This window comes from Chlorocebus sabaeus, chromosome 11 (assembly GCF_047675955.1).
Source record: "Chlorocebus sabaeus isolate Y175 chromosome 11, mChlSab1.0.hap1, whole genome shotgun sequence".
Classification (NCBI taxonomy): Eukaryota; Metazoa; Chordata; class Mammalia; order Primates; family Cercopithecidae; genus Chlorocebus; species Chlorocebus sabaeus.
Genome location: NC_132914.1, coordinates 123519269 through 123591357, shown reverse-complemented (window position 1 = coordinate 123591357; position 72089 = coordinate 123519269).

The window sequence follows — 72089 nt, the reverse complement described above, 5'->3', positions numbered from 1 at the left end:
GTTTTCTATCAGGATTTGCTGACTGACTGTGTTCGTCCTAAAAAAAAATTAGGGAATTTTCACGGGAAACTGAATGGATAGCTGTGATTCTTTGCCTATCCATTTCCTCGGTTTTTCCCAAGGATGGACTCTCAAGAGAGTTGAACTCTCAGTTCCACATATGGCTATGCGGCACAGGTCTAGCCAGTGGACATACTTCATGTTATAGCCAGTGGACATACTTCATGTTATGTCCACAGTTTCACTGATTCAGAAATGGGCACTACACCCCAGTCTGTTTAATCAGGTAATTCTTGGTGCATTGACAGAGAACAAACACTGGCTTCTCACTGGACTAGAAGCTAGAAAAATATGAACCCCGAACCCTTGGGAACCCTCCACACAGAAGGAGCCTGATTGGGAATAAAGACTACACAGAAGGCGTCAGTATTGAGAAACAGAGAAAACAGATCCTAGAGAAGGCTGCGGTCCAACTTTGCAATAAACCTTAAAAGCTCTCTTCAGGTACATGATCCAGCTAATTTCATTTTTGGCTTAAAATTTGATTTGTGCTTTCATTACTTGTAACCAAAAATGTTTAACTAATACAGGTTGTGTTCTAGGCCTGCCAGGCCATTGCTCCCTACCCAACTGTCTACATCTTCTCTACTGAAATCTTCATTGATGCCTTTAACTCATTTAAGGTGCTCAAAATATCCTCTTTAGAGCACCCCATTCAGAAAACACCACCTGCCATCTTACCCTTTCTGTAAATCCAACCCTTTGGGAAATCTTGGGCAGTGAGCTTTTTTCTAGTTGCTGTGTTCCAACCCAGGCTACGCAGATGTTATTTCAAAGCCAATGTTTTTTGCCCTATTTAGGAGCCGTTTGCTACACATTTCTAAGCAAGCAGCAGGACAACTTTAAATTTCCATATGACAGCTCATCCATCACGTGTTGCCTTAAGCACTCATAAGCCAGGTCCACAAAGTGCTTTCCCCGGGCCAGGAAGACTTAAGTATATTAATGTTTTTATTAAGTCTTTAGCATTTCATTATTGCCTAGTCCAGCTGAAGTCAGAGGCCTGGGCATTTAATTATCACATGTATAAGTTGGTGGGCACTCTCTCTGTGCCGTTATAGATCCATTTATGTTTCTTTTTCAAGAATGAAAGGAATTCAGTACTTGCTAATGATGCATGACAGTCTTCTGCAGCCCTGAAAGCCACAATTTGTTGACAAATGATATAATTACTGACCCATAAATGCATAAGACCATCGTTTATCAGAAAAAGAGACATGAAAAGATGACTACTCTTGAAATCCATGCTTTTATCCTTCCTGTGATGACCTTCAAAGAAACTTGACAATGAGAAGACAACATGCCTTTCAGGTGATGTGGTTGAAAACAATAGTGTGTTATAAATATTAGAAAAGCTCATTATCAACCAACTGACCCCTCCAGTGGGGAAGCAATAGGAATGGCATTTTGTTACTGTTCATGAGACGTTCCTCCCACCATGTTGGACACAAAATCCAAGGAAGATGAAGCCATCATGCACAGGGATATGAATGCAGGCTCAGAGCCAGCAGGTTGAGTGGAAACCCGAGCTCCACCACCCACCAGCTGTATAACCTTTAGGAAGTTACTTACCCTCTAATACCTCTGATTTTTCATGTATAAAATTTAGGTAAAAACCTTACCTACCTTAAAGTCTTACATGAGGCAGACATATGTCAATGCTACTAACGTGCTTGGCCAATAATAAAAGTCAGCTCCCTTAGCTACAACTGCTAAGTAAATGACTAAGGGCAGAAGCCATATGCATTCCATTTTTGTAACATCCTAAGCCCCATAAGCACTACACTGAACACAATATGTGGTCAGTGAATGTTTTTGGGGAAAAAATGCTTTCCATGAGGACAAAAAACAAAAACAAAAACAAAGAAAACCCCTAGATCTAAGTATACAATTCCAAGTCTCCACCCAATAAAAACTCATTTGACTGTAGAGAGTTCCTTCTTTCTTTGATTTCTTCCATTGAAAAGGAATTCACAGGAGATGCTCCAGAAAGTTATGGAACAATTTAGGCAACCACATATTCCATTATTGGACCAACTTCTTTCCTTCCTTCCCTCCATCCTTCCCTTCCCTCTTTCCCTCCTTTCCTCTTTCCCTCCTTCCTTCCTTCCTTCTTTCCCTCCTTACTTTTCTCTTCCTTATTTCTTCCAACTATGTCCACTGTGTACTTACAGCATCCCAGGCACTCTGCTAAGCAATGGGAAATCCACTGTTTCATAAAAACACAGTCCTAGAACCCATGAAGCTTCCAATCAATTAGAAACTAAAACTTATACATATGAATACCTACATAGATATATGACAGATTAAACATTGTGCTGTCTTTTTACAAATACTGTATGACTTGATTCTTGCCTGATGAGAATGAATTACACACATATTTAACACATAAAAATTCAATTATATGTGCTGAGAATAAAAGATCATATGAAAAAATTAAAACCTATCTATGATGCCTTTGATACCCCTTTTAAACTAGACTTCGAGTTTAGGACCCAGAGAGGTTAGCAACAGCCAAATGCAAGAGAAAAAAGAAAATTAATTCTTGAATGTTGAGTTTCGAAGAGCCCGAGTCCTTGTGATTTAAGTTTAATTTACGGAATTTCAAAGGGTCATTTTCATTAGTGAAAAAGTCTGCCTCAGGAACGCTGATTTAGAACTAATCTCTGCATACAGTACAATTCCATTAGACCATTACTATCTCCATATTACACACAAGGAAATTAAAGCACCAAGAGCTAACAACTTGCCAAAGATCAAATAGCTACAAAGTAGTGATGCCATATTTTAACCAAAGATGAAAAAGTTGGCCATTGTAAGATACTGATTCTGAAATACTTATTTCTTTATAATGAGCAAGAATTGCTTCCCTTACACTTTCCACTTTAGAGATCCAGAAAAAAGAACAAATCTCTGTAGTCCATGCAGTAGACCTTTCAATGCTTAAGAAAAAGCCATCGTGCCTCCCACTTTGTGTTAGCCCTGGGACGTTTCTCTTTCTCCTCATGAGGTTAAGCACTTGCACTTCCTTCAATTTTTCATACTGTAATGTAATTTCTAGGTCCTTCAGCACCCCGAAATCTTACCCTCTGGCAGAGCATGTGTCAATTTCCCAGTGTTACTCTTATGACCTAGAGTGCCACGGAATTCTAGGACAGAGTGACAAAGTGAGGTCTGTCATTTGTTGCCCACTTTGTGTAGAGACCAGTATACACTCATTTTTCACTTTTTCCTGTGAACTCTAAGAGGCTATGTGTGATGGGAAGTGGCTTGTGCCCTTCAACCTTAATACCAGAGACACAGGAGAGAGTCGTGGAGACTGAGGTCAGTTGGAGACCACAAGCACCATGTAACAGTTAGTCGCCACTCAGTCCCAGCTGATGTTAACCAGGCAGGAAAGTGAGCCTAGCTTAAGCTTTTCAAGAACAACAGAAATCCAGTTTCCTACTCAATATTGCCTATTTTTTATATCTTATATGCAGCATGTAATTTAAGTTTTAAATTCTATGTCCAATACCAAATATAATCAAACAAACAGAATTATATGCTAACATGGTTTTCAGTCGAGTTGCTAGTTGTATTTTGACCTCTTTTCTAGAAAATAGGCACCATTTGTTGCCGTTAAATACCACATTAGTACTTTGGGAAGCCTCATTTAACAACTGACATATATGGAGTCTACTATTGATAAAACTATCCAAGGCTTTTCTTCATAGACATTGCTTTTAGGCTCTATTTCCCAAATCATACACTTGTAAAGGTGGTTTTTCTTGTTTGCTTATTTATTTATTTATTTATATGGATGTACGTTATTTTTGAAAATGCATTTAGATATAAATATAGAACTTTACATTTATTTCTTCTAATCTTGTTACATCAGGTCCAAAGTTCCAGCCTATCAAAATCGTTTTTCCTCCCTCCAGATTCTGTGTCCTAATAACTTCCCCATTTCATCCCTCAAAAGTGTAGGTAACTTGGGGACATAAAGAAGCTAGCAAATATTTTGTTTGGATTGCCATAATTTAAATTTTCCTCTAGGTTACACTTTCTCTTTTGGGTAAGTCAGGGTCTCAACACAGTTTCCCCAATGTGTAACTATTATGCAGATATTCCATAAGAGTCTTGACTGTTCCTTGAAAATACATCTCTATGGATCACATAGTTTTTGGGACCTTGGTGGAAATAAAGTGTTCGTAGGCTGGCGTCTGTCTGCAGGGTGCTCATGAGTCCTGTGCACCTTTGGAGGTGTCTTTGGGATGAATGCACAGGTTGCTATGAAGATGAGAACAACTGTGCAGAGGACTGTTCATCTCAGAGTCATACAGTTTATCATTAATGTGGAGAGTGTATTTCAGCTAATTAACTATATCCTTGCATTTTACACAAGCCCCCTACAGAACTTGGCTTTTCCCAGAAAAGTATTAGAGCAGCTGTGAGCATGGTCACCTGAGATTCCACGTGTAATCACTGATCACGTCTGATTAAGAGGAAGGTTCCATCTTCATTCAGTTACAAGAGTAACCGTGAAGCATGTAACTACCATCTTCCTAAGATTTATCTATGGAGCTGGGCACAGGATGGCTTCAGTACGTTTCTGTGGAGAGACAAGGTGGTATAATGCAATAATGGAATCCAATCTGATGCGGTTTGGTCCCACCCAAATCTCATCTTGAACTGTAGCTCCCATAATTCCTACATGTTATGGGAGAGAACTGGTGGGAAATAAATGAATCAGGGGGTTGGTTTCCCCCATATTGTTCTTGTGGTAGTGAATAAGTCTCACACAATCTGATGATTTTACAAGGTGTTTCCCCTTTCACTTGCCTCTCATTCTCTCGTCTGCAGCCACGTAAGATATGCCTTTCACCTTCCACCATGATTGTGGGGGAGACTTCTCCAGCCATGTGAAATTGTTAGTCCGTTAAAACTCTTTTTCTTAACAAATTACCCAGTCTCAGCTATGTCTTTATCGGCAGCATGAAAATTGACTAATACAGTAAATTGGTAGCAATAGAGTGGGGCACTGCTGTAAAGATATCCAAAAATGTGGAAGCGACTTTGGAACTGGGTAACAGGCAGAGGTTGGAACAGTTTGGGGGACTCAGAAGAAGACAGGAAAATGTGGGAAAGTTTGGAACTTTTGAGGGACTCATTGAATGGCTTTGACAAAAACCATGATGATAATATAGACAATGAAATCCAGGCTGAGGTAGTCTCAGATGGAGATGAGAAACTTGCTGAGAACTGGAGTAAAAGTGACTCTTGCTATGGTTTAGCAAAGACACTGGCGGCATTTTGCCCCAACCCTAGATATTTGTAGAACCTTGAACTTGAGAGAGATGATTTAGGGCATCTGGTGGAAGAAATTTCTAGGCAGCAAAATATTCAAGAGGTGACTTGAATGTTGTTAAAAGCATTCAGTTTTAAAAGGGAAACATAAAAGTTTGGAAAATTTGCAGCCTTATGATGTGATAGAAAAGAAATACCCATTTCCTGAGGAGAAATTCAAGCTGACTACAGAAATTTGCATGAGTAACGAGAAGACAAATGTTTATCACAAAGCAATGGGGAAAACGTCTCCAGAGCATGTCAGAGACCTTTGCAGCAGCACCTCCCATCACAGGCCTGGAGGCCTAGGAGGAAAAAAATGGTTTTGTGGGCCAGGACCAGCACCCCCCTGCTGTGTGCAGCCTAGCAACTCAGCACCCTGAGTCCCAGCCACTCTAGCCATGGCTAAAAGGGGTGAAGGTACAGCTCAGACCATGGCTTCAGAGGGCTCAAGCCCCAAGCCTTGGCAGCTTCCACATGGTATTAAGCCTGCAAGTGCACAGGAGTCAAGAATTGATGTTTGGGAACTTCCACCTATATTTCACAGGCTGTATGGAAATGCCTGGATGTCAAGCCAGAAGTTTGCTGCACAAGCCGGGCTCTCATGGAGAGAACCTCTGCTAGGGCATTGAGGAAGGGAAATATGGGGTTGAAGCCCCCACACAGAGTCCCCACTGGAGCACTGCCAAGTGGAGCTGTGAGAAAAGGGCCACTGCCCTCCAGATTCCAGAATGGTAGCTCCATTGACAGCTTGTACCATGAGCCTGGAAAAGCTGCAGACACTCAGTGCCAGCCTGTGAAAGCTGCCAGAAGGGGGGCTGTACCCTGCAAAGTCATGGGGGCAGAGCTGCCCAAGACCACGGGAACCCACCTCTTGCATCAGCATGACCTCGATGAGAGACATAGAGTCAAAGGAGATCATCTGGAAACTTTAAGATTTGACTGCTCCACTGGATTTTGGACTTGCATGGGGGGCCTTTAGCCCCTTTGTTTTGGCTGATTTCTCCCATATAGAACAGATGTATTTACTTAATGCCTGTACCCCCATTGTATCTAGGTATCTAGGAAGTAACTAACTTGCTTTTGATTTTACAGGTTCATAGACAGAAGGAACTTGCCTCATCTCAGTTGAGACTTTGGACTGTGGACATTTGAGTTAATGCTGAAATGAGTTAAGACTTTGGGGGACTGTTGGAAAGGCATGATTGGTTTTGAAATGTGAAAACATGACATTTGGGAGGGGCCAGTGGTGGAATGATATGGTTTGGCTGTGTCCCCACCCAAATTTCATCTCGAATTGTAGCTTTTATAATTCCCATTGTTGTGGGAAGGACCCTGTAGGAGATACTTGAATCATGGGGGTGGTTCCCCCATACTGTTCTCATGGTAGTGAATAAGTCTCACAAGATCTGATGATTTTATAAGGGGTTTCCCATGTCTTTTGGCTCTCATTCTTTCTTGCCTGCTGCCATGTAAGATGTGCCCTTCACCTTCCACCATGATTGTGAGGCCTCCCTAGCCAGGTGGAACTGTGAGTCCACGAAACCTCTTTCTTTTATAAATTACCCAGTCTCAGGTATGACGTTATCAGGAGTGTGAAAACAGACTAATACACAGCCCTCCACGGGCTTGGATTTGCTTCCCTAAGGTGGCGTTCTTCAAGGGAAGAGGTGAGGGACTCCACACCAGGCTCTTAGGTGGGGAACAGAAGGCTTAGGGAACTTCAGAGTGATTTGTTTAGGCCCATCATAGTGTACGCAGGCAGATACCATCTCCCTGGAATGCTTGTCTCCCCACTGTAATAATGATGCGAGAATGATAAATTATGTCCATTATAAAGGTCAGCCAGGAAAAAAATGCATCATTACCATTTTTAGTTCATTTGCAGATGAGCTTCTGAAATTTGGTTCAGATATTTCAAAACACTTAATATTTAAGGAATTTCAATTTATTCAACTAAAACCTGCCCATAGAATACATAGATAACAAATAGGTAAGCCACATTGAGAAAATAAAAATGTAGGATTTCCAGCTATATTTGAATTTCAGACAAGCAACAAATGATTTTTATTGTAAGTATGTCTCATAAAATATTTATGACTGAAAAAAAAACCACTGCTGTTTGTCTGAAATTCAAATTTAACTGGGCATTGGAAGTCCTGAATTTTATTTGGTAATTCCAAATGCAGGGAGTCTTCACACATTGATATTTATGAAGATTATATGCCAGTTTATCTTTTGTTTTTAGTAAAATTGTATTTTCCAAGCCCAGGAAATACAGCATAAGAAATTTGAGTTTTGCTAAGGATGACTTTTTTCAAAGTTAGGCCTCTCAGAAACATCACTTTTTAAAAATCAAAGCTGACATTGTTTAAGGGGCAGCCACCTTCAAAAATGTTCACCCTGAACAGTAGGCTTCCAGAAGAAGAAAATAATTCTTCCAAGGCCTTTTCTACCATTAGAAAATACTTACAGACTTCTATATCCATCTTAAAGATTTTATGATTGAGACAAATCTATGCTCATTCTCTGTATAGGGGCAGGTGGAACAGGTACAGTAGCAGAATTCAGCATTATTATTATCCTTTTCCTAAAACAAACAATAAACTGGACTCTAGCAGGTCTCAGAAACTTAGAAAAGGACAGGTGGAACTGAAGAGCCAGTGTTCTCTTCCAGATGTGTTAAGGGCTCTATTACAAAAACGTAGTTGTACTGCATTTTTTTTAAAAAGAATAAACAGTAGGTCTGTATTTCAGTCTTCTGCAAAGAGCATAACAGGGCCAGGCACTGGATCCTGGTGGATTTGTAGACCCAGTTGAATAGAACTAGAGGAAAAACAGAAGTCAAAACAAACCAAAAACAGGAATAATGTTCCACAGAAAGTTTCTAACTGCTGAATTTATAATACAGGCAATATTTAAGATTATTTTAGCTGGTACCTAGATAACTTTGTAAGATCTTTGAAAAAATTTAACTTTAACATCTTAATGTGTATTAAGAAAGGTAACACACAAAATCATGAATTGTTTACTTGATGTCTGGCTGAATTTAGTTTTTCAAGTCTAAAACATGAATTAATTTAAAGAAAAATGTTAAATATATAAAGACACAAATGTTAAGTTCATTTGCCAAAAACTGTGAAGGTGATGTGTAAATGCACTTTAGGAAATATTGCCCCATGAGGGGTTATTTCTGCTAAGATTGTGAGCAGGATATCCATTCCAGAAAGAGGGAAGCAACATGGCCTGCTGCTGCATCCTACTGATCCCAGAGTCTCTATCAGCCATTCACTCCTTAGTGAGGCCATTTTGGCCTCCAGCCTTTCAGAGCATGAGAAGCTCAGTCAGAATAAGACCCTGGGAAATACAGAAGAAATAAGAAAGAAAGACTGAACACTTAAGAGATCTGAAGATAAAGCCCCCTCATATTTTAATGACATCTTCATCTGAACACTTGCATTCCACAAATTTCCACACATCAACCACAGAGCCTCCCTCTAGAACTGCCACAGTGAAGACACCGCATTGATTTTCTTAAACGGAGTCTCAAAAGGAGAGTGATTTTATTTTGCAAATAATAAATCAAATCTGGCCAAAAGTTGTGCTCTCCTCATACATGTATTTACATTTTCATCCAAGACTATTCTATAAGCTTTTCCATAGTATTTGCAGCTGCCTATTGTAGCTTCCATTAATAACCTTCCCAAATCCCTAGGGCAGCTCCTATACATCTTTGGCACAACGAAAGATGTATTTCTCTAAGGTAAATGTACATTTAAATAATTCACTTGTAGCAGTCTGTCAAACACTTCATACGTCAGTGGATGAGCCTTTCATTCAGTTCTCTATTGTGAATCACCTTTGAGTTTTATGCTTTAAAAGCATGTTTATGTTTACTTACAGAGGCCAACTGCCATTCAGTTTTCATGTTGCTCAAACGGTGGGAAACTGTGGGAAACTGTGTGTCTTTGATCCTTCAAAGCACACTGAGCACGCATGCAAGTGGTAGCAGTGAAGCTCATTTCTCAATATTAGTGGGAAGTTCTGTTATGTAAGAAGTAGATAGTGAGCAGCACAAAAAATGAACTGAAAAAAAAGGATATATTTTTTCAGAATCAGAATCCTGTATTATAGCTTCAGTAACATTACGAGCAGCTAAAATTTTACCATTGAAGCTGTTAAACTCATCCTCCATGAACAGAGATTCAACTTCTAGAAACCCTAAGAGTAAATGACAGTGTAGTAAAGTTTTGGCCAAAGAGAGATCTCGTCTGTTTTGACTCCTGGGAGGTAACCCCTAAGCCCTTGAAGTTTCTTGCCTGATAGAAGTATGTTTGTTTATCTGGGATTCTTGAGTCACACAAAATTCAAAACAAGTAATTTAGGGTAGGGGCTTTGGGTAACACAATATCAGCTTGACCTCTGAAGGGCCTGAAGACAAAGACCAACCATGTGAATGGTCTAGCAAGATTATGTGTTTGAGCCCCAGCAAAAACTCTGGACACCATGGCTCAAATGAGCTTCCCTGATTGGCTGACTTCAGTGTGTACTGCCATGCATCATTGCCAAAAAATAACATTGGCTATAACTTAATGAGGAGAGGACCACTGGAAGCTCCATGTTTGCAACTTTCCTGAATTTGGTTTTATTTCCTCTCTCACTTGCTGATTTCAGTGTATTTTTGTTGTTGGTATATACTGTAATTATTAGTATAACAGCTTTATTTCAACATTGTGAGTCCCTCCAGCAAATTATCAAAACAAAGGTTTTGAGGATCTATGAATCCGCAATTGATGTCAGAAGTGAGAGTGATCTTGTGACATTGTTTTCTGACTTCACAGTGGCACTCCCTCTTTTCATTTCATTCAAATTTGTTTCAATTTTTAAATAATAACCTATCTATTGACTTCTCTGCATAATCTCAAAGCTGGAAAGAACTGTAAGAGTGTACTAGTTCCAAATACCATCTTTCGGGAAGGGAATGAAGCAGTAATTTCTGCCTGGATGTGGGGAAACTGAACCCCAATACACTAAATATATATGGGGAGTGGCATTTGCTGAAAATTAAATAGCAAGTTAACATGTTAATTCAAAACAGTATGTAATTTCAAATTCCACAACCTATTAGTTTCTGGACATGAAAGGCATTTTAAATATGGTAGTACCTAGTGAGAATAAATTTAAAAAATAAGTTAATATAGTTTGAATATTTGTTCCCTCCAAATCTCATGTTGAAATTTGATCCCCAGTGTTGGAGGTGGGCTCAGTGGGAAGTACTTGAATTATGGGGGCACATCCCTCATTAATAGCTTGGTGTGATGCTCCTGGAAGAGAATGCATCTTCATTCTTAATTCCTGCAAGCTCTGGTTGTTAAAAATAGACTGTCAACTTCCTCTTCTCTTCCTTTCTCTCACCCTGTGATGTCAACTTCCCTTTGCCTTCTGCTATGAGGCGAGGCTCTCTGAGTTCTCACCAGATACAGATGACAGCTCCATGCTTCTTGTACAGCCTTACAACTATAAACCAAATAAACCTCTTTACCTAGCCTCAGGTATTCCTGTACAGCAACACAACATGGATTAAGATCTCGCCTAAGCTCAATGTGGTGTCTGTACATTTTTGTCATAGTTACTATTAGAGGAAAGGTGGGGAAAATGTTGGAGCAGAATGTTTTAATAATAACTCCATGGTAAATTCCTACTACTGTGTGGAATTAGTGGGTTCTTGGTCTCCCTGACTTGAAGAATGAAGCCACGGACCCTTGCTTAGTGTTACAGTTCTTAAAGATGGTAGTCCAGAGTTTGTTCCTTCAGACGTTCAGATGTGTCTGGAGCTTCTTCCGTCTGGTGGGTTTGTGGTCTCGCTTACAGCAGTGAAACTGCACACCTTCGCGGTTAACGTTACAGCTCTTAAAGGCAGTGCGTCTTTTCGTTCTTCCCGGTGGGTTTGTGGTCTCGCTGGTTTCAAGAAAAAGGCTGCAAACCTTCACGGTGAGTGTTATAGCTCGTAAAAGCAACATGGAACCAAAGAGCGAGCAACACCAAGCTTTACTGCAAAGAGCAAAAGATCAAAGCTTCCCCACTGCCAAAGAGGACCCCACAAGGTTGCCGCTGGCTGGCTCGGGCAGCCTGCGTTTATTCCCTTATCTGACCCCACCCACATCCTGCTGATTGGTCCATTTTATAGAGAGCTGATTGGTCCATTTTGTCAGAGTGCTGATTGGTGCATTTACAATCCTCAAGCTATACATAAAAGTTCTCCAAGTCCCCACTAGGTTAGCTAGATACAGAGTGCTGATTGGTGTATTTACAAATCCTGAGCTAGACACAGAGTGCTGATTGGTGCTTTTACGATCCCTTAGCTAGACATAAAGGTTCTCCAAGTCCCCACTAGACTCAAAAGCCCAGATGGCTTCACCTAGTGGATACCGCACCGGGGCTGCAGGTGGAGCTGCCCACCAGTCCCGGCCGTGCCTGCACTCCTCAGCCCTTGGGCGGTTGATGGGACTGGGCGCCACGGAGCAGGGGGTGGTGCCTCTCAGGGAGGCTCAGGCCGCGCTGGAGCTCACCGCCCCTGGGGGAGTTCACACATGGCGGGCTGCAGGTCCCGAGCTATGTCCTGCGGGGAGGCAGCTAAGGCCTGGTGAGAATTTAAGCTTGGTGCATGTGGGCCGGGAGTGCTGGGGGACCCGGCACAACCTCCGCAGCTGCTGGCCTGGGTGCTAAGCGCTGCAATGCCCTGGGTCGGCGGCCAGCCGCTCTGTGTGCGGGGCCGCCAAGCCTGCGCTCACGCCTGCCAGAACTCGCGCTGGCCCCAAGCGGGCCACACTCAGCCCCCGTTCCCGCCTGCACCTCTCCCTCCATACCTCCCCACAAGCAGAGGGAGGGGGCTCTGGCCTCGGCCAGCCCAGAGAGGGGCCCCCACAGTGCGGTGGCGGGCAGAAGGGCTCCTCAAGCGCCACCAGAGTGGACACCAAGGCCGAGGAGGCGCCGAGAGCGAGGGCTGCTAGGGCGCTATCACCTCTCACTATCTCAGCACACTAGGAGTCACTAACAAGGAAGACAGTTGGGAAATAGGCCTTATGAATATCATCAAAATATTTACTTGATCAAGAATAATATTCACCACTAGCCCTAAAGAATGAATTATAGGTGCATCTTTAATCTCTCTATTGGCAAGCTGGAAGCTGATAAATTAACATTAAGGATGAATGTTTTCCCTGCAGAGAATGGGAACTGAATCAAAGAAAAACAACAGGGTGGTAAGCTCCACGAGGGAAGGGAATGCATTTCTTTGAGCCAGTGTCTAGCAGCGTCAGGTGCCTGGCATAGCGTTCAAACAATGTTTGTTGAATCAGTGCAAAGCCATTAATCAATGCTGCCATAAGCACCTGTTGGGAATTTTCCTCTTCTTAACCCCCACTGTCACAGAAACATCAAAAGGTTGCCTGGTAACCATTATGTCAACATAACCCTGCCCACCTGGCTGCTGTGGATTGGTCCAAAGTTGATGCACATTGGGTCAATGAGCCATTTCCTTGGGGAATTGGAAGAAATAATTGATTCCAGCCTTGGTCTGCCTTTCCTTTGAAAGAAAGAGACGTGAACTCAGAAACGATTGATAGCTACTTTCTGCCACATGAGCTGGGAAGTGGAGAAGGCAGGGAAGCATGAAGCAGAGGTGCTGACAGAAGCAGAGATGGAAGGTGGAGGAAAATTCCTATAGGTCTGGAGCTTTGGGTCCAGCTCATTCCTGAGGAGTGGCTCCTTCCCTGTCTTTGGGGTCAGTGAGGCATGCTGTTTTCATAATAAATCCTATCTGTGCTCCAGCTAGCTCCAGCAAGTTTCTCTTACTTGTAGTCAGAAAAGTCCCAACCAAAGGGTTCTAATAAAAAATAAATCAATGTCTTCTGCAATCTAACCTCACTGAGGGATTTGTGATCTAAAGGCATCATGCCTTCCACAGGAACCTAGAAGTACCAGTGATTCCTTCACTTGTACACATGCTTTGCTTTTTCAACTACAGACACTGCTTATTACACCAGCAACTTAAGGATTCAAGACGAATGGCTGTGAGCAGAATCAGGAGACATAGGTTCAAGTCCTAGTTCTGCCACCAGCTTCCTGGTGACTCAGACCTAGCAATAATCTCTCTAATCTTCATTTCCCATTCATAAAGGTGGAAGTAATAATCCCCAGTCTGCCAGGTTTGCAAAAATGAAAAGTTCTTTGCAAATGTTCAGTGATGAATAATTCTTTAAAAAATTATGATCTACTTTAATGGGAGAAAAAGCTGGTTTGGAAAGCCTAAAGGAAGTCAGCTTCACCAAAAGGATGTATGCATGAGCCAAGCAAGTGAAGGTTAAGACCAGAGCAGTCCAAGTGGATACCGAGGCAAGAGCAGACAACCTGAGAAGGAACTACTATCATTAACTCTATCATTAACTACTATCACCAACTTTTCAGAAAAGGATACTGAGGTGTGTAGTTACTCACTCAAAGCCACACATCTAGTCAGTACCAGAGGCTGAATCACACCCATGGATGCCCATCTCTGAAACACATACTCTTAGTCAATGCCCTTAACCCCTTAAGGGAAATTGTTTTCAATGAGGCAATGATGATGCAATTGGAAAAATGAGCTGTGAGTGGCTTTTGCTGTGTTGGTATCTGTGCAGTCTCATATTGTTTTAAAATAAATAGAAAAGTATGAAGAATTTGAACAAACTCCTTTCACAGCCCAGTCTCAGCTATTTTTTGTTGTTGTTGTTATACTTTTAAGTTCTGGGATACATGTGCAGAACGTGCAGGTTTGTTACATAGGTATACATGTGCCATGGTGATTTGCTGCACCCATCAACCTGTCATCTACATTAGGTATTTCTCCTAATGCTATCCCTCCCCTAGCCCCATACCCCCTGACAGGCCCAAGTATGTGATGTTCTCCTCCCTGTGTGCATGTGTTCTCATTGTTCAACTCCCACTTACGAGTGAGAACATGCGATGTCTGGTTTTCTGTTCCTGTGTTAGTTTGCTGAGAATGATGGTTTGCAGCTTCATCCATGCCCCTGCAAAGGACATGAACTCATACTTTTTTATGACTGCATAGTATTCCATGGTGTATATGTGCCACGTTTTCTTTAGCATGGCACTGGTACCAAAACACATATATAGACCAATGGAACAGAACAGACGCCTCAGAAAAAAATTACATACATCTACAACCATCTGATCTTTGACAAACCTGACAAAAACAAGCAATGGGGAGAGTTCCCTATTTAATAAATGGTGTTGGGAAAACTGGCTAGCCATATGAAGAAAACTGAAACTGGACTGCTTCCTTACACCTTATACAAAAATTAATTCAAGATGGATTGAAGACTTAAATGTGAGACCTAAAACCATAAAATCCCTAGAAGAAAACCTAGGCAATACCATTCAGGACATAGGTATGGGCAAAGACTTCATGACTACAACACCAAGAGCAATGGCAACAAAAGCCAAAATTGACAAATGAGATCCAATTAAACCAAAAAGCTTCTGCACAGTAAAAGAAACTATCATCAGAGTGAACAAGCAACCTACAGAATGGGAGAAAATTTTTGCAATCTATCCATCTGACGAAAGGCTAATATCCAGAATCTACAAGGAACTTAAACAAATTTACAAGAAAAAACAAACAACCCCATCAAAAAGTGGGTGAAGGATATGAACAGACATTTCTCAAAAGAAGACATTTATGTGGCCAACAAACATATGAAACACCACACATCAAAACCACAATGCGATAGCATCTCACACCAGTTAGAATGGTGATCATTAAAAAGTCAGGAAACAACAGATGCTGGAGAGGATGTGGAGAAATAGAAATGGTTTTACACTGTTGGTGGGAGTGTAAATTAGTTTCACCATTGTGGAAGACAGTGTGGGGATTCCTCAAGGATCTAGAACCAGAAATACCATTTGACCCAGGAATCCCATTACCAGTTATATACCCAAAAGATTATAAATCATTCTACTAGAAAGACTTAGCTTTCCATGACAACAAGGAATAGGTGAGTGAAGCGCTGATGTTCTCAGCACCCATAGTATTTATTTTCTGAGGCTGAATAGAGGATGCTCTTTGAGAGACAGGTTCCTGTCAGTCTGTTAGAGGCATACATAACTGCTTCATTTTGAGCCAAGAGGTACAGGCTAAGGAGATCTCTTCTCGGGGAAAGAGGAAGAAAAACAACAAGAAATGTAGAGGCAAACAGACAGAGAGCTACAAAAAAAAAAGAAGACTGATGGTAAGATGGAAAAACAGACCACGTAAGAGTGCACACAAACCTAAGTAAAGAGACAAGCATAACAGAGAGACAGAAATAGAAGAAATAGGATATTTAAGAGAGATAAAGAAAGATAACCTCAAACAAATACAGAAGGCTAGAGATTAGCAATTAGAGAGCGAACATGATTAGAGACAGAGAGAAAGATGGCAGGTGTCAGAAAGAAATGCAGAAAGGGAGGCAAAGAACATGCAGGTTTAAATAGAGACAGAAACAGAGCTCGGACAGGTAGCAATAGACAAAGAAGATCACCTTAGAGACACGTAGACAACTGCAGATTGAGAGACAGGAGAGAGAGAGAAAGAACGAGGCTTCAAGGTAGACAGAAAGACAGACATACAGCAGAAGGACATGAAGAGAGAAGTAGGCAGACAACTTGCAATTTTGAACTTCAGTGTGGATTCCCTGTGCTTCTCCATCCTGGGCTCCTACCAATGCAGGCTGGTCTGCATACACCCCAGCTCCAATGCCTGATAACAATTACTAAAGTGTTTATCCCTCCTGTACCTGAATCTATCCACACTTCAGTATATTTCTGCCTCATCTCCACTGCACCTCATTCATCACGTTTCTTTTTTGTCTGAAGAAATATTCTTATCCAGCATGGACTAAATTAAAATTTGGGAAACACCAGGTTTCCACAGGACTAACAAGCGAATAGCAGCTGTTTAATTAAAAACCTAAGCTTGATTACATGGCACTACAGGGAGGAAAACTCCAGAGGAAAAGCATGAAACTGTTAAAAATCGAGCCTGAAATGAGGATTTTACTTAAACATAAATGAACCCTGTTGTTCAGTAGAAACTGTAAGCTGGTAGGTGCCACATGGGTTCCAATGGCTAGAGTCTTGGGCTACACTCTCTGTCCCTCACACACACACACACCATCTTTGCCTCTTGGCTGTATGGGGAGCTTCAAGGAAGACAACAGGTCTAACTAATTTCGTATGTCAAAGTGCAGCACAGGACCTGAAACAGAGAGGGCACATCAAAACAAAACAAAACACAAAATAGCACAGCAGCTATCATCTCTCATAGACTCCATTGTCTGATGCTGTATTGAGTGCAGGTGACTTGGGGAAGGGCAAAACATGCAAGCTCCTCTTTAAATCCTAGACCTGCCACAGTGACCCAAAACTCAAGATCTAAGATGTATCTCAGAGGAGTGCATCTAGTTAAGACAAATTTATGAAATGTTCAATGGTTTCCTTAGAAAAAAAAGGAGGAAAGAAAACAACGATTTTAGGGAAAATTCATGGAGAACTCTCATCTCTTTCATCCTTCCAAATCAATTTTATTTTTTTAAATAAAAATTAGCATGCTGTAGGATTTTTGAAAAAATATTTCTATTTATAAATCAAATATAATTCTGTATTATAAATTATATGTCTATTTCTTCCACATTAGATTCACCAAAAAGAAACAGGTGATGTCAGGAGGAACAGGAGAGAATTCACATCGGAAGGAATCTGAGAGCATTCTTCCAATACCTCATTAAAAACATAAAAACTAGAAGGCCAATTATGACAAGTATTGTTTTTCTGTTTGATAAATTATTCCCCATCTTATCCTTCAAATGGAAAAGTGAAGCCATATGAACCTATTAAGCCAGCTGAACGTACCAATAAGATGCTTTGCTAAGTTATTACAATCCAAACCAATCATGATGCGATGTGATTTTCCAACACTTACACATAATATTTCAGGACACGAATACATATTAATGGAACCACTTGCTGCAAAAACTGTTTCTGTTTTCCTGTATCACATCAAATCCATCCCCATCATTTCTTTACATAAGCCTTGGGCAGCACTGTGCAATGGGACTTTCCGCAGTGAAGGTGTTCTATACTCTATGCTGATCAATGCAGTGCCCACTGTGACTGCTGAGCCCTTGACATGAGGCCAGTGCAACCCATGCACTGAATTTTGAAATTATTTAAAGTTAAATAGCCACATGCAGCTAATGGCCATTGTCCTGGGCATTCCGTTCTCAGATGAGTAGATTTATTTCTCAAGAATACATAAAACAACACTGAAAATGACCAGTCCCTAACATTGACCTCTTTACAAAAACACACCAAAATGTTGTGTCACTTACTAAAGGAGAAAAAACAATTCTTTTCTCAGTCCTTCAACAAATTTCCCCCTGATAAGAGGAAACCATATGTTTTTCTTTGTTTATTTATTTGCTTTGGTTTTCTTAAATGCAAATGATAATTTCCAATGTAGGCAGCTCTTTTTCTATAAATGGGAACCATGGTATTCAGCTACCTACAAACTCTCAGCAATCCTAAAGATTTCACTATTGCTTTTAAAGAATCCACTTTGAAACAGAATGCTTATCTACTTTCATAAGAAAAGTGGACCATCAATTTAGTAGTTTCCGAGAAGTAACTATTTCTTCTTAAATATGGGCAATTGCATGCCCTTCTTTAAACAAGGCCACCCTCTGGGATCCAGGGGTCTACAGGAATTGACAGCTTGAGACATCTTTGTGTTATAACAACACTGTTCATTTCTGTGCTCAAGTAATCAATTCCTAAAAGCTTATGATGTGGTGGTGGATGGCAGTTGTGGGGGCCTCATCTAGAGAAGGAAGATGAGAAGCATTACAATTAAGTGGGATCAGGGTGTCCAAAGCACCAAAGCAGTTTGGTGATTTCTGTCAAGTATGTAGCTCATGGCTATGTCCGCTTACAAATTCCACTTGAAAGAGAGATCCCAGGAGAACAACTTTAGTTATTTGATTTCAGCTGATCCTGTTGCTGGACAAGGAAAAAAATGCATGCCCTTTCTTAATACTTCAAATTCAGGACTTGCATTCACTATTGGGAAGCAGGTGAATCATGACTGAAGCAAAGAGGCACAGGTACCAACCCAGTGACCGGGACTGTGTGATCACACCAGGGAATACTGACACCCAGAATTAAACTAATCTCTGTGTTTGCATGTCATGGTGAAAACTGGAAATAACTCCCAGTGCTAGTGTTAAAATGTTGAATCTTGGTGCATCTTAAAACACCATAAAAACAGGCGGAGAAACTTAACTCAGAAAGCAAGGTCCTGATCATGGAACTGTTGTTACATAGCACTTCATCCCAAATCTGCTATGTTCATTGTCCTGCAATCCTGAGAAAATTACTCTCCCCCAGCCACTTTTATTTATATTTCTCTTATCTGAGCTGACATCACCCCCAGTCCCAGAGGTACTGCCTGGACCAAGGCCTGCAGCCAGTCAGCATCTGACACTCCTCTGTGCCTTGAAATGGGTTCAAGAATTGGCACACAACCAAGGCTCATTCTATCAGAGTGAGTGTTTTTACTTGTAAGCAAAAACATCCTACTTAATGCACAGGCTCTTTCCAGACACTGTGTCTCTTTCAGACAACACTTTCTTGCATAGCTCCTACTCTGTTCATCTTATGGTGGAGGACACAGGTGTCCTACAAGCAAGTTGTCTTTTCCAAGATCATAACTAAAATCTATGGCAGAAATAGAATTCAAACCAAAGTTTAGAGGTTCCAAATTAAATTGAATGGTTCACTTCAGTAATGACCATAGTAATATTAGCAGTATATGTGACTTTGTTAATAGTAGAAATTATATTTTCATATCATATTACAGTCATGGTCAATGTTTTAAAATGTCACTTATATTCACCACTACTTTAAAATTATGCTAGCTATTTGACCCATCACTAGATCTTTGTATTAGTCTGTTCCCACGCTGCTAATGAAGACATACCCAGGACTGGGTAATTTACAAAGGAAAGAGGTTTAATTGACTCATAGTTTCACATGGCTGGGGAGGCCTTACAATCATGGCAGAAGAGAAAGGGGTATCTTACGTGCAAGACGGGCAGGGAAGAGACAGCTTGCGTAGGAAAACTCCCTTTATAAAACCATCAGATCTTGTGAGACTTACTCACTATTATGAGAGCAGCATGGGAAAGACCTGTCCACATGATTCAGTTACCTCCCACTGGGTCCTTCTCATGACATGTGGGAATTATGGGAGCTCCAAGATGAGATTTGGGTGGGGACGCAGCTAAACCATATGAGTCTCATTACTAACAAGGAAATTGATATGCTATTACTGTTTCACAGATTGTGATACATACATTGCAGTATAATTTATCACCTTGTGATGCTATGTATTTTACTTTATGCATGTAAAGTACTTTATTTTACTCTAAGTAATAATGTGAGAAGGTTCTACAGGCAGATTCTTCAGACTGCCAGAATGAAGAAAGGTTCAGACACTGCAGCACTACACTAGAAGCTCTAGAACAGGAACTAAGTTTGTTTGGTTTACTGCTTTCTCCCCTGGGCCTAGAACAATGCTTGGCACATCATAAACATGTAAAACTGCTTGTTCCAACAACTTATGTAATGAATTTTGTAAATGAAGAAACTAAAGCTCAAAGGATTTGGATAACTTTGCAAAGATTCTGGAGCTGGGAAGTGGAAGAACCGGGATGAGAACACACATCTGCTTGGCTCCCATCACACCCCAAATGCTGCCTATCACCATTTGGACATGGAGAGTTCCCAATTTCATCAAATAAAACTTTCAAAGAGCCACATTCTGTACAACTGATGAAGACAGAGCAGCTGCTCTGTGTGAAGGAGTGTGGAGTGTCTGTGTTGTGCTTTTCATTGTTATGATTTTTGTCTAAGTTGGTCTTCAGTTCTCTCTATTGACAAGAGGCCACGAGCTGAGATAGCCATTTTTCAGGAGGGCCCTGACAGGAGGAGAGTTAGAGTCAAATGTGTCAGTCAGGGCAGGGACACAATGAAAAGATGAAGTCAAAATGCATGGAAGAGAATGAACGTATTACTTCCAGACCCCAGAGAGGTTATGGATGCTGATGGGAGGCCGAGGGGAGGTCTGGAGGCAAAGGAGACATCAACCAGCAGGAGGGGAGAAAGACAGGACCTATGGGACTCCACCTTTATTAAGGTTCATGAACATTCTCCCTTAGGCTTTCCTACCGGGGTTATGGGTTGGATATCTAAAGAAAACATGCTGGAAGCAGGGAACTTATTTACATCACTCTGGTGTTGACAAGTAGGTTTTATCATGGTCAGCAGCTGTGCCATTTGTGGATTTGGGGTCAGTGAGATGAGGAACAAGCTGGCTGTATCGCAAAGAGCACACGGGGAGGGGGAGTTTAAACGAGGCCAAAGATGACAAGTTGTGACTGGGTTTTAAACAACTGATGACAGACCTATAGGTGAATGCCCAGGCAGCAACTCTATTAAACAAATTTATGGCAGTCTGAAAACTGCAGTTTGGACACATCTGGGCCTCAGACCTCACCTACTTTAACTCACTTCTATTGCAGCTGTGAGCAATATAACTAGAGATGTCAATGGGGTCTTGCCAGATCACAATCTTGGATGAACTAGGTCTTTAACTCCTGCCTCCATTCTGAGCTCTTCCCTGTGCATTGTGATGCTGGCAGCATCCTCAGATTGTATGGACAGGCTGGCCAGGATCACCATGCAAAGTGAAGACTGAGTTCCAGCAGACTGACCAAGCATGACAATCACAGTTGTGTTTTTGAGAGGTGTCCTGTGCTGGGCACTGTGCAACACTTACTACACGTATCAACTTATTGAATGCTGACAACAACCCTGTGAGATGGTGACTCAGACAGGATAGAAGAGATTTGCTGCTGTAACAAAAAATCCCTAGCATATCATAAGTTGTTTGGCTTAAAACAACAAAGGTTTATTTCTTGCTCATATATGTGTCCATCATTAGCTAAAGCCTATTACATCCATGGTCCCTATACCAAGAACCAGCCTGATGGAGCAGCCTCTGTATGAAAAGCAGACGTTCACATGGAAATAACACTCTGAAGTTTCTTGCCATGGGGACTACATTTTCCAGCCCAGAAGTGATACAGTTGACATCTGGTCACGCTTCCATTGTCAGTTACATTGATTCTACCCAACAGGTAGAAATATTTGTAAGCAGCACTAACGACTATCACAGGTAGGTTCTATTATTAGCCCTATTTTAGGATGGAGAAGGCGACCTTTAGAAAGATAAGGTGACTTGCCCAGAGTCACATAGCTGGGAACATAGGAGTCAGGCTTGGGATCAGGGCAGCCTCACTCCAGAGACTGGGCCCTTAGCACCTGTGCCATTTGGCCTCTTCCCAACTTGTGGGTTCTCCACTCAGTGTCAGGAGTTGATACTATTCCTGACCTGAGTGGAGAGTCACAGGTACTGCCAATATTACTATAGTCATTACAGAAATGAACCATTTGATGTAATTTGGAGCTTCCCTGAGGAGATGTACATGGTGGTTCAAGTCAGAAAAGCTTCCAACCCAAGTTTCACCTTTACAAAGCCCATCACCATTAGTTCGTGTATTCTATCTCTGAGTCATGTTGTGTACATGCAGCTACAGAGATATTCTGACAGAATTGAACAAGAACATGGTGGCCACACAGTGATGCACTTCAGTTTCATCAGCAGATGCAAACTGCATGTTCACTGAAGTAGCAACCTAAACCATTTAAGAGGCAAAAGGGAGTGAGGCATAAACAAGCGGTATAGGCATACCTGTTAAGAAGAGTGAAACATTAGCCTAACACTTTTTGGAAAATTGTTTATTTTAATAAAACCCACAATCATTTTTAACAAGAACAGTTGTTTCATATGTACATTAAAAGTGTCAATTCATTAAACGTAAATATTTAAATGATACCACAGTTTTGGTAACTCTGTTGTTAGTTTCATATTTTTAAAATAATTCTGAAGATCTAAAAAAAAAATGGAAATGGGTCAAAGCTTTCAACTGCACTACAAGGCACTGGTCCACAGGGAAGGGCTACAGCTCCTGAGAAAATCCCCTTCCATCTACCCAGAGACTCCACCAAAATCTAGGCAGCTCCATGCTGCAGAGTGCCCCGCCACGCTGGATTTCCTGCAGCCTCAGAGGTGGACACTTCAAACCACCCGCAGGTGATTTAGCAAAGCCAATTTCATTACGATGGGTCAGAAATAGAAACTCATTATTTCAAGGGGGGATGCAGTAGCCTCTAGAGAAGCTGTGTTAGAGAAGATTGGGTTTTTCTTCGGAAAGCTATCCATTTATCTTTTAATAAAGAAAAATGGAACCAGGACTCCAAATGCTTTCCTAGAACAATCTGTAAGATGACAAAGACGGATGCAAGATGCCATTCCCGGAAATCGTGCGGGTTGAGGACTCAGATGCTGTGCCTGCTCTTAAGAGGCCATGTGGTCTTAGAAAAGTATTTTCTTCTCTGTGGGAGTTTTTCACACTAAATTATGAGGGGACAGCGATTGCCATTCCAGATTACCCTCACAGGTATTCAAGTAAAAACCTGGGAGTAACCCAGATCCCTTGGAGAGGAGGGGCACTCACCAGACAGGCTCCCAGTGGGTATCCCCTGCAGTCTTCCCCAGCTATAGAGAGCCCCCTCACTTGAGATCACACCCCTCCCAGGGCAGGGGACCTGGTGCCTGAGTGAGATGGGGTGCAAAGGCCCATTTTTTGCCTGATGCTGGCTGCTGAGATCAGCAATGCCTGTCCCAAAATTCACTTCTGGGCTGGCTGAAGTAGATTCTGCATCTAAGTTTGTCTTCAGCTTCTCTCTTTCCTGGGTCTTGGTCCCTTACACTTCGCACCTCAAATTCTGTCTAAGCATCTACTATGGAGATTCAACTTGCAGCTGACCCAATAAAGATGAGAATGAGTGGGTTTGAACCACAGCTTCTTCGCCGTTAGACAGGCAATGCAGAGCCAAGCTCTGTCCACTCTCAGAGTGCATCCTGTGGGATGGAGTCTGCATTGATAACCCACTCATCAAGATAAAGGGTGAGCTTCTGAGGTCTACCCATCCCTGTCTCACCACCCTCCACCTCCCACTCTCTGCATCCTCATCATGCTTCCTGGAGTCACTTTCCTCAAGTTATGGCTGCACCTAAATCTTTGCTTCAAGATCTGCTTTGGGGGGCAACTGAAGCAAAGACAGCCTCACATATCCCATGGGCACCTGTAAAACACAATACCAGCATTTCCCACTGTGTCTTACTGCTTCGTAACCTAAAAGCCTCCTTCACAGATAGTCTCCCATAAAGCCCCAAAGCATGTCTCCTGTGGTGGGTGACATCCATTTTGAAACGTAACAAAACAAAGGAAAAGAAAATCACACCTCTCATTGGCTGTCCCCAGAGACCTTGTGTTATAGATTTTCTCCGTCAATCTATGGCCTGTGAAACTGGTCTATAGAAGGTCTCATTCTCCAGTTAAAGAATTAATGAGTACCTATGTATGAAGCATTTTTAGAAAGACAACTCTACATCGATCCCAATTTGCTGGATGAAAGAACGAAAACATGGACACAGAGTCTGGAGGTATCTCAAAATATTTCTCTCCTATCCACGTGCTTGGAGTGGCAGAGACACAGCCCAGTGCTGCTCAACAGCCTTGTTGTCCATGAGCCCGAAGCTCTGGTTGCAAGTCCCACTGAGTTCACTCATGAAACCGAACCTCTCCCAGCATAGGGCACACCTGAGAAGGTCCAGGAGAAGTCCTTTGGGTAGATGACAAATGAATGAGACCACAATGAGAAGACGAGTTGTCCATGAAAGTCTCTTGGGTATGAGGATCTCAGAGGAGCAGCTGGTTTCAATGGCCTCAGGCAGAAGTGAGCCTGGGGTGCTCACCACAAAAGAACGCCAGGGTCTTCTGTTACTTAGTGAGGGACAAGGGGAGTGTTTGAACACAACATTGAAGTGAGAGGCAGGCGCCTGATCCTGATAGGCCACACGGACTACGGGGAGGAACCTGGATTTTATTCTGAATGTAATGGGACACAAGACTGCATTTTAAGGAAAGCAGAGCAAAGGAACTATAGCTCCGGACCACCAAGCCTTCCCATCTTTATGGATTATCACATGCATTTTGCATATTGAAAGCTCTATCGGTATGAAATCTGTATACATTCATGCAATAAACAGAATAATGTTCCTCCCACTTCCAAAAGATGTTCACATCCTAATTCCCAGAACCTGTGACTATGCTCCCTTATACGGTAATAAGGGTTTGAAAGACACGATTCATTTAAGGACCTTGAGATAGGAAGATTGTCCGAGATTATTTGAATGTGCCCACTGAAACCATGGGTTTTCATAAGAGAGACAGAGTGACATAGGGTAAGACTTCATCAGTCATGGTTTACTTTGGAGATGTCAGGGAGACACCAGCTAGGGAACGTGAGCACCTTCTAGAAGCTGAAGGAAAGGAAGAAATCGTGCCCTTGAGCCTTCAGAAGGAACAGAGCCCAGCCAACACCTTGATTTCAGCCCGATAAAGCCCATTTTAGACTTCTGACCTCCAGAACTGTAAGAGAATAGTTTTTGTCATTTAAAGTCACCAAGTTTTAGTCATTTATTACAGCAGCAATGAGAAACTAATACAGTTCATCACTTTAGTTGTCTCCTGACTTTACTAGACCCCAAAACATTTGTTTAATGGGCCATCTGTTTATATCCTGTAATATCATGTGGGAAGCAGCACACGTGAGGAAATGTCCTCTCCTCAGTAATGAACGCCTGGACATCCTGATGCTGTGAAACCTTGAATAGTGACATTGAAGAACCTGTATAGAATTGGGAGACCCAGGGTCATGTACCCCCAAAATGTATGTGTTCTTAATGGATTAAGGCCCCATAATCTTCTGAAACTCAAATTTATTTTTCAGTAAAATTGAGACTCATTATTCATTCAGCAGATATGTACAGATCACCTATTCCATGTCAGACACCGGTCTAAGTCACTGCTATACACAGTGAAAAATACAAGAGAGAAAAATATCTTGTAACCCAAGAAGCTTACATTCAACTTGGAAAAAGCCACCACACACAAATATATACTGACAAGACATAGGTATGATAAAGAAACATAAAGCTAGAGAAGAGACAGTAATTGATGAGGTTAATGTTTCATGCAGGGTGTTTGGGGACAGAAGCTCTGACAAAAATCATATTTATGCAGAGATTTGATGGATGTAACTTGGGACCCAAATGACTATCTAGACAAGAGAGGGTCAGCCACAGGAACAGTATGTGCAAAGGCCCTGGGGCAGGACTGTGTATGGAAGGTCTCAGAGATAGTAAGGAAGCCAGAGTGGCTGCAGTTCAGTGAGCGAAGGAGACAGAGAGTGGTGGGAGGTGGGGTCAGAGAGCAGGCCAGGACCCCAGGCTGATGCTCCTAGTAGGCCATAGGAGGAATTTGGGGTGCAGCTCTGAGAAAGATAAGAAGGCACTGCCAGGGCCTGGGTAGAGGTGGGACATTATCTTACCAGCAAAGAAGTGATTGCAATAACCAGGCAAGAATGATAGTGGTCAACAGTGGTAGTAGAAGGGTCGAGGAAGTTTGGAAAAGGGAGACACTTTGAAATTAGAGCTGGCAGTTTTCTGATGGGTTGAATGTAGGAGTGAAAGAAAGAGAAGAGACAATCCACATTTGCCACTTAAGTCTGAATACCTGGAAAGATGGTACACGAGTTACCTAGGGTCACTGCAACGAAGTGCCACAAACTGCAGGCCAGAAGTCCAAAATGAAGGTGTCAGCAAGGTGGGTCCTACTGGAGGCTCTCAGGTATAATTTGTTCCCTCTCTCTCAGCTCCTGGTGTTGCCGGTGACCCACGGCATTCCTTGCCTTGTTGATGATTTGCTCCAACCTCTGCTTCTGTCTTCACGTGGCCTTCTCGCTTGTGTCTCTGTGTGTCTTAAATATCTCACTGCCTTTCTCTTATCCAGACACCTGTTACTGGATTTAGGGCCCAACCGAGATCCAGGATGATCTTATCTCAAGATTCTTAACTTAATTGCATTCATAAAGATCCTCTTCCCAAGTAAAGTGAAGCTCTCGGCATGGATATTATCTTTTGGGGCAACCAATCAACCCATGACAGATGAAAGCGGCCTTTTCTGGTTTTGAGAAGACAAGAATTGCAAGGGAATAGGGATCAACAAATCAATTTGGGACGCTGCAAGTTGAAGAGACCTATTAGCCACCTGAATGGAGATTTTGGGGAGACAGTTCACCATATGACAGTAGAATTTCAGGGCAATCACGGCTAAAGATATTAATCTGGGATAAATAAATGACATTTAATCACATGCTACTGAATCAGATCACTTGGTGTAAAACTAATGATGCATAGAGAAAATATGTTTTATAAAATTTGATTTCTGGGATACTCCAACGTTTGGAGGTCTGGAAGAGAAAAAAAAGACGAGCAAGTCTACGAAGAACATTAAGGCAGCAAGGTTCAAGAAAAAGGACTGACAGAGTTGTGTACCAGATGGGAAGTAAACAAAATGTTGGAAGAAAAATCAAGTAATCGGCTCCACCAAATCTTGTTGAGCATTCAATTATAAAGATCATTGTTTCTTCTCTACTCATCTTACAGAGAATCAAATAAGAGTATGCATAACAAAGCGTTTGGTAAATTACAAACCATTATAATAATGCAAAGTGAACCCAGGCTCCTACCCTGTTTTACCTGAGATCAAAACACTCCTGTTAAACTCTGCCCTTTTGATATGGTCTGGCCGTGTCCCCCACAAAATCTTGTCTTGAACTGTAGTTCTCATAAGCCCCATATGTCATGGGAGGTAACTGAATCATGGGGGCAGTTACCTACATCTTGTTCTCGTGATAGTGAGTGAGTTCTCACCAGATCTGATGGTTTTATGAGGGGCTCTTCTCCACCTCTGCTCTGCACTTCTCCTTGCTGCCGCCATGTGAAGAAGAAGGTGTTTGCTTCCCCTTCCACCATGATTGTAAACTTCCTGAGGCCTCCCTAACCAAGCTGAACAGTGAGTCAATTAAACCTGTTTCCTTTACAAATTACCAAGTCTCAGGTATGTCCTTATAGCAGTGTGAGAATGAAATAATACAGCTTGTGATAAAATATTACAGGCCGGCACAGAAGCAAAACTCTGGGAAGAATTTAGACAAATGGGAGCATTAGAAATCTGAGGCAAATATAACCAGTTGCCATTTCAGATGCAGAGTGATAGAATTAATGTCACCCAGAGTCAGGCATTGACTATAGAGATGTCTGCATATTCAGGGCAATGTGGAGAGAAAGCATTCTTCAAAGGACATGCATGGTGTCATCAGCATCAAGCCAGAACCTGCTGGCTCCATCTGCACTACGGCCCGATGAGCTCCACATGCACAGACCCTGGTGGCTTCTGTGATATAGACAGCAGGCTTTAAAAAGATTCTTTGCACAGATGTTTTCAAAATTGGGCCATGCTTAGTTCTGTGAATATTGAGAGGCAGTGAGACTACAATAGCATCATCGTTATTAAAAGTTGCACCAGCAAAAATTTCCAATTAGTCCTCACTGCAGGGCTTTTGAGTATAAGGCTATACTAAAACTAAAGCTTTCAATTCCATAGGTGTAATTCCTGCTCCATGACTAACGGGTCTCATTTATACAGACAGCCCAGAAACAGGGGTAGCTATGACCCTACAGAAAGAACAAAAGACCCGGTTCCTTCCTGGAGACCTTTGCCTCAATCCCAACCGACCAGTCAGCACAGGCAGCGAGCATACTTGTCAATTTCTTTGTGCCACTTTGGGCAAGATACCTGGTATCTGGGAGCCTCAGTTTCTCATCTCTAGAATGGAAGGCACAACATCCATGTCACAGGGGACTGGACGATGAAAAGAGAAAAATCTACATAAAATAATAAATCATGTGTGTGATAATGTTGTCGTTATTGCACATTTTCAGTTTAATCTCAAAGCTGATTTCTGTCCTACCCTTTATGAGCTGCATGAATTGTCATCAGTAAAAGACAGGCAGAATGGCCTGGGTGCCATACTTTAGGTAGGTAATGTAGGAATTGAACAAGCTAAAGTGTTTACTGGTGATTACTAGAATGTAAAGTAATGCACAACAGTAGTAAAATTGGTGACCCTTATTTGGTGATATGTACTGTGCTCAGCATTTTACATAAATCCTATCATTTTATCTTCCAAATGACATAAAGAGTTAAGAATTGTTAATAAGTTCATGATACAAATGAGGAAATGAACATGCAATGATAAGAAACAACCCAAAGCTGGCGTGTCCTTTCCGTGGGCCCTTGGATCTTTTTGCTCTCCCATCCCATCATATGGCTTCCACCATCAGAGATACTTTGAGGTCCAAGATGAATGCCAGAGCTCCAGTCATCTCCTCTCAGTTAAAAGCAGCAAAAAGAAGACAGAGGAATAAAAAGAGCCCTTGTCTCCAAGCTGAGGCAGCTCCCTTAAAGTGGCCTTTACAGAAGCTCAACACACTATGTCCACTAACGTCTCACTGTCCACAGCTTAATCACCTGGGGCACTAAGCTGCAATGGAAGATGAGAAATGTGGACTTTTAGCTCACCATTGACCTTAATGAAATTCTGTTATTAAATAGGAAAGAGAAATCAAATATTGCCTGGGTAACTGGCAGTCTGCTACACCATATAAAATGCATTTAGTGTTCTGATTAAATTTTTTAAAGTTAACATGCTCTTTTTTAGACAACAAAACATAATAGAAAAGAATAAAGGAAACAAGAAATGAGAAAGCCAGAGAAGGCAAAAATGAAGAAAGGAATCAGACAGTTAGCCGGGTTGTTCCTCCACAGATCACATCTACTTAGAAATCCAGGAATTGCAACTAAATCTGAATGGGAAACTGAGACACAATTTTTTTATTCTTCCTCCTGATAGGTATCTCCACAAACCCTCCCACATGTGCACCTGAAAATTAAGCAGTGAGCAGAGTGGCATTCCAAATGCACACAGGGATTTATTGTTTCAGTGATTAAACATGTCTTAAACATCAGATCTCAACTTCTTCGTCCAGTAAACTTCTACTTGTTCTTCAAGACCCAACACAAGTGCTCCTTTTCTATGAGCACTTCATGATTCCCCTTACAGAGTTACTAGCCATTCTTCTTTGCAACCTTGGAGTTTGGTACCATCTTACAGAACAGCATTTCTAACCCTGGATTGAAACCATTATTTTTTACCTGCCTGATTCCCAAACTAAACAAGATTTTCAGGAGAAGGATCATGTCTTATTTTCGCTTCTTTCCTCAAATGCCCACTGCAGGGTCTGCCATGTAGGAGGCAAATTACACATGATCACAAAGACCTGGCTATCCCCTCACAATGGTTACAGCGCTATCAAGAAGCAAAGGCCTCCGGAGGTGGGTCCTTAGTCAGTGGCTTCACCACTTTCCCTTGAAGAGCAGCAATTTTAGGAGACCAAGGCTACAATTCACCCTTTTCCCCAGCAGCCCAGCTAGTGACAAGCCATACCAAATGTAAGACTTTTGAGAGCCAAGAAAGACACAAGACACACTTAAAGTATGGTGGTTATATTCCAACAAACAGAATACCCACCATATGCTAAGTACTCTTCCAGATTCTGTGAATAGAAAATTATAAAGCCATACAAGATCTGCATCCCTATGGAGGATACACTAATGGAGAAAGAAAGACATAAGTGAGCAAATAAATATGTAATAAAATCGTTTTGAAGAGGGCTGAGTATAATAAAGGACAGAAAAGAGTTTGATATCATAGAGAATGACTAGGAAACAGCAGGTCTACCAAAGGAAGGGAATCCTGTGTTACCCTGGCATGATGGGCAAGCCACAGCCAGTCCTCTGGGGGCAGACTGTTGTTGGCAGAGGCAAGGGCAAGTGCAAAATTCTGAGGTGGGAGCAGAATTAAGCTGTTCCTGGAAAGAAGGAGGATGGAGTGTGGTGAGGGAGAGGAATATCAGTGAGAAATGCGGGAACAGGGCAGGCAGAGCCAATTCAAGCAGATATCTTTAGTTGACGATGAGAAATTTACATTTACTACTAACTGCGATTGTCAGTCAAAGGAGAATTTTAAGCAAAAGACTTATATCATCTGTTTTATGACTTAAAAAGATGTCTGTGGTCACTGTATGGAGACTGAATCAGCTAGAAGCCAGAAGGGAGAAGGAGGCTGGGCAAGAGGTTGAGGAAGTTTACCCAGGGAGAGGTTCGCATGATTTGGGCTGGGATGGGGGCAGCAGAGATGGATAAAACTAGGTGACTTCTACCTGTATTGTGCAGGTTAGAGCCACCAGGGCTTGTAGATGGACTAGATGTGGTGGTAGAGTAGAAGAAAGGCATCAGCATTTGTCTTAGACCTGTGGTCAAGGCAATTTTGTGGATGGTGGCACCATTGGCCGAGATGGAGATAAATGAAGGAATAGTGCTGTCAACCAAGAGACGGGGCACTCCTTAGAACTCCCCTGAATTTTGGTATTAAGCCCTTTGCAATTAAGACACCAGTTAAGGGATAGAGCCCAGTCCAAAACAAATTCTTCCACGCAGTTCATGAAAGTGAATTGGCTGGAATTTCACTGCATCAGAGTTTTGTTTGCACAATCACAAATGATGCCTTTTGAACCACAGCTCGTATTGGAATTACTATGTCATTAGCTGTGGACTGGGAGCAGAAGACTCAATCAATTGGCAGTGAAATGAGGATGAGCTGCTGTTGAAAACACAAATGACTTCCATGGAAATGACTCACTAATTATTAATCAATTGCAATCGATTTTCAGGTCTACCGCTAGGGATGGACTGTGTGTCTTGCCTGAGATAAGGCCAACCCTTGGCAATTTCACTACAACCAGTGAGGACTTCTGAGCAGAATTCATGCCATGCCCCTGCCCGTCCCCCGCCACCACCACTCCAAGATAAACATTTTCCAGTAAAGAGCTGAAACTTCAGCCAGGTGCGGTGGCTCATGCCTGTAATCCCAGAACAGCGGGCAGATCATGAGGTCAAGAGATCAAGACCAACCTGGCCAACATAGTGAAACCCCATCTCTACTAAAAATACAAAAATGAGCTGGACATGGTGGCACATGCCTGTAGTCCCAGCTACTCGGGAGGCTGAGGCAGGAGAATCACTTGAGCCCAGGAGGCGGAGGTTGTGGTGAGCCGAGATCATGCCGCTGCACTCCAGCCTGGTGACAGAGTGAGACTCTGTCTCAAAAAAAAAAAAAAAAAAGAAAAAGAAAAAGAAAAAGCTGAAACTCTGGAGCCGTTGGCTCTCAGGTCAGTTCAACCTCTGTTTAGGTGGTGATTATAAAAATATTCTCCTTGAACCAGGGAGACAGCAAGAAATTTAAAGGACAAGGGAAATATGATCCTCCACAACTGAGCATCCCTGGAAGGATGAGCTTGTTGAAATAAGCTCCAGCGTTGCTGCCCAAACCAAATACAATCTGTGTTACATGTTTTTTATTTGTACAAATGTATGGGGCATGTGAGAAATTTTCTGACATGTGTATAATGCATGGTAATCAAGTTGGGTTAGAGTATTTGGGTTGTCCTCACCCAAGCACGATACACTTTGTTAAGCATAGTCACCCTGGTGTGCTATCAAACACTGAATTTATTCCTTCCATCTTACTATATATTTGTAGTCTTTAACCTACTTCTCTTCATCTTTCTTCCTCCCCTCCCACTCACCCTTTCCAGGCTCTGTTATCCATCTTTCCACTCTCTACCTCCATGTTTTCCCATTTTTTAGCTTCCACATATAAGTGGGAACATGTGATATTTGTCTTTATATACCTGCCCTATTTCATTTAAGATAGTGACCTCAAGTTCTATCCATGTTGACACAAATGACATAATTGCATTCTTTTTTATGTCTGAGTAGTGTTCCATTTTGTATATACACCACGTTTTCTTTATCCATTGATCCATTGATGAACACTTGGGTTGGTTCCATACCTTTGCTATTGTGAATAGTTCTGCTATAAATATGGGAATGGAGGTATTACTTTGATATGTTGATTTATTGTCCTTTGGGTGGATACCCAGTAAAGAAATTGCTGGATCAAATGGTAATTCTATTTTTAGTTTTTTGAGAAATCTGTGATGATAGCAGTGGGAGAACAAGTGACTCAGGGGCAGAAACTCTAATGCCAATGAGAGCCAGGCAGGTTAATGAGTGAATCAGGTCTGGTTGGGGAGAAGCTGCCATAGAGGAATTGTGGAAGAGACACCGGGAGCCAAATGTCTTGTTTCATTTCCAGCTTAGTCGATAATAACTGTGTGACCCTAGGCAAGTCACTTAACCTCTCTGTGCCTCATCTGTAAAATGGGGATTCTCTTTGTCTCTGTCTAAGAGATGTTGTCCACAGTAAATGTTCAGTAAGTGTCAAAGTTAGCATCATTGTCATTGTAACCAGAGAGCCCATGCTGAGTTTCAGGCAGGCAGCATCTTCTCAGCTACAGCTAACTGTAGCAAGGGGGTCAAGGAACCCAGAGTAGCCAGGTCTTCAACTACGTCACTTCAGAAGCTTAAAAGTTAAGTAAAATTTCTAAATAAATTTCTAAATTTTAAACTTGAAAATAAACTTAGAAACTGAATATGTTGGGTGGGCCAAATAAAACACCTAGAGGATACATCTTCCCGAGAATCTAAAACTGTACACATCACATGGGTGAGGTAGGTTGTGTAGTCTCAGTGCCCAACTTGAAGGCAACGATGCTGTTCTTTCTTTCACTGATGGTGTTTCCTGAACACCAGGTGCTCTGCTGTACCATTCTGAGACAGGCAGTGTTGTACCCATCAGCAGATGGGAATATCGAGGCTAGGGGAGATCAAGAGACCTGCCCAGTGCTCACAGTCTGTTAGTGGCAAGGCTGGGATTTGAAACTAGGTTTTCCTGATTCCAGATGCAATTTACTTAGCTGTGGTGCTACATGCCTCTCCTTCCACTTCTCCAGCATATCTGTTTTTCAACTTCTGCTCAGAGGCGGACAATGGCCAAAGTGGCAACTGGACCAGATGTTTCCATCCAGTTCTAAGCAGCCCCAGGCAGGAGCATCTGCTGCCTAACCTGCCTCATCTGCCTTCAGCACAAGAAAACAACCAGTGACAAAATGACTGAGCTTGCGGCAGCTACTGCTGGCGATGTGCCTGATAAGTATTAAGTAGAAGCTGTTGTTTCCCCTACAGACATTTCTGTTTGGGTTTATATACATTTATGTGCTTCATACGGAAACCATATTTAATTAAACACAGGGAGCTGATTCAAGCATACTAAAAAATCTGTGATGTACCGTTTCCCGCCCTCACCTGCCTTCCTGTTAGAACTTCCCAGGAAGGTACTGGCCAGGGCAAGTCTTGCTCATCCTGTTCAATGACACTGTTAGGTTGTGAGGATTCAAGGGCACCATCTCTTTCTCTCTGTCCTTCATCCTTTCTTCCTTAATTGAATTGAAAATAAAATGTAGAGAAAGACATTCCAATAAGAATCCATAACCATGAACATCATAAAATTCAATGTCATAGACTGGCCGAGGCTTTTTACCAATGAAGATGCCAATTCCTTGGCCAATGCCAAGAGCAAGACATTCACCCAGGAGGTTTGAAAGCCACTGGCACAACATGGCACCCAGGATCCTCAGAGAAATGAGATGAGGACTGGAAACAGAGCAGATTCTGGGGCCAGAGAGGCAGGTTCAAATTATGTTTCTGTCACTGTAGTCTCAGGGAAGTCATATGTATTTGGATTCTTTTTGGTTTTGTTTCAAAAGATGTATCAAAAGATGTTTCAATAAATCTGGAGATTTGCTTTCAGTTTCGCTTTTTTTTTTTCTTTTGATAATACCGGCACATGATAAAGAAATCTAGAAAGTACTAACAGATATCCAGGTAAAGGTAAGTTCACATACGATGAAAGGAATAACAATAAAGTGAATATCTGTGTTCCCTCAACATGGGTTAAGAAATGGAATATACATGTGAAGTGTTTAGTTTTAAAAACCTCATTGTCATCATTGATTGTATTATTCCAGTTTCCCTATTGGTCTGCAGATAGACAAATGCACAGATGCTGTGAAATGCATATATGAATGCAGCCCTTGTTCACTGATGTCATAGGATACACAGCATTCTGCATATGCATTTCACACTTAACAGTGATTGAGCTGCTATCTGATGTTTGATTTCAGGGTCTGTGTTCATGACTTCTATGCTAGAAAAATGATCTGAGCTTAGCTGGAGTAGTTGAAAGAAATCTTATTATAGCGTTAGCTAGATGGGAGCTGACACAGCCACTGAGACCAACACTGAGTCACTGGTGACCACTTTCCCAGAGACAGGGTGTGTGTTGGAGCTCAGAAGACATGTCTTGACACTCTGAAGGGAGAAGATCCTTCAGGACACTCAGCCCTACAGGGAAAGTCTTATACAATGCAGGAAGCCATAAATGCAACTTGGAAGTCCACAGACTGATTTTGGTCAGTACATTCCCAAAATGATCCAAAAGGTTACTCTCTCCCTCTTATCAAAGCATTGAGTCAACTGTCTTCACCAAGTTCTAGTTAAAACCATGAATGCTTACTGAACGCTTACTGAAACTACCACTTGCAAATAAACCAAGGACCACAACACAGACTGGCCTTGAAATTCCTTGGAGCGGGATTTCTCCAATTTTGTACTGTTTGGGATCAGATAAGTCTCTAGGGTGGTGGCTGTCCCACGCATTGTGGGATATTTATATGGCCTGTCCTCTACTCACTAGATGCCAATAGCAATACCCCTGCCCTCAGTTGAGGATTTGAGGATAACTAAGACGTCTCCAGACATCGTTAAATGTGCCCTGAAGGTGGAGACAGAATCACTCCATTGAGGATTACTGATTAAGGTTATAGAAGTTTATCAAAGTGTACAGTCACAAAAGGCTTTCTATACCCAGTTAGGTACAAAATGCCAGGTGTTCACTTAGCGGCCTCTCCAGCAGCTGGGACATTGGAAGGGATGAGAAGAGGCCGGCAGGAAAGGGTGAGCATGGACCCAGTGTGGCCAATGGGACACCAGGGCAAGGTCCCGGGGAGTTTCCAGGCAGTCCACTCCAGCATAAGACACACCTTTTAGAGATCAGCACTGCATCCTTCTCCTGTTTCTGAGCAAACCTGCATGAGAACACAGTGCCTGAATTCAGAAGCAAGCCTGAGATCAGAAGAAAAGGCCTGAGGACAGTAGGCAGAAGGAAAGAAAAAGCCACGTCCTCCCTTTGTCCTTTTAACCTAGGAGTGGAAACAGCCTCCTCTTGCTGCTGAAACTCAGGGAGCCTCAATGCCTAGAGCGGTCATAGCATCCGTGTACAGCCCATTTACTGTACTGCTGTCTTCTAAATACAAAGGGAGTTTGGGTGTCCTCGTAAGACACTGACTAATATAATAACCATCCAGCATTGTATTTGTTTTGTATTTAATTCTGTAGGTGGGTAATCTGCAAATCTTTTTCAAAACATTTTAAAGAATGCCAGTAGTGGGTTGATTCAGAACAGTGGTACCTCAGGGAATTAATGTGTACACTGTCCTGTTCCAAATAAAAAGCACTGTGTAAAGGGAAAAACGTCGTTCAACTACTGATCTTTCTGGTTCTTGATTTACAAGAGATAGGTGCATATAAAATACTTATAACCAAGTGTGAATGTGGATTATCTTCCTCTGAGAACAGGGGTCTTTCTGAAAGAAGCAGGGAAATTAGCTAACATTTACTGACCGAGGACAACCTTCAGTAGTTTATGCGATTTGGAAACAGCCAAAACAGTTGATGCAAAAGATAACACAAAACAAGCAAAAACATCAAAACCAAACAATATTTATCATCCTGTAGGTAGTTTCTTCAAATCCTTTCAGAGCTAATTTTCAAGGTGAACTAAGAGAGACACTAGAACAAACCAGCACCCAATGCGGCCAGCTTCTTCAACTGTAATTAAGGCCACCAGCTATTTTAGGTCCTAACAAGACACTTTATTAGTTCCTCGTTAGCCTGATTTTATTGGAGGAGATTTTGATAGCCACAGAGGCCACAGAAGCTTTAAATGGGTGAATTGCATGGTATACGGCTTACATCTTAATAAACCTGTTTCTTTTAAAGCTTAGTACTTGTCATTGCATCTACATCTTCAACCTTGGTGCAAGTCAGCTTCATCTCTGACCCAGGCTGTTGCAAAATCTCCCACAATGGTCTCCCTGTGTCTGCTTTTGCCCCATCTCTACCCCATCATCCTCTCTCCAGGCAGCAGTCTAGTGACGCTGTTAAACTATAAGTCCTATAATGTTACTCTGTATTCAAAATCCTTGATGCACTCATCTTACTCACAAAAAACTGAAAGTCCTTATAGAATATATACAGTCTTGGCAATCTGAATACTCTTGCCTGCATTGCCCACTGTCTGTTCACAATCATCTACTAAACTTCCCTGACTCACTCTGCTCCAGCGGCTCTGCCCCTCTTGCTGTTCCTGCAGCACCAGGCAGGATTTTGCTTCACATCTTTGCACTGGCACAGCCCCTGCAAGGACCACTCCTCTCTCAGGACACTGTCTTAGTCTGTTTGTGTTGCTGCAAAGGAATATCTGAGGCTGGGTCACTGACGAAGAAGAGAGGTTTATTTGGCTCACAGTTTTGCAGGCTGTATGAGAAGCATAGCGCCAGCATCTGCTTCTGTGAGGACCTCAGGCCGTTTCTACTTCTGGTGGAAGGTAGGGGGAGCCAGTGTATGCAGATCACATGGCAAAAGAGAGGAGGTGCCAGGGACTTTTCAACAAGCTCCTACAAGAACTAAAAGTGCGAACCCATTCACTCATGCAAGAACGACACCAAGCTATTCATGAGGGATCTGTCCCCAGGATCCCAACACTTCCCACCAGATTCCACTTCCAACACTGAGAACCAAATTTCAACAAGCAAACCGTATCCAAACCATAGTGGATACCCACCCCACAGTGCTGCCTCCTCTCCTTCAGGTCTTCATTCATGTGGCCCCTCCTGAGTGAGGTTTTGATTGACAGCTTCTCCTAAAACCCACTCATCCAGGCTGGCACTCCTTACTCTCTCTCCTTGCTTTATTTTTTTTCCCAGAGAACTTAGCAACATCTAACATACTAAAAAATTTAACTTATTTGTATTTTGTGTCTCCCCACTGTGAGGAAACTTTTTTGATGTCAAGGATTTTGCTTGTTTGCTGCTGTTTCTCCAAGAGTAACTGGCACATAGTAGGAACTCCACATACATACCATGAATGCATGAACAAATAAACAAATGGATGGATGGATGGATGAATGAATGACTGAATGAATGCATGAACTGGCTGTGATTAAGAGCACAATGTCACTTCCACATGTGATTCCTTCTTCTTCCTGGCAGCCCTAACTTCCAGTGCTTTCCTATGAACTTCTTCTGCCTACTTTTCTGCCCATGTCTTGATCCTCTTGTTTATCAGTCACTATCCCACATTTCCCATTTGCATTTAGGATCTTTGCAGCCACGTTTATCTCTACCAATCCCACTGCCCTCTTAACAGAAAGAGAGATTTCCTTTGTCCAGGAGAATCGTACAATAGCAAAGCCAGACGACACTGGAATCTCAAGTGGCCAAGCATGGGGTTTGGCTGCTGCATTTAATTGGTATCATGCATCTGATGCAAAAGTCTTCTCCTGGGGCATTTATTAAGTACCCACAGAGTGCTGAGCACCAATATATGGGAAAGATGCAAAACCCAGTCATCCTTGAGTCAACTTACTCTTATGTGTAAGGTTTGGTTTACAATGAGATCTGAGAGTCTATTGAGACTCTTTAACTTCTTGGATACAAAGGTTGGATCTGATTTATTGGGGGAACCCTTCACAGTATTGTGAGGCAATTAATGCTCAATAAATATTTGTTAATATCAAAACCAAGAGCAATCCATTTAAGATAACTATATTTTTAAAAAGCATCAAAGTCAAGATAAAATGGCTTAGAATTAATGTCCACCAGCAAGGTTGGCCATGAAATGGTAATGTTTCAAAAGCAGTTCTTGTTATAACTGACTCAGCACTGAAAAGGAGAGTGACCCTTTTTCATGGGGTGTCACAAGCGACAAGGGTCATTGACTTTGTCCAGGAAAATTAAAGCGTATAGCACCTTAGAAGCACTAGTAATTATCAGTGATTATTTAAATACCACTAGAGTAGAGAAAAAAATTAAATGTCCATCTGAAAGAAAATGTACATACACACACACACACACCCCTAGAAACATATATACAAACATACATACTTATGCCTCATGTTCATAAGAAAAAACACAAGTGAGATATCTAAAAACTGTAGTTCAAAGTACATGTCCTGAACATCCTCTGAGTGCAAAGACACTGGGCTTTACAGACAAATTTAAACAGTGCCTCCAGCCCCAGAAAGCTTGAGAATTTATTGAGCGAATTATGATTAGCTCCAAGTGGAATGACATACTGAATGCCATTTCAGACTAACTTAAATTCAAATTCTCGTGATTCTGGAGTCCCTCTAAGACTTTTCAACTGGGCAGAAATTCAATAGAAAGGATTTCCTGGCTCTTGTAAACATGAAATGTGTAAACATCCTTAAGTGGGGAGCTCTCCTTCAGAAGAAATGAAACACACTGTCTCCAGCCAATGAAAATTATTTGGTTACAGCTCCTACTTGGTTCATTTTGTTAATTACAAAAGCCTCAAACTCTTTCTTCCAGGACAAGGTTTCTCATTTCGGGTGCTAGTCACATTTTAGCCCAGATGATTATTTTTTGTAAGGGGAGCTGTCTTATGCATTGTAAGATGCTTAGCAGCTTTCCTGGCCTCTACTCACAATATACCAGCAATGCCCCAGCGCAACAACCAAAAATGCTTTCAGACATTTCCCTGTGTTCCCTTGGGGACAAAATGCCCTCAGTTCGAGTCTACTGGTCTAGGATAATTACTCTAAAGTAATTAGATCTAACCATACAGTAGAAATAATTATGCAGATATAACTTCTCTAACTTCTCTTTCATGCATCATATCCATTGAAGCAATCCTGAAATATTATGTGTGCAATTGTGCCCCATTCCCACCTGCAGTAATTTGATTAGAAATGATTAATTTGCTCTGGGTAATTATAAAGTGAGATGCATGTAGGAAGTGATGGCAAATTATGATTAAAAAGTAGTAGGTTTCTCTTTTGCCCTTAAGACTTGCTCATGGGTCCAGTTATGAAACCAAAAAAAGAACAAAAAAAAACCTGAAGATAAGGAGCAACTCAAGGTAAAGAAAGACCTCCATGATCATTACTTGAGGAGTTCTTTCTCTGGGTTCCAGGAGGAGTGAAGCCAGTTCACACGGTGTTGGGGACACATCGACAGGGCTGGTAAAGATGGAGAGCACCATCTTTAGTGCATTTCCAGGCATAATCAAGATTCCAGGTAATGACAAGACCTGGTGCCTGGAGGATGAAAACCACTCATGGGTCCCAGAGCAAAAGGTGACGTGCCTTCTGATGGCTGATCTGGCCTGACTCTGCCCACACTGCACTAATGGGGGGCCAGGGGATGTCTGATGGCAACTGGGGAGATGGACTTTTGCCATCTTGAACATGCTCCCACCTTCCTGTCCCTTGCTGCCACAGGGGAGGGTCAGCAGTGCCCTGGGAGCAAATACAGCCTGCTTTGCTCTCATTTCAATATTTCAACAAAGAGTCGATTTCTACTCCAGCTCTGAACATTCAAGGTCAGATCCCTTGGAGCCAGTGACTGAAAACCCCATTGAATCCCAGAGCAAAAACACGTCCTCTCTCAGATCTAGGTTGACTGGTTCGCCCTAATGAGGGTGATTAGAGTGTGGAGAACACACTCTTTGAATACAGAATCAGGATATGTGTTCTATTAGGTGCCACCTCATTAAGGAAACAAAAGCATTTGAAGTTAGGAGGGTCTCAGAATGTCCAGGCCCCGCACCTACGAGGAAATAACACAGTAAAGACACACAATGAGCCATGTCAGTCAGCATATGCATGCACCTTGGGCAGACACACACCAGTGCTCAATCCTGAGCCACTGCTGCGTACCAGGCTCCGTTCTCAGCACTGGGTGCGCAGCAGTGAGCCAGGCGAGAGTGTCGTGGGAATACTGTGTGAAGCCGAGGTTTGGAGGACAGTAATTTTTTTAATCCACCATTCTCCCTCCACCCTCTAGTACTCCACAGTGTCTGTTCTTCTCATCTTTATGTCCATGTGTGCTTAATATTTATCTGTCAGTCAGGAGCAGTGGCTCATGCCTATCACCCCAACCCTTTGGGAGGCCAAGGCAGGCAGGTTGCTTGAGGCCAGGAGTTCAAGACCGGCCTAGCCAACATGGTGAAACCCTGTCTCTACTAAAATTACAAAAAATCAAAAAATTGCTGGCCGTGGTGTTGCACATCTGTGATCCCAGCTGTTTGGGAGGCTGAAGCATGAGAATTGCTTGAACCTGGGAGGCAGAGGTTGCAGTGAGCTGAGATTGTGCCACTGCACTCCAGCCTGGGCAACAGAGCAATAGACTCTGTCTCAAAAAAAAAAATATATATATATATATATGTGTGTGTGTGTGTGTGTGTGTGTGTGTGTGTGTATGTGTGTGTATTTAGCTCCCACTTGTAACTGAGAACATGTGGTATTTGGTTTACTGTTCCTTCCTTGATTTGCTTACAATTATGACCTCCAACTCCATCCATGTTGCTGCAAAAGATCTGATCCTATTCTTTTTGATGGCTGTGTAGTATTCAGTGGTATATATGTACCACATTTTCTTTATCCAATCTACCATTGATGAGCACCTGGGTTGATTCCATGTCTCTGCTATTATGAACACTGCAGCGATGAACACACAAGTGCATGTGTCTTTTTGGTAGAATGGTTTATTTTTTACAGCACAAACCCCTCAAGGACCAGCGGCACTCAAAACGGTGGCTGCTTCTGCTCATAGTCCCCCTTTATAGTCAGTGAGGTTGCAAGCTTGTTTGACACCTCACCATAAACTAGTGTGTTTAGAATGTTGCAGAGATAATGGTAAGATAAAGGAAAAGAGGGATGGTGTGAAATAAGAGGATTCTGTAGATATGGGTGTAAAGATGAGCTTCTCAGAGGGTGTAAAATTTGAGATGTGATCTCAGGGTTTGAAAAAATGGAAACAGGCTGGGCATGGTGGCTCATGCCTGTAATCCAAACACTTTGGGAGGCTGAGGAGGGTGGATCACTCGAGGCCAGAAGTTCAAGACCAGCCTGGCCAATATGGTGAAACCTCATCTCTACTAAAAATGCAAAAATTAGCCACGTGTGCTGGTGCACACCTGTAATCCAGCTACTTGGGAGGCTGAGGCACAAGGATTGCTTGAACCCGGGAAGCAGAGGTTGAAGTGAGCTGAGATCATGCCACTGCACTCCAGCCTGGGCAACAGTGAGACTCTGTCTGAAAAGAAAAAAAAGAAAGAAAGAAAACAAAAAGGGAACTACAAGAGCAAAACCTTCAGGTAGCAATAGCTTCTCACATCCAAGCATTCTCCACACACATGCACACAGGCAATCACACCAATACATATGCACATTCATACACAAAGACACAGATGGAGAGAGACAAGCAGCAGGTGGGGATGAGGAAGGGCTGCCCTGTGGACCCCCGTGCACACACATCCAGGAGACCCACACCATCAGTGGTACAGGTCCTTTTAGTAAAACATCTCTCAATCCAAACAGTGGCTGTGTTTTCCACAGAGCAGTATCAACTTTGGTTCTTTTCTGGCTGTGGAGACTTAACACCATCTGATTGACCATTAGCATATATTAAAAGCAAGATACACTTCAAGTACTTAAGCAGCTACAGAACTGAGCAGTGCAGGCTTCCCCAGTCAGGTGTGGTTTACTACTCTGACCACGGTTCTGAGACTTAGGGCTTTAAATTGCATCCACCTGAGTATCTGCCAAGTACCTGGACCACATACCTTTTTCATTTACATCTCAAAATTACCCTCTGAGGAAGCTTTATGACTGTCAAATGACACATGAGGAAACAGGTTTGGAAAAGTTAAGTGAGTTGCTCAAGTTATCACAATTAATAAGAAATTGAACCAGGATTCAAGGTAATTCTGACTTCAAAACTTCGTTACTTCTACTGTTCGACGTTGCCTCTCTGCTAGAACCATAATCAGTTTGCAGCTTGCTTTTCTGACACTGCCGAAAAACTAGAAATTCTGCATACTTGTAGATGATTAGCTAGTCAATTTATCTCACCCTTCAAAAGCAGGGTGGTTAACACACAGTGGACATAACCTCCATCCATACACAGTAACTTATAGTGCTACGTGATTTGCTTTCTTTCCCTCTGATGGAACCAACCTCAGGTGTTCAGACTCCTAACGATCAAAGGTAGATGAAAACTGTTACATCTTTGCTCTAAAATTTCAAAAGTACCATTGTCCTCTTTTGGGCAGAGTGGTACTCAGGTATCACTTTTGGACAGAATGATACTTCAGGTATCACCAAACTAATCTATGTTTTCTGGGTTCAAACTAAAAGGAAGAAAAACTAAATAAATCTCCCTAAGGCAACCCAGAATACCCTGGCCTTAAATTCCATCCTAGACCATTCTGTTCATCTGTTCAATTGACCTGAGTCACAGAGTTACCGCTAAAGACATTTTCCTACTCGAGAAGCTGAGGCGGGAGGATTGCTTGAGCCCAGGAGTTCAAGGTGAGTTAAATGAGCTATTATCATGCCACTGCATTCCAGCTTGGGAGACACAGCAAGACTCCCATCTCTAAATAAAGACATTTCCCAACTGCAGGATGAGGTACGTTTGACTTCCCATCACTTTGGGTAGCCAGCCATTCTGCTCCCGTCTCACTCTCTTGCTATTGTTGGTTCTCATGAGGGTGGACAAATAAAAATAAAACATACAGGAGCTAAATGACCTAATTCAAGCCTTAATAGATTTATTTGCCTTTGCTCATACAGACTATAAGGAATCTTAACCCAAAGTAGCCAGAAAGGGAAGAGGTACATGTGAAAGCCTCCATATATTAATAATATAGTTTGGGGAACTTAAAGTCAATGGCAGGATTCACCTTTCCAGGACCTTGGCCAACAAGCCTGTGGTGCTCTAATGTCTTCGCAGTAAGAAAGGACTCCAGGCATCGGGACTGCACCAGTCCAGTAGCTCCTCCAAGCCTTGATCTTCAGCAATAATGACCCACCTCCCAGGACTCCTCTCTGTCCTAAGGAAATTAAGTCTTACCAACTAGAATCCATCTCAACTCATCTGAACCCTGACTGGTGCCCTCTGAGCTCCCCCACCCCAAGATCAGCCAGAGTGGTTTTTTACTCACAGGATAAAAAGACATTGCATGCAGATGGCCTAATCTCAGTCATTTCTCTGTTGAAAAGTCAGGCCATTTATTTCTAGTACATGCTGAGAACCACATTCAAAATGTGATTAAACACCACCAGCTAAGAATGACCATTATGCTTAACAGACTTATTAGCAAGGGAGGAGAGTTGCAAACTACACACAGAGTAAATGGGATGTTTTAAATTACACTAGTTGGTCTATCTTCATTTTTTTAGTGCAATGGTTTGTTACATGTATACCTAATAATGCTAAATAGTGAAATGCCAAGTCTGAGCCCTTAATGGCCTCATTTAAATTAAATTTATATTTATTGTCTTTCTAATTATTTTCCCAGCCATCTGACCAGGACATTTTCCTATGCCACGGTGAAATGGCTGTCTCCCTACCACGAGGTTAATTAAAATACACTGGCTCTTGAGAATTCAAAATGATGTGGTAGAGAACCTGGCAACAGATTTTCTACTAAAGCCTTTTTTTTTCTCTTTCCAAGATCACATTTTAGAAATCGCTTAAAAATTGCAAATGAGTCATTTAGACCATATTTTTAATTGCAAGCACAACTTCCAATGGACTGCATGATTGAGATACCTTCCTTCCAAGGCATCTGTCCAGATTCATATAAAATATCACCCCTGTAATCTTCCCACAGAACTCTCAAAAGCCTCTCTGTTTAGACCCATTCACACTCAGCAGTCAGTCCCTGAGCACCCAGAGACAAATGTTTTCAGCCTGGCTCCAGGCACTAGGAACGAATCTACTCTACACTTGAAGTACATGCATTATGAAACCGTGGACTAGGCACATCAGTTACTGCAGGGTGCATGTGTTGGTTCCCACATACTTCTAATGACAGCTCTACTCTCAGTCCACATGGTATGGGTGGGGTTGACCCCGCTCTACAGGTACTGAAGAGAGCCCATGGCTTCTACTCAGCTGACCAGAGCATAGTATCCGCCTAGGCAGAGATGGGCATGGGACCCCATGGTGGAAGAGCTTCATGTGCAGGATGTTAAAAGAATATTTTAGGAATTGCAGAAGAGCCCCTCCGTCTTCTAGGATTTAAAACTATAGGGTTGAGAGCTTGGAACTTCTAGGAGTTGGTCCACGAATGGAGTCTGCTTGAAAATAAACCCAACCCAGAAGGAGGCAGAGTCAAGAGATGGTGGAAGAGTTGGCTTAGATGTCAACATTTAAGACCCTGGATCTGGTTATGCTTGGTTTTTGTTTGTTTTAATATAGACTTTATTTTTTAGGACAGTTTTAGGTCCACAGCAAAATTGAGAAGATACAGAGATTTCCCATATACATCTTACGCTCCCCAATTCACTCCACCTCTCCACTGTTGACAACCCTTGCCACAGTAATGCACTTGTTGCAGTCAATGAACACACATGGTCACATAATTATCACCCAAAGCCCAAGGTTTATATTCAGGTTCTTTCACGTTGTTCATCCTACAGGTTTTGTCAAATGTACCAGGACATTTGGATCCTACAGAATAGTTTCACTAACCCCTGGCAACCACTGATTTTCTTCCTGTCTCCATAGCTTTGCCTTTTGCAGAATGTCCTAGAGTTGGAATCATACAGTAGGCAGCCTTTTCAGACTTGCTTCTTTCACTTAGCAATATGCACTGAAGGAACCTGCATGTTTTTTGTTTTTGTTTTCATGACTTTACAACTCATTTGTTTTTAGCACTCAGTAGTATTCCATTGTCTGGATAGATCACAGTTTAGTTATCATTCATTCATCAAAGGGCATCTTGGTTGCATCCAAGTTTTGTCAATTACGAATAAAGCTGCTGTCAACGTCCATGTGCAGGGTGTGCTGTGGGCACACATTTTCACCTCCTTCGGGTGCCTGGACTTTTTAGCCTGTGACCTATCATTATCTTTATTTATAAGCCACCAAAAGTCAGGTTTTCCATCATTTGTAATCACAGGAGTACTGACATGCACAGTTACATTCCAGGTTAATACAATTGAGCCAGAAAGTGTCTGTGTGGCCTCAGATAAGACACTAACCCTCATTCAGCCTCAGTTTTATCATCTTTAAGAAGGGATGGGGATATTCTTACTCACCATATCACAGAATTGTTACAAAGACCAGGTAGAACAGCCTGCAATGTTCTTAGCAAGGTTTATCACACAGGCTTTGAGTACTGGGGGCATTAAACACACCCACACTTCTGCATAACAGAGGTCATCTCAGATTACACAGGGGCAGGGACTCCCTCCCACTTCACAGCTCCAGGCATCATGTGACGGGTCTGGGCATTTCAACTGAGGCCTTTCATGCTGCTTAATGATGCTTAATGATGACAAGACATAATCAGGAAACAGAGATCACCATACCAGTCCAGCTTCAATAGAGGACTTAATCCAGAATCATCTGGCCCAGTGCCTCCACCCCCAGTTTCAGAATCATCTGAATCACCCTCAGTGGGTTGAGGAACTGGCGCAGATGATTCTGAGTTAAGTCCCCTTTTGCTAAAAGATAATAGATCCGGGCATGGCAGCTCACACCTGTAATCCCAGAACTTTTGGAGGACAAGATATGTGGATTACTTGAGGTCAGGAGTCCAAGGCGAGCTGGACAACCCAGCTACTCTGGAGGCTGAGACAGGAAAATCGCTTGAACCTGGGAGGCATAGGTTGCAGTGAGCCAATGCCACACCACTGCACTCAAGCTTGGGCAACAGAGTGAGACTCCATCTTAAATAAATAAATAATAATAGATATGCCCCCATTCCCTTCAAAAGAGCAAATATTTTTGGAGTGTCTACATGTGTCAGCCACTATTATAGACACTGTAAATACAGTGAAACTCTGTTCCTAAAACATTTTTTTACATGTGGATTATCTGCTGCTGAGGGTGAGGAGAGTTAGGGATTCACTGAATTCCAGAGTTTGCAAGATAATGACCCTGGGTCCAATCCAGAAGCTCTCACCAGCTCTGAAGTAAGCCACTGGCCTTCCTGATGCCAGTAATTCAGTAAGTGTTTTACTGAATGAGTGGACCCACCGCTAATCAAGTGAGCAAGCTTGCTTCTGGCACTCCCTGGTACTAGCAAAGACATTGTGCGTTGTGATCTTGCAACTGATCCAAAGGCACATTAAGAATACAGCACTGGCTGGGCGTAGTGGCTCATGTGAGTGGATCATTTGAGGTCAGGAGTTTGAGACCATCCTGGCCAACATGGAGAAACCTTGTCTCTACTAAAAATACAAAAATTAGCTGGGTGTGGTGGTGTGTGCCTATGATCCCAGCTAGTAGTGAGGCTGAGGCACGAGAATCACTTGAACCTGGGAGGCGGAGGTTGCAGTGGGCTGAGATGGTGCTGCTGCATTCCAGTCTGAGCAATAATTTCATAATTATTGAGAGATAATTTCATAAAAGTATATATTTAAGGTGTATAACTTGATCATTTGTTATACATAGATACTGTAAGGTGATTATCACAGTCAAGCTAATTAATACACCCATTGCCTCACAAAAGTAGCATTTTTATATGGGTGGTGAGAGCACTTAAGGTCCAACTTCTTAGCAAATTTCAAGTAGAGAAGATAGAATTGTTAACTGTAGTCATCATACTGTGTATTCTATGTCTGGAATGTATTTATCTTGCATGACTGAAGCTCTGTGATCCTTGACCAACATTTTCCCATTTCCTCCACTCTCCAGCTCTAGGCAGCTACCATTTTACACTCTATTTCCATGGGCTTGACTATTTTAGATTCCACATAGAAGGGAAATCAGATAGTATTTGTCTTTCTACATCTAGCTTGTTCATTTAGTATAACATGTAGGTTCATCTATGTTGTCACAAATCGCAGGATTTCCTTCTGCACTAAGGCTGAAAAATGTTATACTGTTGGTATATATAAGATTTTCTCAACAGTCATCTATCAACAGACATTTAGGCTGTCTAGGCAGTTGTGAGTAATGCTGTAATGAACGTGAGAATGAAGATATCTCTTCAACATATTGATTTCCATCCTTTGAATATATACCCAGAATTGGGATTGCTGGATCATTGCATAGTTCTATTTTAATTTTTTGAGGAATCTACATAATGTTTTCCATAATGGTGGTACCAATTTACATTTCACCAACAGTGTGCAAGACTCATCTTTATTTTGCTCTTTACTTGCAAGGTATATTTTCTGCTAGCCTTTTACTTTTAGCCTATTTATGTCATTATTTTAAAGCGGTTTCTTATAGATCACGTATAATTGGTTCTTTCATGAATTCATCCTATGATCTCTATCTTTTGGTTGGTGAGTTAAGATCATTTAGATTTTATGTAAGTGTTGATAAGATCACATTTAGGCTTACCATTTTATTATGTGTTTTGTTTGTCCCTTCTTCTGTTTGTTTTATAATAAAAACTACTTAAGAAAATCAGCAAAAAACGTTATTACTCAAGTGTCTGGAAAGGTGGAAGCTGACTGATCTATGTTGGCTTTGACTGCACCACTCTGTCTCATTTGTCTTTCACACTCCTCCTGGGACATTGGACCATTCTTTCCTTGTTCTTCTCGTAGAGCAGGCAGAAGCTCATAAAGCAAGTGAAAACACACAAGGCTTCCTAGAGCCTAGGCTTTCACTGGGTAAAGCAACACTACCTCTTCACTCTGTTGGGCAATGCAAGGAGGAAAACTGAACCCAAATTCAAGGAGCCTGCATACATACTTCTGCTTTAGGAGAAGGACATGGTAAGTCAAATGACAAAGGAACCAACAAATCAGTCTACCATAGTCCTGTAACCAGATAACTAGACATAGTAAGATGGACCACATACTAGGTTGATGTCCAACAACACCTACAATAGACATAGAGAGGAAAGTTTGATTATAAACAGTAAGTTATATTGAGGACTCAGCTCAAAGTCTGGGCCACAGTGACCAATTAACGCATGACCATTGTTATTTTTATCATTACAATGAGTAACTAAAGTCACCAAAGATAGCACGTTCCATCCAATAGTTGTATACTAAGAGGAAAGACAGAAGGTATGCTATTTATACCTTTCTTGATAATGGTAAGAATTATTATTTTTGTCTTCCATACCAGGCAGTTAGATGTAAATGTCTCTAGAGCTGTGCTATTTCATGTGTTAGCTTCAATATCCATATGGCCATCTAAATTGAAATTAATTTTAAAAATAAAAATTTAATTCCTTGGTTGCACCAGTCACATTTCAGTGGCTTGGTTGCCAAAAGTGACTATTGGCTACCATATTGGATAGCATGGGTATAGAACGTTTACATTGTTGCACAAGGTTCTATTGGACAACACCCCTCTGGAGCATTACAGTATCACAGGAGGCTTTCATGAAGCCTCTTTCGATGTTACCACTGTAGAACCTACAGGGATAAAAGTGGTCACAGAATCAGCACTGGTTTTTAAGTTGACAAGTCAGCATCAGTTGCTCATGTAATACTGTCATCTACTCTGCATCCTGTAGTTACACCAAAATGTATTTTGATTAATATTTGGGGAGAGAAAATGAAAATGAAAACTGTAAAAAATAAGAAAATAATATGATGTGTAGTGTAAAAGAATGAGAAAATGACTTTTTCAAACAATAATGAAATAATTTAATACAGAAAGCTGAGACAAGTTGGAACATCTCTTCCTAGGAAACACTATCATTTAAAACTTGACTTTCTCAAGCATATAACTCTGTAGAAAGAAATCTGAAAAATCTATACTAATTCTATGTATCATGTTGAGACTCGATCGATCAAAATGGAAAGAAATAATTTGTGTAGTCTACCATAAAACGAATCTTTCTCATCACACACATTTTTATTGGTGGAAGGATGGGAACTTATGGAATATTGAGGGTATTTGAGAAGAGGATGCCTAGGTACTTATAATCAGACCCAGGAAACTTTAATCTGATTTAATACCAGCTCTATTAGAACCAAGCTCTCACCTGTTTCATGCAAATAATTTATATCTTAATGGTCTAAACAGTTTACCTCCACTGTGTTTTAAATCAGACTTAAATTTGTATCCCTCTTTTTTAGAAGACTATGTATTTTACCTTCACTTAGAGATGGCTGTATGAATTATGAAAAGTTTCAAACTCAAAAGCAATCCTAGACTAATTTTTACAGTTTATCAGAAAAATAATTGACGCAAGCAGACAAAAAGTGGTATAATTATTCTGATTTATGGTATATATTCTCTGTGTCTCACTTAACCACTCTTATCCCTTACAAAAGAGAATTCAGCAGAATTATGTAGCCAAGAGAGATATCACTTTCTTCAGCTTCTTTTTATTTCTCAGTAAAATATTGTCATGTTCTGAATGTTGGTGTCCCCCACCCCAAATTCATATATTGAAACCTAACCCTCAATGCAACAGTGTTAAAAAGTGTGGCTTTTAGGAGATGATTAGGTCATGAAGGCAGAGTCCTTATGAATGGAATTAGTGCCCTGGTGAAAGAGGCCCCAGGGAGCTCATTAGTCCCCTCCACCACATAAAAACACAGCAAGAAGCCACATCTCGCCTTTTGTTTTCTTCTTTGGTCTTTTGATGCAGGGTATGTAAAGATAGTTCGTTGTTCTTATTTTTTCATAAATAAAAATAATGTCCTTAACATTATGATTGCATTGTGTTTGGCATTTTAAGAAACTGCCAAACTGTTTTTACAAAGTGGTTATACCATTTTACCATTTTACATTCCCACCAGCAGGATCTGAGAGTTGGAGTGCCTCCACATACTGGCTAATACTTGGGAAGGTCAGTTTTCATTCCAGGCACTCTAAAAGATGTGTAGTGGTATCTCACGGTGGATTTAATTTTCTTAATATCTCATTTTCTTAATATCTCATGATGTTAAACCATGTGCTTAATTTGCCATCTGTACATCTTCTTTAGTACAACGCTTTCTCAAATAACTTGCTCATATTTAAGTGAGTTGTTTGTTTTCTTATTAAGTTTTGAGGGTTCTTTATATATTCTGAATTTATTAAATATGTGATTTTTCAATTATTTTTCACAGTCTGAGACTTGTCTTTTTTCCCCTTAGTTTTAGCAGTCTTTGCTATTAGAAACCACTCTTGCAGACAAAAGGTGGGAAAAGGTGAATTTTCAAACTGCATCAAGGGTATTTTGTCAGTAATGGGTTTTGGAGTAAAGTAAAAATTAATGATAGCTCTTGCTTTATTTAGTTAGTGTATTTTTTCTGGAATATGTGACACTGACTGTAATTTAAAAAATGGGAAGCCATTTACATGTAGTTTTTGATGAAGCTGCAATGGCAATTAAATTAAAAAACAGTATTCTTTTAAAAAAATAGTACTAGAACAATGGAACAGCCATATGCAAAAAATAAACTTTGATCCACATTTCATGCCATATGCAAAGATTAACTCAAAATGGATCTCAAATATAAATGTGACATCTAAAACTATTGAACTTCTTGAAAAAAACGTGAGAAAAACTTTTGCATCCTTGAGTTAGTCTAAGTTTTCTTGGGTACAATACAGAGTATGATTCATTAAAAAAAAAAAAAAACAAACCTTGGGGAAGTGTTACTCACCTGGATTATGATGTAAATGTACCCTCTATAGTTGTGCAGTACACAACCTGCACATCTGTATTTGGTGGCCCTGCATCTGTGCCTTTGTTAGGATGAAAAGAAGAGAAGTAACTATTCTAAAGTCTTTATGCTGAGTTGGAGACATAATTCAACTTTGGCTCACCAGCATCAAAAGCGCCTTAAAAGTAAGTACAGTTTAGGACTGCATTTGCTTGCATGGAAATGGCACTGGTCTAAGAATTCTGAGACTTTCAATCTTTTTTTCCTTTTTGCCACCATCTTGGAAAGATTGAGCAACTCACATCCATTCTCTGAACCTCAGTTTTACCAGCTACAAAAATGAGGAGAATGGACTAGATGTACCCTAAGGGCCCTCTGAGACCAGCTTTTCCTTGGGGGCAGAAGAAGAGTGGAAGCTCGGAAGTGAGGCCTGGGCTGATCCACCAATACTGTCACACCCTGCTGAGGGGCTGCCGCATGCCCAGCTAGGACTTGCCCACAGAAGGTGGGTACCAATCCTGACCGTTACACATGTGCGAAGTGCCCAATGAGAGGTGGAGGATGTTTCCTGGAGTCACTAAGCTAATAACGCATAGGGTTGTGTTTTCAGTCCAAGAATCTAAATTCCAAAGCAGATGATCATGCCCCCTCTGACGCTGCTTCCTCCAGCTCCGTAACCTGATGCTCAAATAGTTCAGCCTCCCCAAACCAGTCTTCATCTCTCTGCCTCAGAAACCATCATGCTCTATAAACCTGGACTCCCCTCTGCATTGCATGCTGGCCAGTGCCTCGGGCAGAAAGCTGGAACAACTGCAAGACTCACCACAGGCATTTCTCTTTTTACAGGAATCACAGAATTCCACTGCCTAATATCCAATGTCTGAAAACGTTAATATATATATAATCATATAAATACAATATTAATATATAAAAATGAAGAAATATTTTATTTACATATAGGTGTACAGTGATGCATCATTTAATGATGGGGATGCATTGTGAGAAATCTGTCATTAGGAGATTTTGTCATTGTGTGAACATTACAGAGTACACTTACACAAACGTGGACGGACTAGCCTACTACACACCCAGGCTATATGGAACAGTGTGTCACTCCTAGGCTACAAATCTCTGCAGCATGTTACTGTACCAATACTGCAGGTGATTGCAACATAATAGTAAGTATTTGTGTAGCTAAACATAGAAAAGGTACAGTAATAACATGCTATAAAAGAAGAAAAGGGTACACACGTGTGGGGTACTTACTATGAATGAAGCTTATAGGACTGGAAGTTGCTCTGGGTGTCAGTGTGTGAGGGGTGAGTGAATGTGAGGCCCAGGGCATTACCATATACTACTACAGACTTTGTAAACACTGTACACCTAGGCAATGTTAAGTTTATTTATTTTTCCTTCAATGATAAGTTAACCATAACTTACTACACAATCATTTGCTTTACAAACTTTTACTTTTTAAAAATATTTAGACTCTTTTTAATACACTTAGCTTGAAACACATATTGTACAGCTGTACAAAAGTATTTTCTTTCTTTGTATCCTTATTCTATAAGCATTTTTATTTAATTTTATTAGTTTTTAAACCTTGTATTGAAAACTAAGACAGAAGCACGCATTAGCCTAGGCTGCATTTTCCTTACAGGAGATGTTCCATTTGAAAGAGTTTCCAAAATTCAAAAGAACCAGGGAAGGGGAGAGAAGAAATGACAAAAAACTTGCAGTCACCCTCAGATATGAGGTTGATGTCATTCAACCTCACCTCCAAGGAGAGAAAATGACCAAAATATTTAACATTGGCAGAACCACACTGACGTTTACTAGCTACAAATGGTAGCATTTTCTTTCCAATCTGACCTGCAAGAAAAATATTCAGGTTGACAGCTGACTGGAGTAAGAGGAGAGCTTTCCCTCCAATTATATCTTCAATGGTATCTATGTTGGACAAGAATTTGTCTTTCTCCCTTAATTCATTCTTCATGAGATGGAGCATTCAGGGAAATTAACTGTAATCATAAGGGAAGGCTGACTTACAAAAGCAAAAATTAAAAAAAAAAAATCTCAGAGGAAAATATGTACTTAAAAGTTGCCAAAGGATACAAATTATGTTGTTTTTCTGTCGTATGAACAATTAGTACAGTCAGAGAAGGAGCTAATCCCCAAAATAAGACCTACATTCATAGCTCATTTTCAAAATGACATTAAGTAGGATCTCTTATTTGCAACATCTCTCTGCTCTTTCTTGCTTTCAAACTTTAATAAAAACTAAAGATGCACTAAAGACACAGCTCATGAAGAACTTTGGTGCAGTAGTTTATGTCCAGAGAACAGAGGAGAAAACAAAGATATTTGCATTTCGGATCCATTTATACAATATAATGCACAGGAGTCTAACTCTGCCATTGGGTATCCACAATTCGAACCAGCAAATGGGGATTTTTAGCTTGTGCGTGCCTTCTGGAAATTGTCACTGAAAGATAAAATAAATTGTATTTTAATGTTGGGGACTTACAAAGCCATCTCCGTCTTGGCGGCTAACTACTGTTGGAAAATGTTTCCCAGAGCAAATCTGGCTTCACCAACTGCACAGAAAATCTTATGGGAAACATGGATGAAAGCTCACAGCTGTATTGCATGGTAAATGATACCGCATTGTTGATACCATCACATAAACACACAATTCCCAAACAGACATAAAAGACAGTAATGTACCTTTTACTTCTGTACAAATTCCTCACTTTCTAGACAGCTATTTCATCAACCATTGTAGTTAGAGGACTTCTACTGAAAATTGACATGGGCATGGAATGAAAGCAAAAAAAAAGTTTATCATTTTGAAGGGAAAATACAGGGCAGAGAAAAACAGGGACAGGTATACTAGTGAGACTCCATCCCCAACTCATGTGATCTTGTACAATCATTACATGTCTCTGCGGTTTCATATGTTAAGTTCCTGCCACACTCTGGTTGGCAGAACAAAAGACCCCCAAAGTGGTCCCCACCATAGTCCCCGAAATCTGTGAGTACGTTAGGTTACATGGCAGAGGAGAACCAAAGTTGCCAATAAAATTAATATTCCTAATCAGCTGACATTGAGATGGGAGATTATTGTGGATAATCTTGGTGAATCCAGGGCAACACAAGGGTCCTTAAAAATGGGAAAAGGAGACAGAAGAGGAGGTTAAAGTGATACGATATGAGAAGGACTTGAGCCACTGTGGCTGGCTTTGAAGATGGAGGAAGGTGCTACAAGCCAAAGAATGTAAGCAGCCTCTAGAAGGTGAAAAGATATGGGAAATGGACTCCCTGAAGAGCCTCCAAAGGGAAGACAGCCCTGCCAACACCCTGAGTTTAGTCCAGTGGAACCCATATTGAACTTCTGTCCTATAGACCATACAATAATAAATTTGTGTTGTTTTAAGTCACTAAGTTAATGGTAATGTGTTACAGCAGAATAGGAAACTAACACACTCATATACACAAATCAAAAGAATTTCTGTATCACACAAAACCATATACACGAAAGAGCTCTGAAGGGTAGAAAGTATTGAGCGAGCAAGATTTTCTTCATATTGCTGCAAATCAGTATCCACTAGTAACTGACACAGTAAGCAATACATAGGTATCTTTTGACTTAATGTAGAATGATGGTGAGGTATTTTATGGTAGATAAAAGGACATTCTTTGCAACAATGAACAATTATAAATGATTTGAATTTGTCAGCATTCCTACAGTTTCAAGTGACAGAACTCCAAATTAGAGGGTTTAAAAAAAAAAAGGAAAATCCTCAGCTCATGTATTAAAATCTTCTGGAATAAGTATATCTGAATCTATAGTAAAATAAATTTTAAAATGTCTTTTTGTCTCTACTCCTTTGTTAGTGTCTTCATCTTAAAAGGCTCTTTTCCCATGGTGACTCTCAGCAGCTCCAAACCCATAACCTTTTTTTCCCCAGCAATTTCAAAGCAAAGAAAACACGTTCTTGACCCCAAATTCCATTAAGATATCCAAGCTTAATCTAATCTATGTGTCCAGGGGATTAACAAAGCTGAGTGTTTAGGCCTGAGTCCTAGGGCCATGCCACCTTGGGGCCATGGAGTCCATCAATCCCACCTTCATAAGCAAAGGGCTGTGGTGGGAAGTGGGGATGTGTAACTGGTTCCTCAGGAGGAAGTGGCGAGGTTACTCTCAGTTTCTTAAAAGAGACACAGATAGCGGGAAAAAGCATTGTTCTCACTTTATAGTGATGGAAAGCTAGACCAAACACCATGTTGTCAACTTTTCTCAAACCCATCAGAGAGCTAAGTTCACAAAGCAAACAACAGGACCTCAAATCCAAGGAGAAGCAGGTAAGACAAAGGGTGAACCTGGACTTAAACGAGGCAGACGCCTGTGGACACCAGTAAGGGGAGGCTGGCTGGGATGATTGGCAAACGGTGAAAGCCAAAAGCACATTGGTGAGATGGTGTGAAGTCACCAACCACCATAGAAATCCAGAGTCTGAACTGCCTTCAGGGTTTTTCTCCAAACACTCTTAACAGGCACTCACACAAAACATTAAAAATGAGAGTTCTAAGGAAGTCTCATCTAACAGGACTGAGAACGTGTATTGAGATCACTTGTAAAAGTAACAAATACGTAGACAAAAGCATAGAGAATTATAGGAAATAATTGGGAATATATTGTTACAAGGAATTTATCTTACACGTGAAAGGTATATTATTTGGAAGTAGACTCTGGTAATTCTAGACATATATTATAAGACTTAGGGAAACTATTAAAATATGTAAAGAGGTTAAATAATAAATCAATAAAAGAGACAAAATGAAATCATAAAAATTTTCTCAGTGAACCAAAAAATGAATAAAAATAAACCTAACAACAAGATGGTATATTTTAATCAAATAATACATATAATGACATTAAATGTGCATGCCCTAAACATACCAGTTAAAAGGCAAAGATTGTCAAATTGGATTTAAAAAGCACCTAATTATATATTGTTTAAAATAAAGCCATTAAAAAATAAAGACATAGATAGGTTAAAAGTAACTTGTACATGGTGGGGAAAAGATATATAATGGAAATATTAACCAAAAGAAAGTTGGGGTGGATGTATTAATATTAACATCAGGCAATGTAACTATATTACAGGGCATAAAAAGGCATTACACAATGATAAAGGAGTCAGTAATCCAAGAAATGACTGTTCTGAATGTGCGTGCACTTAAAAATGCATGAAACAAAAACTAGCTAGAACAAAAAAAAATTGACAAATCCAAATCCAAAATAATAACTTGATATTTTAGTGCTTCTCTCTCAATAATTAGAACAAATATACAGATAATCAATAAGGACAAAGGAGATCTGAACAAAATTATAAACTAGCAATGACCTAGTTGACATTTATAGAACACCCCATGTAACAAATAATATATACACGTTCTGATCAAGAACTCATGGAGCATCCACCAAGCTGGACCATTTGTTCTGAGCCACAAAAAAATCTTAGCAAGTTTAAAACAATATAAGTGAGAGTACTAACTATGTACATGGATTATAACAGAATTAAACTAGAAATAGAACTGAAAACCCACCAAATATTTGGGAATTAAACATCTCACTCCTAAGTAAATTATGGGCCAAACTTGATACAAGGCTTTTAAAATATTTTTTAACTGAATCTAAATGAAAAAAAAGTTTTAAAAATTATTTTTAACTGAATCTAAATGAAAATGCTTTTGGAAAAAAAAATCAAAACCTATAGGATGCAGCTAAATTAGAGTTTAAAGGAACTTTTGTAGCATTAAATGCTTGTATTATATTTTTAAAAATCTATGCTTCCACCTTAGAAAATGAGAACCAGAAAAGCAAATTAAGCCCAGAAGATAAATCACAGAGGAATGATATTCAATAATATTGAAAAAATAGATAAAAACCAATGAATCAAATCTGATTCTTGAACAGAGATTTTTCATTTCATGAGTGAATACATTTCCTTTTCTGATCAAAAACCTCTAATTTGTATTACTGTCACTTGCAACTGAATAAATCTAAAAAACTTAGAATTGTTTATAATTGTTTAAAGTTGCAAAGTATGTTCTCTTTTCTACAGGTAAGAAGGAATGGAAGGAGAGAGGAAATGTGGGAGAAAGGGAGAGAGAGCTAAAAATATGTATTGATGAACTCATAGCTAGATAGACCCAGAAAAAAAGAGAAAGAATACACAAGCTACCAAACATGGCAATGAAAGAGGAGACATCATTAGCAATATTACAAACATTAAAGGGATAATAAGAGATACTAAAAACAATTTTATGCCCATAAATTCAATAACTTCAATGAAATAATTATTTTGAGAAACACAAACTATCAAAATATATGCAAGAAGACACAGACAACCTGAATACACATACACCTGCAAACACACACATATGTGTGTGTGTGTGTGCATTTGTGGATAAAATTAAATTTATGGTTAAAAACTTTCCAACAAAGAAAACTTCAGGACCAGATAGTTTCATTGACATATTTTGCGAAACATTTCAGAAGTAAATATGGCTTATTCTAGAAAATATATTTCAGAAAATAGAAGAAAGGATCAGTTTTCAATTATTTTTATTAAGCCAGAGCATGGATTAAAACCCCAAGGCTAGGCCGGGCACGGTAGCTCATGCCTGTAATCCCAGCATTTTGGGAAGCTGAGGTGAACGGATCACCTGAAGTCAAGAGTTCAAGACCTTTTTTATGGCTGCATAGTATTCCATGGTGTGTATGTGCCACATTTTCTTTTTTATTATTATTATTATACTTTAAGTTCTAGGGTACATGTGCATAACGTGCAGGTTTGTTACATATGTATACTTGTGCCATGTTGGTGTGCTGCACCCATCAACTCATCAGCACCCATCAACTCATCATTTACATCAGGTATAACTCCCAATGCAATCCCTCCCGCCAACCCCTTCCCCATGATAGGCCCCGGTGTGTGATGTTCCCCTTCCCGAGTCCAAGTGATCTCATTGTTCAGTTCCCAACTATGAGTGAGAACATGCGGTGTTTGGTTTTCTGTTCTTGTGATAGTTTGCTAAGAATGATGGTTTCCAGCTGCATCCATGTCCCTACAAAGGACACAAACTCATCCTTTTTTATGGCTGCATAGTATTCCATGGTGTATATGTGCCACATTTTCTTAATCCAGTCTGTCACTGATGGACATTTGGGTTGATTCCAAGTCTTTGCTATTGTGAATAGTGCCGAAATAAACATACGTGTGCATGTGTCTTTGTAGCAGCATGATTTATAATCCTTTGGGTATATACTCAGTAATGGGATGACTGAGTCATATGGTACATCTAGTTCTAGATCCTTGAGGAATCGCCAGACTGTTTTCCATAATGGTTGAACTAGTTTACAATCCCACCAACAGTGTAAAAGTGTTCCTATTTCTCCACATACTCTCCAGCACCTGTTGTTCCCTGACTTTTTAATGATTGCCATTCTAACTGGTGTGAGATGGTATCTCATTGTGGTTTTGATTTGCATTTCTCTGATGGCCAGTGATGATGAGCATTTTTTCATGTATCTGTTGGCTGTATGAATGTTTTCTTTTGAGAAATGTCTGTTCATATCCTTTGCCCACTTTTTGATGGGGTTGTTTGTTTTTATCTTGTAAATTTGTTTGAGTTCTTTGTAGGTTCTGGATATTAGCCCTTTGTCAGATGAGTAGATTGCAAAAATTTTCTCCCATTCTGTAGGTTGCCAGTTCACTCTGATGGTAGTTTCTTTTGCTGTGCAGAAGCTCTTTAGTTTAATTAGATCCCATTTGTCAATTTTGGCTTTTGCTGTCGTTGCTTTTGGTGTTTTAGACATGAAGTCTTTGCCCATGCCTATGTCCTGAATGGTACTACCTAGGTTTTCTTCTAGGGTTTTTATGGTATTAGGTCTAACATTTAAGTCTCTAATCCATCTTGAATTAATTTTCGTATAAGGAGTAAGGAAAGGATCCAGTTTCAGCTTTCTACTTATGGCTAGCCAATTTTCCCAGCACCATTTATTAAATAGGGAATTCTTTCCCCATTTCTTGTTTCTCTCAGGTTTGTCAAAGATCAGATGGTTGTAGATGTGTGGTATTATTTCTGAGGACTCTGTTCTGTTCCATTGGTCTATATCTCTGTTGTGGTACCAGTACCATGCTGTTTTGGTTACTGTAGCCTTGTAGTATAGCTTGAAGTCAGGTAGCGTGATGCCTCCAGCTTTGTTCTTTTGCCTTAAGATTGTCTTGGCAATGCGGGCTTTTTTTTGGTTCCATATGAACTTTAAAGCAGTTTTTTCCAATTCTGTGAAGAAACTCATTGGTAGCTTGATGGGGATGGCATTGAATCTATAAATAACCTTGGGCAGTATGGCCATTTTCATGATATTGATTCTTCCTATCCATGAGCATGGTATGTTCTTCCATTTGTTTGAGTCCTCTTTTATTTCACCGAGCAGTGGTTTGTAGTTCTCCTTGAAGAGGTCCTTTACATCCCTTGTAAGTTGGATTCCTAGGTATTTTATTCTCTTTGAAGCAATTGTGAATGGAAGTTCATTCATGACTTGGCTCTCTGTTTGTCTGTTACTGGTGTATAAGAATGCTTGTGATTTTTGCACATTAATTTTGTATCCTGAGACTTTGCTGAAGTTGCTGATCAGCTTAAGGAGATTTGGGGCTGAGACAATGGGGTTTTCTAAATATACAATCATGTCATCTGCAAAGAGGGACAATTTGACTTCTTCTTTTCCTAACTGAATACCCTTGATTTCTTTCTCTTGCCTGATTGCCCTAGCCAGAACTTCCAACACTATGTTGAATAGGAGTGGTGAGAGAGGGCATCCCTGTCTTGTGCCAGTTTTCAAAGGGAATGCTTCCAGTTTTTGCCCATTCAGTATGATATTGGCTGTGGGTTTGTCATAAATAGCTCTTATGATTTTGAAGTACGTTCCATCAATACCGAATTTATTGAGCGTTTTTAGCATGAAGGGCTGTTGAATTTTGTCAAAAGCCTTTTCTGCATCTATTGAGATAATCATGTGGTTCTTGTCTTTGGTTCTGTTTATATGCTGGATTATGTTTATTGATTTGCGAATGTTGAACCAGCCTTGCATCCCAGAGATGAAGCCCACTTGATCATGGTGGATAAGCTTTTTGATGTGCTGCTGAGTCCGGTTTGCCAGTATTTTATTGAGGATTTTTGCATTGATGTTCATCAGGGATATTGGTCTAAAATTCTCTTTTTTTGTTGTGTCTCTTCCAGGTTTGGGTATCAGGATGATGTTGGCCTCATAAAATGAGTTAGGGAGGATTCCCTCTTTTTCTATTGATTGGAATAGTTTCAGAAGGAATGGTACCAGCTCCTCCTTGTACCTCTGGTAGAATTCAGCTGTGAATCCATCTGGTCCTGGACTTTTTTTTGGTTGGTAGGCTATTAATTATTGCCTCAATTTCAGAGCCTGCTATTGGTCTATTCAGGGATTCAGCTTCTTCCTGGTTTAGTCTTGGAAGAGTGTAAGTGTCCAGGAAATTATCCATTTCTTCTAGATTTTCTAGTTTATTTGCGTAGAGGTGTTTATAGTATTCTCTGATGGTAGTTTGTATTTCTGTGGGGTCAGTGGTGATATCCCCTTTATCATTTTTTATTGCGTCTATTTGATTATTCTCTCTTTTCTTCTTTATTAGTCTTGCTAGCGGTCTGTCAATTTTGTTGATCTTTTCAAAAAACCAGCTCCTGGATTCATTGATTTTTTGGAGGGTTTTTTGTGTCTCTATCTCCTTCAGTTCTGCTCTGATCTTAGTTATTTCTTGCCTTCTGCTAGCTTTTGAATGTGTTTGCTCTTGCTTCTCTAGTTCTTTTAATCGTGATGTTAGAGTGTCAATTTTAGATCTTTCCAGCTTTCTCTTGTGGGCATTTAGTGCTATAAATTTCCCTCTACACACTGCTTTAAATGTGTCCCAGAGATTCTGGTGTGTTGTATCTTTGTTCTCATTGGTTTCAAAGAACATCTTTATTTCTGCCTTCATTTCGTTATGTACCCAGTAGTCATTCAGGAGCAGGTTGTTCAGTTTCCATGTAGTTGAGCGGTTTTGATTGAGTTTCTTAGTCCTGAGTTCTAGTTTGATTGCACTGTGGTCTGAGAGACAGTTTGTTATAATTTCTGTTCTTGTACATTTGCTGAGGAGTGCTTTACTTCCAATTATGTGGTCACTTTTGGAATAAGTGCGATGTGGTGCTGAGAAGAATGTATATTCTGTTGATTTGGGGTGCAGAGTTCTATAGATGTCTATTAGGTCTGCTTGCTGCAGAGATGAGTTCAATTCCTGGATATCCTTGTTAACTTTCTGTCTCGTTGATCTGTCTAATGTTGACAGTGGAGTGTTGAAGTCTCCCATTATTATTGTATGGGAGTCTAAGTCTCTTTGTAAGTCTCTAAGGACTTGCTTTATGAATCTGGGTGCTCCTGTATTGGGTGCATATATATTTAGGATAGTTAGCTCTTCCTGTTGAATTGATCCCTTTACCATTATGTAATGGCCTTCTTTGTCTCTTTTGATCTTTGATGGTTTAAAGTCTGTTTTATCAGAGACTAGTATTGCAACCCCTGCTTTTTTTTGTTCTCCATTTGCTTGGTAGATCTTCCTCCATCCCTTTATTTTGAGCCTACGTATGTCTCTGCATGTGAGATGGGTCTCCTGAATACAGCAGACTGATGGGTCTTGACTCTTTATCCAGTTTGCCAGTCTGTGTCTTTTAATTGGAGCATTTAGTCCATTTACATTTAAGGTTAAGATTGTTATGTGTGAACTTGATCCTGCCATTATGATATTAACTGGTTATTTTGCTCATTAGTTGATGCAGTTTCTTCCTAGCCTCGATGGTCTTTACATTTTGGCATGTTTTCGCAATGGCTGGTACCGGTTGTTCCTTTCCATGTTTAGTGCTTCCTTCAGGGTCTCTTGTAAGGCAGGCCTGGTGGTGACAAAATCTCTAAGCATTTGCTTATCTGTAAAGGATTTTATTTCTCCTTCACTTATGAAACTTAGTTTGGCTGGATATGAAATTCTGGGTTTAAAATTCTTTTCTTTAAGAATGTTGAACATTGGCCCCCACTCTCTTCTGGCTTGGAGAGTTTCTGCCGAGAGATCTGCTGTTAGTCTGATGGGCTTCCCTTTGTGGGTAACCCGACCTTTCTCTCTGGCTGCCCTTAAGATTTTTTCCTTCATTTCAACTTTGGTGAATCTGGCAATTATATGTCTTGGAGTTGCTCTTCTCGAGGAGTATCTTTGTGGCGTTCTCTGTATTTCCTGGATTTGAATGTTGGCCTGCCCTACTAGGTTGGGGAAGTTCTCCTGAATGATATCCTGAAGAGTGTTTTCCGACTTGGTTCCATTTTCCCCCTCACTTTCAGGCACCCCAATCAGACGTAGATTTGGTCTTTTTACATAATCCCATACTTCTTGCAGGCTTTGTTCATTTCTTTTTCTTCTTTTTTCTTTTGGTTTCTCTTCTCACTTCATTTCATTCATTTGATCCTCAATCGCTGACACTCTTTCTTCCAGTTGATCGAGTCGGTTACTGAAGCTTGTGCATTTGTCACATATTTCTCGTGTCATGGTTTTCATCTCTGTCATTTCGTTTATGACCTTCTCTGCATTAATTACTCTAGCTATCAATTCTTCCACTCTTTTTTCAAGCTTTTTAGTTTCTTTGCGCTGGGTACGTAATTCCTCCTTTAGCTCTGAGAAGTTTGATGGACTGAAGCCTTCTTCTCTCATCTCGTCAAAGTCATTCTCCGTCCAACTTTGATCTGTTGCTGGCGATGAGCTGCGCTCCTTTGCAGGGGGAGATGCGCTCTTATTTTTTGAATTTCCAGCTTTTCTGCCCTGCTTTTTCCCCATCTTTGTGGTTTTATCTGCTGCTGGTCTTTGATGATGGTGACATACTGATGGTTTTTGGTGTAGGTGTCCTTCCTGTTTGATAGTTTTCCTTGTAACAGTCAGGACCCTCAGCTGTAGGTCTGTTGGAGATTGCTTGAGGTCCACTCCAGATCCTGTTTGCCTGGGTATCAGCAGCAGAGGCTGCAGAAGGTAGAATATTGCTGAACAGCGAGTGTACCTGTCTGATTCTTACTTTGGAAGCTTCCTCTCAGGGGTGTAATCCACCCTGTGAGGTGTGGGGTGCCAGACTGCCCCTAGTGGGGGATGTCTCCCAGTTAGGCTACTCAGGTGTCAGGGACCCACTTGAGCAGGCAGTCTGTCCCTTCTCAGATCTCAACCTCCGTGTTGGGAGATCCACTGCTCTCTTCAAAGCTGTCAGACAGAGTCGTTTGCGTCCGCAGAGGTTTCTGCTGCTTTTTGTTGTTGTTGTTGTTTAGCTGTGCCCTGTCCCCAGAGGTGGAGTCTACAGAGACAGGCAGGTTTCCTTGAGCTGCTGTGAGCTCCACCCAGTTCGAGCTTCCCAGCGGGTTTACCTACTTAAGCCTCAGCAATGGTGGGCGCCCCTCCCCCAGCCTCGCTGCTGCCTGTGGTTAGATCGCAGACTGCTGTGCTAGCAATGAGGGAGGCTCCGTGGGCGTGGGACCCTCCCGGCCAGGTGTGGGATATAATCTCCTGGTGTGCCAGTTTGCTTAAAGCACAGTATTGGGGTGGGAGTTACCCGATTTTCCAGGTGTTGTGTGTCTCAGTTCCCCTGGCTAGGAAAAGGGATTCCCTTCCCCCTTGCGCTTCCCAGGTGAGGCGATGCCTCGCCCTGCTTCAGCTCTTGCTGGTCGGGCTGCAGCAGCTGATCAGCACCGATAGTCCGGCACTCCCTAGTGAGATGAACCCAGTACCTCAGTCGAAAATGCAGAAATCACCGGTCTTCTGTGTCACTCACGCTGGGAGTTGGAGACTGGAGCTGTTCCTATTCGGCCATCTTATGTGCCACATTTTCTTAATCCAGTCTGTCACTGATGGACATTTGGGTTGATTCCAAGTCTTTGCTATTGTGAATAGTGCTGAGTTCGTGTCCTTTGTAGGGACATGGATGCAGCTGGAAACCATCATTGTCAGCAAACTATCACAAGAACAGAAAACCAAACACCGCATGTTCTCACTCACAGGTGGGAGTTGAACAATGAGGTCACTTGGACACGGGAAGGGGAACATCACACACTGGAGCCTATTGTGGGGAGGGGGAAGGGATGGCATTGGGAGTTATACCTGATGTAAATGACGAGTTGATGGGTGCTGACGAGTTGATGGGTGCAGCACACCAACATGGCACATGTATACATATGTAACAAACCTGCACATTGTGCACATGTACCCTAGAACTTAAAGTATAATATAAAAAAATAAATTAATTAATTCAAAAAAAAAAAAAAAAAACAGTTCAAGACCAGCCTGACCAGCATGGCAAAACTCCATCTCTACTAAAAATACAAAATTAGCTGAGCATGGTGGCTCATGCCTGTAATCCCGGCTACTCGGGAGGCTGAGGCAGGAGAATCGCTTGAACCCGGGAGGCGGAGGTTGCAGTGAGCTGAGATCATGCCATTGCACTCCAACCTAGACAACAAGAGTGAAACTCCATCTCAGAACAAAACAAAACAAAACCCCAAGGCTATTAGTGACATCAATTTTTAGTGCCTCAGTTTTATCATCTGTAAGATGGGAGTAATAATTATTACCTACCTCACGAGTGCCATGCAGACCAAAACACTGTTTAGCAGCAGGCACTGTGTCCGGCACGTGGTGGGTCCTGAATGCACGCATGCCTCTGGATCTCCCAAAAACACAGTGGGAGGAAAGAAGAAAACAAAACAAAACACACAAAAACACCAGGAACCAGGCTTTCAAATATTCACGGTCATGAACTTCGACTTAACAAAACGATTAAATTAGGTAGGTTTTAAACCAAAAGGCTAATGTGAAAATTTATTTTCACAGAAAGGTCCCTGTGGCTTACTTATAATATGATGGGGGAGTGTGAGAAAAAGTTAATAGCTTTGTAATTATACCAATTTTCCATTTTAAAAATACGATTCTCATGTATTAGTCTGTCAAGGGATTATCAAGCTAGTTGCTTTACGCCCTTAATTCACAGATCACAAATACATTAGTGTGAATGTGTTGGATAGTATTAACTTAAATTACCCTTTTTATATTGAAACAATTAAACTCATTTACTTTTATGGAAGTTGTTATTAAACACATTTATCAGAAATTTAACTTTATTAAGCTTAGTCAGTGGTTTTCCTGAATAAGGAAGATTGCTCAGTTTCCACCTCATATCTGCACATCTGGTTTTACCCCTTCAGCAACACACACGATAAGAAAAAGAAACAACAACAACAAAGATATCCAAATTTATGGTCAGGTTGTCTTTAATTCAGCAAATTAATGTTTTACAATAGAAAGAATGTTGACTAATCACATGATGAGCAAATCTGATAACATTCTTAATTCCTATTTCAGGTCACCTGTTCCTTTCTTTTCTCTCACGTTTCCAACCATCATTGACTGAAATGTTGTTATGCAATGCATGACTAATTATATCTCACTAAACCCAAATTAAATAGTTATCTGACTTAGCTTCCCCTTGGTCAGTTTCCCTAAATTATCACAGTCACCTCAATACCACTCAGCATAAGGTCAAATGTGACAGAGGAGAAAGTGGAAGTGGAAAAAAACAGAGATCTCAAAGAGCTGACGTTAAAATGTCTTACCTTTGCTAATTGTAAAAAACGTGACCATGTGTACATGTTGTTGGGGCCCTTTCCAGTGCATTTCTGCATAGAAGGTATTTGAGGGGAGGCATGAATAATAACTGTAAGCCAGGCATATAAGGTTCTGAATATAGAGCATGGATACAATAATGTTATCATAGCATCATATATGATGAAGGTTGATCATATGCCCACTTTTTTGTATAAAGGAAAAAGGTACAATAGTAGACCCTCAGGCAATAGGAACTAAAAATAAAAATATGTATGAATATGTAAATAAATGAATTAATCAGTCAACCAACCAACAACGTACCCACGGTTAGAAGGCTGAGCACTTTGTTGCTTGATAGATTTGATAGGGTTAGATAGATGCTCAACCAAGATGAGAAGGAATAGCCCTTTCTAACATGTACACATATGTTCTACACATTCTTCTGATGTCTTCCAAAGACCAGGAGGGCACTGGCCTGGATGCATCAATGGGGTGAGCCACTTGTTGCCCTGGTGGTGCCTACATAGTTTCATGGAACATGGACTAGCAAGCAGAAAGAGCGCCTCAATGGGCAACAAGGTCTGAAATGATGGAGACAAGATCCTGTGTTCTGGCACATTTCATATTCAGGCCTGACTAAAGCTAATCAGTAAATTATATCCTTTAAATTCCATCCATTTTCTTGGTCATTACTGGTCATTAAGAGGAAGGCAAGAAACAAGGATCTAAAAGAAGATTCCTTTGGTTGGAAGGATTTTCTTGTTTTACTATTGTCAACCAGCTGGTCACACTAAGTAACTGAGAGGGGTTTGACTTTGTCAGATAAGGTGTGATTAATTGAGGTGGAAGCATTTAGGAGGAAAGCTCAGCCTAGACGAAGACAGGAAAATAAAACCCATGAGAATTGGATAGCCTAGGATGTTACTGACCTTCTGGGAGAAACAATACATAACTTTGAAATTCCTCATGTAGAAATCACTGAATTGTATTGCTAGACGGCACTTTGTGAGATCAATGTGCTCCCACCCCAGGGTTCTGTCTTAGTCACTCCCTCCACCTGGAATGCTCTTCCCAAATTTCTGCTAATAGGTTACTATCCTTGAGAAGCTTTCCCTGGCTATCCTCCTTGTAGTAGGCATTCTCGAGGATTTCTTAATTCAATTACCCAATTTCCTTTACCTAAAAAAAAATATATATATATATATACTCAACTTGGAATATCTCAGGCACATAGTCAGTTATAAGCGTCTTGTCTGTCTCTGCTGCTAGAAGATAAGCTGCTGTTAATTAGAAGCTCTGTCTAGTCCTGTTTGCAGCTCTATTCCTAGTGCCTAGGAAAGAGCCTGGGACCCTTATACAAATATGTGTTGAATCCACAAATGAACCTAGATATGTTTCCCATGATGAGACTGGGGTCCAGCAAAGCATTTGACCAGGGTCATGTAGATGACTCATGGCAGAGCTCAGATACAAAATGGGGCACTCGACCATTTGCGTATTCAGGTTTGTAGGCTCTTGGTGAAAAATCTAATGTTTGTATTCTTGATGCTTGGTAATAACCTGAATGCTGATGATGTGGGACACAGGGAGATTCAAAAACACAGTTTTTACACACTCTGAAGTCTTGCTGCCTGGGAAGAAATTAACAGTGAGAATTTTCTGAAGCACTAACATTTCACCTCCACAAGAGAGTCTGGGAAATTTTCTTTCCCACAAATGACATTAGCAATTTAGAAAATGATTTAAAACAAAAGGGCATTTCACAATATTGCCAATAACACTTAGCAAATCTCATTAATGAGATACTCTGATGTGGAAATCACTACAATTCTATTTCACAGCAAAATACTGTAATTAAGCCATTGTGTGTCTGTGTTATTTAGCAAATGAATAATTACATGATGCCCTGGAGACTTTCTGCTACTTTGGAGCGTCAGGCTAATGCCCTTGCAGTCTTGTCTGGAACTCACTTTAATGAGCAATATATTCTGAACCATGCTCAGGGCAATTGACTGCTGTATATAAAGAGATAGGGGAACAACAGCCAAGTATTCAGTGTGCTGCAGGCCATAAAGGATCAACGATGACTGATATGTACTGATATATCTGTACTAGGACAGAACCTAGAGTGCATTTCATTGTGAAAAACAGAGAGTTCTGAATTCACCAATGGTAACTGAGTATCTTGTAAGGATGTACCAGGCTCTGTACTAGACACTAGAAATATGAGGTTGACACAGCTACTGATACCCACAGACCCACTGTCTGTTTAAATATATTTACAAATAAAACATACAATAAAATTAGAACAAAGATAATATCACCATCTATGCCATGTCTAGCTTCTGCTCTTCTCCCAATCCCAAATGTCTTTACCAAGGAGACATCTGACATTCTAGATCTAGAATTCTGTTCAAGAAAGAGGTGGATTTTACTAAAGAAAGAATGATGCATTTAATTTAATTTTAAAAGTATATTTTCAGCAGGTCAACTCTTGGTCAATGAGACACTGGAAGAACAAACATGATAGAAAGTAGAATGTTATTGCATACGTATGCTCCTACAACCTCCGGTGCTTTGAATCAAGATAGAGTTGATATTTTACCAAGTGTGAAAGGAGGTCTGGCTCTATTTGAGCTGCAGTCAGCAATGCCTTACCCAAGCTAGAAGTACTATTCTTCCACTAATGCTGCTACATTACATGTTTATGTCTAAAGTAGTAATTTGGCAGGGATCCCTGTGAGGTCTAGCTAGCCTCACATATGCCCTCAGTGGGCCCCCAGTGATCCCAGCCTTCTAGTAGACACATCCAAGTATAAATCCTCCAATATTAGACCATAGTTAGTCTGTGATCAATATCATACAGCACAAGTGGTTGTCTGTCACCTCTGAGTTTATGTTATAAAAGACTGTGACTTCTGTCTTGGGGCTCTCTTATTCTATCTCTTGTATCTTCCTCAGGAAAAAGTCTACATTGTGAGCAGCCTAATGGAGAGTCCCAGTGGAGAGAAACTGAGGCTTCCTCCACCAGCTACATGAGTGAACAGGGAAGTGGATCCTGCAGCCAAAGTTGAGCCTTTGGACGACTGCTACCCTGAAAACAGTTTGAATCCAATGTTATGGGAGACCATGAGTCAAAACAATCCAGCTCATCCTCTGCTAGATCCCACACCCACAGATGGTCTGAGATAATGAAGGTTTGCTGTTTTAACGTCTAAGTTTTAGAGTAAGATACTACACAGAATATAGAACCCATACATTGTCATTCTTCAAGGGGAGTTATGTAAAACATCCTGTGTCCAAACTTATTTGAATATGAGCCCGTTGGACACAGAACATTTCATGGACTAGTATTGCACAAAACCCACTGGGCTTCAAGCATTTAATAACTCTGAAAACTCAGCTAAAATCGAGTAATAGCTAGTTCTCACTTGCCTCCAATTCTAAAGAAAAAGAGTCAACAAAATAAGTAAGTTTAAGTGTCAAAATTCACGGCCTACTGTCAAAATTCACGTTGGTGACTTACTCATTACTACAGGGCCCTTAAATCTCAAGTGACAGGAACTTTTTTACAGACACAGGCCCTTAAATCCCAACTGAAGGAATAAAGTCTGCAGTTTCCTCTTTCCTCCAGAGACTGAGAAGATACCCCGTAAAAATGTAGCTGCAGGTTGAAGCATGGGTCACCCTCTCGGAAGACTGCCCTGCCTGTGACATATCAACACCTAAAGATAGGGACGCTGAATTAAGTCATGTGCTCAGGGACTCTCTGGTTTCATAAAAGAAATTGCTTCTGCTTATGAGGATCATTTTGTACCTTCACCCTCAAGTTGAACTTCTCTTTCAGATTCCACAGCAAAACGGGCAAAAAGAAAGAAGAAAGAGCTAGGGAGCTTCTTCGTTTACTCTTCCATGTTGGAGTGGCGCTGACAGGTCATGGATGTTGTGCCAGGACAATGCTTCTCAGCTGGCAACTCTTGGAACCCATGGTCCAGTTCCTGACCTGAAAGTTGTACTTTGTGCACAGCTAGAGACAAACAGAGAGGTTTAGATACATGAATGCACGTCATGAGATAGAAGTAAATGTCCTTCCAGGTACACAACACACTGAGATGACTTTAAATTCCAGCTGCTGAGTTCCAAACTGACCTTTGCCTTGAACTCTGGACTTTTATATATCCAACTGCCTATTAACTTGTCTGATTGGATGCCTGATGGACATCTCACGCAAAAATCATCCAAAGTTGAACTCCTGATCTTCTCCCCTAAACCGGTTACTCCCCATTCTCTTTTCTTTAAATGAAACCCTGCTTCTTCAAGTCACTCTGATCAAAACTACAGGCCATTGTTAAATCCCCCTCCCTCTACATCCCACACAGAGTTTATCAGCGGCCCCTCTCAGTTCTGTGTGCACCTGCATCTTCATTCTGACCATGCCTCCTTACCTGCACTACAGGCATGTCCATTCAGGGGAGCAAGGGTCTCCCTGATGCTGCCTCCCCACTCCCCACTTTGTCGGCAACAGCCGAGTGCTTTTCATAAACACAAACTGGATGTCAAATGGCTCAAAACCCTGCAGTAGCTTCCAATCCTACTTGGAATAAAATCCAAAGTACTTTCAAAGCCTACAAAGTCATGCAAATTGCAGGTCTCAGCCACCTCCATGACCTAGCCCCGTCATTGCTCCTTCACTCACTCCATGCCAACCCCCAGCCCCAGCACAGAACCTCGGCCACACCAGGGCCAGCCGCTTCAGGGGGTCTGGGGAGACTCTCTTACCCTACATCTCTCCACTGGTCCTCCCCACACTCCCTCTGGGGCTCCGCTCTTCAGGGAAGCCCTCCCTGATCACTGTGTCTGAAGGAGAACCCCTGTCCTTCTGTTCACGCTGTCCCTTTACCTACTTTATCTTTCCTATAATCTTTTAGCATTTATCACAACCTGACTTAATTATAAATTTTTCAATAGTTACATTATTTTTTCAGGGATGCCATATAAAGTATTACAAACTAGATGCCTTAAAACAACATAAAATTATTCTGTCACCGTCCTGAAGGCCAGAAGTTGGAAATCAAGGTGTTAACGGGGTTGGTTCCATCTGGCAGCTGTAAAGTGGAATTTATCTCAAGCTTCTCTCCTCACGTCTGGTAGTGACTGGTCATTCCTGGGGCTCACAGGCTTGTAAATGCATCACTCCACTCTCTGCCTCCATCTTTAATGGCATTCTCTCTGCATGTCTGTCTCTCTTTGTGATTGTCTTGTTATAAGAACACCAGTCAGATTAGATTAGGGGCCCATGTTATTCCACCTATTATTAATTCAACTACTTAATGATCCTCCTCTTAATTTAACTAATTACACCTTCAATGACTCTACTTCCAAATAAGTTTGTATTTTTAAATAAGGTCATAGAGATATATCAGGACTTTATCTGTTTGGGGGGATACAATTCAACCTTTAACAGTAGATGTTTATTTCCTCCCACCAAAATATAAGCTCAGGAAGACCAATGAAGGACTCATTGACTTTTTTTATCAGCTGGCCTTCCAGACCCCAAAACAGCACTCAGGAGGTGTGCAGCACTTCATAAACACTTGCTAAACTGAAGCACAGGATGCCTGATGCAGAGACAAAGTTAACAAAGACCTGGCTCAAGCTCAGCTGGTTTCTGTGCTGCCCAGGCCTTCAAGCTACCTGCCCGGCACCATCTTCCCTGTTAGTCCTTGCACCTGCTCTTCCCTCTGCTTAGAAATTCTTCCCCAGGTCACTGCGTGGCTGACTTGT